Consider the following 72,089-nt stretch of genomic DNA (forward strand, 5'->3'; position numbering starts at 1 on the left):
TATTTGTATTTAATTTTTACTTTGTAAAGAAAAAAATTATATAAGGGGTATACAGAGATTTTAGATACATTTAGATAATTACCGAAACATACTATAATATAAGAACATAGCATGATATAAGATTTTGACTATATTGCCTAAATGAATTATATACCATCAGTTTGTTTTAGTCTTCTTTTTTCTCAATGAATAAAATGCTTGTATTGATTGAGAAAAGTAAAGCGAAAATACAAAAAAAAAATGCATGAAGTTCTTAAATTAAAGGAGTTATCGGTTTGCGCCCCCCCCCCCCCCCCCCAAAACAACAACCCAAAAAATAAATAAATAAATAAAAGAGCTAAGCACCAACAAAAGAAAATTTTAAAACATCAAGTAAATACACAAATAGGGAGGGAAAAAGTAAAACTCTTTTACATTATAAATAGGTAAAACTTACGAACTTTTTATTCTCCCAAAATTTTAATCTCAAAGATCTTACAACTTCTTGTTGTACGTTCAATTTTTTTGCACAGAACTTAGAATGACGTAAGAGATGAGTTAAAGTGGAGCTTCTGAGTCCTTAAATCTTTGAAAATCCCTAGACTTGAACAACATTCCCTGCATAAGCTGATAGAACAACTGATGACGTTAGTATCACGAATCATGAAAAATTTGCTCTTAAAAATTTTCAGGTAATGTACACAAAAGCATGTTGATAATGGATTGTCAACACTTTGTTCTCTCTATATGGAGAATCTGTATCTAATCCTTCAATATCTTGTGAGTGTCGATCTTGACTTTCATTGTTGGTGGTCTTGGGATTAATTTTATGTTACATAGTATCTTTCTCAACAACAAAAGGCTAATAAACAATATTGCTTAACTCTTCACTTTGTAGTGATCAATAAGAATAATATTTTGCATTAGTTACTAAGGAATATGAATGGTTGGTATGCGATAATTGAGACTTTTTAGATGAGGCATAAACATACACAGATGCTTGATAAAATTATGAATTGAAGTTAATTGAAAAAATCAATTAAAGTTGAGTTTCTAAAGAAAAATTACCAAATAATCTTACAACACATGAGCAAAGGAAAAAAAAAACTGCAAACAGGAAAGAAGCAAAGAAAGTACCTTCATATATGTTTAATTGTTTAGCATATGAAACACTTGCTTTTTCACGGTGGTATCCTAAAGCAAAACTATAAAGCTTTCTTAATTCTTTTTGTCATAAATGAGAGTATTTAGGGAACATTAGTGGGTATATGAACAATCATGAAAGGTGCCTTAGTTAATACATGTAACGGTGGAATAATAATAAGAATAGGGATAGGTCATATTCAGTGACTATTAATTATAGGTTCGCTGCTTGTAAATATTGAATCAATGCTACTATCATATGAAACGTTCGGAGTAATGACTATTGGACTTTAATATCGACAAGATATACACAGATTAAATAGAAGACAGATGTTTTAGATGATAGGTGTTTTACTTATGGGTAAAAATGTAGTAACTCCAACTTTTAAAAGACTTTTTTGTAATTCAACTTTTGGCTTAGATTTTTTACATTTTTAGTATGATATGATATATATTATTTATCATTATCCTGTAAATATAACATCATTTATGCAAAATGCTATATACCAGCTGTTCAAAGCGGTATGGCACTCATAACTTTAAGTCCTGAATCGGCCTCTGTACATATGCCAGTACCAAAAAGCACAAAAAGTTTGTTACTTAGATATGCAGCAGAAAAGAGGGACGGGGAAAAGATAAAGAAAGGAAGACTAGAACCAACCCACCCAGTAATATCAGGAGAAGAACATGTATACGTTCAAATAATCCAGAATACGTAAAGAATTTGTAGTATTGTAGTACGCAGGAAACTGAAAAATAAATGTGGAAAACTATATCCGCATGTATCCTCACAAACTATTTATAATCCAATGACAAAAGAGAGCATGCAACTTCAGAAAGGATGCTAATGCTAGAAACAGGACACTTATATCTTTTCAAAAACCAGAGTAATCATCTGACGTGTTCTATTCATCAACTGGCCGGATCGTAAATTTAAGACCATCCAAAGAGTCATCATCCGGGTACTTCACATCTTTAATCTGTCCAGAAATTCTATTACTCAAGTCTTTGTTGAGGTTAACATTAGAGCACTCTCGCAGATCAAGTGATACAAGGTTAGGACAACCACTAAGAATAGCTTTGAGGCCTTCATTGGTCATCTTGTTCCGCAGGAGTTGCAGATGGCGCAAGGCAGGCAGGTTTTTAGCAACAGCTAGAGCCTCTTCATCAGTGCCCTCATAAAAATGATCGCACTTCTTGAACTTTGGCTTTGGGCAAGAGCGGCCATAAATAAGTTCAAAGAAATGTTCCGTAAAAATGGTGTGTGTCAAACTCTCAGGGGTTGGCCTGGTAACCCTCAGGGGTTGGCCTGGTGGTAATTGGCTTGAGCCTTGGGGTGCTCCCTTTCAAGGTCTCAAGTTCAAAACCCACTGGGTGCAAACAATTTCTGAGGGTCATCGGACTGGGGTAAAACCCTGAATTACCCGTGGTGCACTTGTGGGAAACTCCTTGCCGAGGGCCTGTGCACCCCCGGGATTAGTCGGGGCTCAAAGAGACCCGGACACCCGGTGCTTAATCAAAAAATGGTGTGTGTCAAACTTAGCTCTTCTAACAGTGGTAGCTTTCGAACTACTTCATCCAAGCCTTTACATACCTTACCCACGTAAAATGCAATACTAAGCCTTTTCAGTTTCCCTGATCTGGAGAACAAAAGCAGCAACAAATTAGTGGCAGTCTAAAGGGAGATTACCAAACACAATCCCTGATATATAGGATTAGTGCATGTATACCATCTGATAAAGCAATTTGCTACTTATTTTTATCAACCCCCAAAAAAATGATTAGACATTATTCTACCTCTGCATAGCGGAAAAACAACTCTCTTTTTTGCTGTTTTGTTATTTTATTTTCTGTAGGGTAAGAGAGGGATTTTAGGGACAGCACAAACAAAAAGAGTAAGAAACTGCCAAATTAGCGAATTCATAAAGAGAAAATAGAGGCCTAACATACATCTTTGCTCTCTTTCCATTGTTGTCTGTGAGATAGGAACTTGAAAAGAATAATGGTTCTTTGATCGTTCAGATGAGGTAGCGGTTGTTAGCCAGCTATCTCATAGACTAATCACTAAACGTCTTTCATTTTTCCCACTAAAGGTCACATGAGCTCGCTCTTAATATTTAAATTGATAACTTTGTGACATTATTTAGACTCTTGCCTCTGACAATGCGACTTAGAAAAGCAAAGTGCTTTACAACTAAAAGATTAATGTAGAACACTGTTCCACACAAGACATTGTATAAGAGAGGCTGCGGGGCCGGAAATAAACTTCTAAGATTCCAGCATATACTAGAGGGATAATAGGACATTAGAACTCAACAGCTGGTCAAAAAGCTCACAGAACTGCATATTCCATGCTCCAGTTAAGCTTTTTTATGGAGAAACATCAACATTCAAAGAGATCTTTTTCAGGAAACTAAAAGCTTCGGGACATGCATTGGATTATGACAACTAGACATGTATTAGCTGCTCCAAGACATGAACCGTAAGTACATACTCTGTTAAGCTTCTTTCTGAATATTATCAACTAATGTCTATGCCGATTATGAAAATGAATTAAGACATGGGTTTGAAAACGAGAAAGGCACCTCTTACCTGGTTATGATTTATCAATCAATAGTTAAAGCAGAACTCTCACACAACAGGACGAGTTTAAAACTAAAAATTATGGCTATTTGTCTTAAAAAGTTTGGCCGTAGTCAGTATTTACCTCTAAAGTCTTGTTCATTCAAGTTTAAAGTAGTTCTTCCAACTATTCACCTTTTGAGTTTAAATTTTTATAGACATGTTGTTTATGATATTTTATAGTCTGTGGGAATAACCATATAAAAAAATACAAATAGTATAAAGTTTCACCAGATAGTCGGTGTTTCTAAGTTGAATTCTTACCGATGCAAATTCTGTGGCGAATTTATAGGGGAGATTATGAGACACGTGAACACATGGTCTCTCCGCAAAATTAGATATTTTATGTACATATTTTCTAAAGTATATATAACATTAACAGCGGGCACCCATGCTCCAAGAAGGCTGAAAGGTGTGCACTTGGTTGAGGTTGAGTTATGTACCAAGAGGGGTAGGGATCACTTCCCACGTAATACATTTTTTTCCTCTTTTTTTTTTTTTTTTTTTTAGTAGTGAACGTATGTATTAGAAATCCTAGATCCGCCTCTGTAAATACACCCCAGGCCTCTACCAACCAAGGCAACCAAGCTAAATCCTTACAAATTCCCAAGAAATAAAAAAAGGAAAATTTTCTGAACCGGTCAACCAAAAAGAACAAACAAACATCTGAGATGCCTAAAGTAGGGAAGCTAGAAATTACTCCCTCCGTCCATTTTTACTTGTCCTGTATACTAAAAATAGTTGTCCATTTTGAAAAACCAAAGGATAATAGACCATTTCATACCTATTATAACTTTATTATTAATTATTGGGTTGGAAAGTTCAAAGAATTTTAAGTGGCAGCACAACTTTTAAAATATGTTTTATTAATTTAAGTCATTAGATGTAAGGGGTGATATCGTAAAGATGTCATTCTATTTATGGCTCTTAAGAGTGTGCCAAATGGAGGCGTACACCCCACCACCACCCTACCCCAACCCCACGCACCCCCACACCCCACCCTACCCCACCACCACTCCGCACCCACCACCCCCACCCACAACCCCCATAGTATTTAGATTATATACAAATATTTTTAAGATAATATTTTTGGGGGAAAAGCATCAAAAATATCCCTCGCACTTTTTTTGTTAGCCAAGTTTACCCTCCGTTACAAGTTAGGGCTACTAGCACCAAAGTTAACAAAAATAGCCCTTAATTGGATGAAATCCCAAATCAACCTCAATTTCCCAATGTGCTAAATCAATAGAGGACAAGTAAAAATGGATGGAGAGAGTACCTTTGTGCTACATAGGAAAGCAGATCATCAGTGGCAAGAATCTCAAGGCTGATATCAACAACTTGACCTAGGTTCTTGTCGTAATTCTTGTCGGAGATGTCACCTAGGTTCTTCCACGGGTTAATGACTCGCCACATGGAAGGTTCCTTGCATATTCGCCTCCACGTAGTGCACACGTTCTGTGCATTCAACAGCATCTCTACTGGCCCAAGTCCTATATAGTATATCAAATGGGCGGGTTGGGCTGAAATTGACCCAATTAAAATAGGCTAAGGTAATAAATGGGTTGGGCTCACCCAAAAGTTACTTAGGGTGAAATGGACTGGATCATTTTTTTTGAAGGGTCAATTTTTTAGAAATACATTTTTCGCCAAAAATATTTTTCTTAAAAATTATTTTCGAGGATTTTTCGTGAAAATATTTTTGAGAAAAACATTTCCTTTTATATTAAGCATACCACAAACTTATAAAATACACGATACAAGAAAAGTGTATACATACAAAAAATAAAGTACATCTCAAGCAATAAATCTAAATTTAAGTAAAACTTAAAAACGGGCTAGAATTGGGCTAATATTGGGCTAAGTTAGAGATCACTTTAAAATAAACTATGTTGAGTTGGGCTAAAATCAGCCCAATATGAAATTATCTTGAGCTTAACGCATAAAATTTTGAGCGAATTGGGCGGGTCATCACCTTTTGGGCCAAATTTGACACCCTAATATCAGCCCATATACCTTCTGGCAGTTCCAACCATGGTGGCTTTTCCACCGTACATGGCTTATTCATTTTACCTTCTTCTCCATTACTATTCATAATTTTCCAGGGTTTGACTGGGAAAGTGAGGAAAATGGACATGAGCTGAAGCTATATATATGGGCGGCTTGTCTTTAAGAGCCCGTTTGAATTGACACGAGCTAAAGCTTATAAGTTGTTTTTAGTTTTTTTTGAGTGTTTGACTGGCTAACTTAAAGCTATTTTATATTTAAAATAAGCTCAAAAAAATAATTGGGTTCATTTGGCTTAGCTTATCTAAAACAGCTTATAAGCTGAATACAACTTATAAGCCAAAAAAAATAAGTTGGCCTACCCTAACTTTTTTTTTTTTTTTTGCTTATAAGCTGTTTTCAGCTTATAAACTGCTTTTTTTAAGCCCATCCAAACAGGCTCTAAATAGCCTGGCCCGGTTCGGAGGTAGACCTACACCGCTTTTTTAATTTGCAGAATTGTCCTTCCCTGGAGGTGGTCTGTAATTTTTGTCCCTTAAATTAGTGGTCTTTAATTTTTGTCCTGTCCTCTACCTTTGCAAGGCAGAATCATGGCCAGATTTGCAAAATTCTGCCTTAATGCAAAATTTGCAAAGGCAGAGAACAAAAGTTAAAGACCACCAATTTGAGGGACAAAACTTAAAGACCACCAATTTGAAGGGCAAAAATGAATGACCACCCCAAATGAAGGACAGTCCGCCCGAAAAAAAACGTTTATTTTGTCTTTCAAATGATCATTTGAACATGAATTTGGTGATATTTAAATAAAAAAAGATTAATACCGCTTCTATTCTAATTTTGTGCTATAGGTCTAATTTTAAGAGTTTTTTTTTTAATTTTAATTGTGAATTTTAGAAATGGTACATTGCAAAAATGGTTATTTTAATAATTTCACAAAGTGGCTATTTCTAAAAAGTAACTACTTTTTGCAAGTAATATTTTTTAAAAGCGGCTATTTTGTAAAGTGATTACTTTTGTAAAGTTGCTATTTTTTAAAGTTACTATTTTCAGAAAGTGCGAGTTTTGCAAAGTTGAGAGATAGGAGAGTGGTGGTAGGGAGGTGAGAGGTAGGTGGTGATAGGGGTAGGTGGTTAGAAGGGTGGGGAGAGAGGTAGTGGGGGTGTAGGGGTAGTTAGGTGGTGGGGTGGGGTAGTTTAGGTGGCATATGGGGTAGGGAGTAGGGTTGGCAGGTGTAGGAAGGTCGAGGGGTAGGGGTTGGGGTATTGGGTGGGTGGGGAAGAGACAATGAACTTGCAATGTTATATGTGAACTTGTTTTCCCTACTTCCATTAAGGAAGTTATTTTCCTCATTTTCAAGGAACTTCTTTTCCTAGAGAAAATGTTTTCCAAGACATTTTGACCAACCAAATGTATATGGCTTATGAGTATTTTTTGGGTGAAAATCATTTTGCCCCTCCGCTTTTTAAACACCTCCCAAATTTGAACAAATAATATCCTCTCATGATACTCTTATGTAATGTCTATTTTAGTCGTATCATTATCAATCCATTTGTGTCTAGTAAATATCACAAAAGGTCACTTAACTATGAGAATTATGTAGTAAAGTAATTTAACTTTGTTTTGTATTAATAATTCACTCAACCAAATTTGACATCAAAAAATTTTACATGGCAAAATAAATTAATCTTTATGCCATGTAAACATGGACCGTACAAATAAAACAAAATTAAAGAATAACCATATCTTACGTCCAACCCACCCACCCACAAATCAAAATGGGTCTTCATCTAAATCTAAAACAATTGGATAATATCTTTGTAAATAATTGACTTAATGTAATTTAATCTACATTCTTAATACAGTTTACACTACGTTATGAGGATAGTAATAGTGTTAATCCGCCATAAAACATACGTCGTCAAATAATTGAAGGTTAAATGTATTTAATCAAACATCATAAGAACTAACATTTTAGTTTAGCAATAAGTAAAGGATCAAAAGTTCTATTAGTCCTTTTAGAATAAAATTAAAAGAAAAAGGTGATCCATAAATTGCATAGTTATAAATAAAAACCAAAATTAATAAGACATTAGCTAATGCTCAGCCAAAAGGTCACGTTCTCCGCAAAATATGTCGCACTTCTCCAGTAGTATACGATTTACCAAAATCCGCCATATCTAAATTTTGTTTTGGGTGTTAGATGAAGAATCATTTTAATTTGTGGGTGGAGGGTTGGGCGTAAGATATGAGCTTTCTATAATTTTGTTTTATTGTGGGGTCCATGTCTATATGACATAAAAGATTAATTTATTTTGCGTTTTTTATGACAAAATTTGGTTGTGATTTTATATGAGAAACTTTAAGTTGAGCGATCTTATTGATACAAAACAAAGTTAAATTCACAATTCCTCATAGTTGAGTGATATTTACTCCATTTTTGTCCAGTTCATTCTCTCGTTAGAAAATTCAATGCTAACAAGACAAAATAAAACACACCACATTATATGAGTTTCACTTCCCTCCTAAAAATTTGACTCTCTAAAAACGAAAAGTGACAAACAAATTGAAACGGATGGAGTATATGATTTCTAGGTACATTTTTGTAGTGGTCCAGGTTAACTTGATCTTTGTAGCTTTCCAACTTTGGACTAAATTTTTTCATTGCCCTCCACAAAGTTGCTGTGTTCTGGACAAGAATTCTTGCAGAATGCATCACTACTACGGCCCTGCACGTGCTAAGTTTGTTGCCCAAGTACTGGTGTGATTGAACCAAGTGCTAAATCGCGCTAATGAAGGAAGCCGACACAGTACTGTAGAGGAAACACAAAGGGAAGATCATCCAACAGCAACATACCCAGTGTAATTTCACGAATGAGATTTGGGGAGGATAGTGTGTACGTAGACCTTATCCCTACCTTGTGAAGATAGAGAGGTTGTTTCCGAAAGATGTTCGGCTCAAGTAAAGCATTTCAAAACAGGTTTGAAAAGAAAATACAGAAGTGGCCATGTCAAAAATAATGGAGGAAAAAAATTGGGACAGCAAATAATACGGTAACCATCCATGTGGAACAATTGTACATTAATCATGACAACTGTTTGAATTAGGCCTCTCACTCACTATAACCATATGCCTAATATCTGTAGTAGTAGATGTTTGCAACCTTGCAAGGGTGCAGTCTAGAAAGGTTTTATTAGATATAGCGTAAAGTTCTTAAGAGTTATTTCTCATGTCTTTTAATTCAAATGAACCTTTATTTGTACAGCAGGTCTCAACTCCAAAAGAAGAGGAATGGTAGTGTAAAACTGATAAGAGCCGATGAATCTCAAGAGCAAAAAGAGTCCAAGATCTTAAACAAAAATTGAATTTCTCACAGGACATTACATCAGCTTTTTACAATCCAATGGCCAAAAAAAAATACAAAAAAGCTCACAAAACAAGAGTTTCAGAAAATATTTCTTTCAAACAAAGGCCACCGTAATCTCTTTACTTTTCAGAAACCAAAGATCTTTCTAGCATACAAGTGAAAAGGTAATATGTATTAGTAAAAGCACAATGATATACTAAACGGAAGAGACTGAAGATGAAAAAATGTTTCCCTTCAATTTTGTGAAGCTTCAATATATTCCTAAGGTTAAACTGCTGATAATTCCATAGATTTTTTTATTTTGAAAAGGTCCTACTTAAATAAATGAGAAGTTAAGAACTACATGTTTAGGCACATTCTTTTTTCTCTAAGACGTTAAAATACAAACTGGAAGTTGTCTGAACTTTAATGTGTCCTCCTACAAACTCAAATCATATACTTCTATTTTGTGTCAATATAGCTACTCATGACTCACCATCACTTGAATTCCCTTCAAAATTGATGTCTATTGTCTAGTGATCCAGTTCGACATCTTGTAATTAAAGTAGATAACGTCATTGCATGGACCTGGGTCATTGCTGAAAATTGAAAATGAACATGTTCACGATATTCTAACTTGTTGAGACCAACCACTCCTGATCTGCCTAGAAAGGAATAAAGCAATATCATCTATTGCATATCAAAGTCCATAGAGTATTCTTAATTCAAATACAAAACAATCGTCATAAAATTACAAGAATTTAGTACCCGTATAAGTTTGATTAAAGTAAAAAATAAATATATAAAAATAGAAGGAAAAAAACACTAAAATTTGTGAAAAGCTACTCCCTCAGTCCCAATTTATATGACATTTTTTTCTTTTTAGTCAGTCCCAAAAGAACTTATCTTTCTATATTTAGCAATAATTTAACTATAAAATTTCCATAAATAATTTCTAGCCACAAAAGTTTCTTTAGCTTGCTTTAGACCACAAGACGTAAAAATATTTATTTATTTTTTAAACTTTGTGCCTAGTCAAACACCCGTATAAATTAGGACGGAGTGAATAATTCCTGGCAGTTAGTACAATAAGGAATTATGAGAAACCAGGAAAATGCATGAGCAAATCAACTAAATTTACGCGATATGTATCACAATATGTGACTAGGCAGAGTTGTAGTGGTAGTTTGAGCCAATGTAGAGGACGTCACTGCAATCGGACATGTCCATGACACGCCACATGGAAGGGTCCTTACATATTCGCCTCCATGCAGTGCACACCTTCTGTGCTGTCAGCAGTATCTCTTAGGACACTCACTACAACAAAATATGCTTTTAGCGGCAATTAATTTGCGGCAGTAACATAATTGCCGCTAATTATATTCTAGAATCAATTATTACCGGCAATATCAAACTTTAACCCTAACAATAAATGCCGCTAAAGGCTTTAGCGACCTTGGATCTAATGACATTAACCAATTGCTGGTAAATGTTTTTGTGACAATAACTATTGTCGCTAAAAGGAAAATATATTGTCAATAAAAGCCTCTTTTGGTGTAGTGACTCAGCTTGTGCTATGTCCCCCATATATATTCCGGCAGTTCCAACCATGGTGGTGTTTTCTCCATATCGCCTTATTTTATATTTCTATTCTCTTCTAGAGAAAGTTAGAGGAAGAATTTGGATATATATGAGTGGAAGCTATATGGACAGTGTCTTTAAAGTGATGAGAAAACAGGGAAGTAGAGAATTTGAACGACATAAAAGCTAGCTAAATGGTACATTCATGAATGTTATAGAAATGCTGTCAAATGGGTACTGTCGAGGATAATATTTATTCAACCGGGGTACCTGCACCAGATGACATTCCCATTATATTATAGTTAAACATTACTTCAATAAACTAAAATTAAATTATATATTGATCCATAATCAAGTGACTAAAGTGTGATCAGAGGATTTGTATTTTTTTACGTTCAAAATTTGCAAAGGTTCTGTTTAAAAGGTGAAATAACGAAGTCTAGTATCATTATAAAATATTTCCTCAATTATATAAACCATGTCAAAACGTTAGTCAAACATTTATCCAAAACTAAAACAAATTCCTTCTAGCAAACAATTGTCAAAAACTAATTACTTCTAACAACCATAACAATAATTTCTATATATTAGAAGAGCTTTGAGCTGCTAGCAAGTTTAGACGTGTTTGTTTTTGGACAATTACATAAAAAGCTGAGGGTAGTTTCGAATTTCTCATCATTTATACCTTTGCGTGTCTTTTAATTGCTTAGTCAAAAGACACGTGTTAGCTACAGTTGATTTTACCAACCCAACTGTACTATGGCAGGCTATTGTTCAACTTCAAGTTTAGAAACTTTCTGGCTGCTTCTCCTTCGCTGTTTTGCAGAGTTTCTTCTTGTTCTATCCCTTTGCTTCTTTCAAATTTCTTCTGTAATCATTTGCTATTTTGCTATCCCTCTATTCTTTGTAGTTCAAGTGAATTCTTTTCACCGTGTCTTTTTTTCTTGCCTGCCTTTGTTGATAATTTACTCTTTTCAGTGGTTTCTTGGATTGTGCATATCCGATTAGCACATGCATGTACGGAAACTTCCTGCATAGGTGTAAATAAGCTCTCACAACATTTGATTCCGTGTAAAGCAAATGTAGTCAAGACAAACAAGAGCTTTGATGCAGCCGAGGTTCCGTTCGTATGTGAATTTCTGTGTTCTACTCAATTTTTCTCAATTCTTTGTTGATGAACATTTAAATATCTGACTATTTATTTTTAGAATTATTGATTTCAAAGTATATATTTGCATTTGTTCTTTATTTTTCCTTTTAGTTCAGTTTGTTTGGTTTTGGATATTTCATCCTTATATAACCGCGTGTTCCTAATTCCTATTTCGTTATGTTTAGTTTATGGAATGTGTGTAAACACTATAGATCCTCCAAAATAGGGGTAAAAAAATTGTTGTAGCACTTCTATGGAATTTACCGTCTAAAATAAAGAAAAGATAAATAGTAATGAGAAGGGATGAGATCTTGAGTCGACCCTCATCTGTTCAATATGATAATTTGATGTAACGCATTTTGGTTTTCATGTTGAGTCTCTTATTGCTTTTCATCAATATAATTCTGGATCAGATGAAGAGGATCTGTTGTGAAGTTAATCTGCAATAGATTTCAATTGATCTACATTTGGATTCCATTTCAAATGACTTTGAATTGTGTACAACAATTTTCATGATTTATCAGTATTTTCTTTTCTATTGAAAATTGAAAATGACCCTGTCCTTTGTAAAATCTATTGGATTTCTGAATATTTATATATGAGCGAAATATAGCACAGTTAAAAATGATTAGAGTATGAGCAAATCTTGATTAATTTGACTTGATTGAGGAGTTCCATTTTTCCTTCGTTTTTTTTTTTTTTTTTTGCCTCTCATGTAGGATATGAGCAATTAAAGTTACAAAGAGGGAAGTATGCAGTGTTTTGTCATTTGGTTTTGTCATTTCTAGAAGTAGGATTGCTTATCTATGTTCTCGTTGTGTTGGCAGTTAAATAGAGATGGATGATGGTAAGAATATTGTTTGTGACAATGGAACAGGACTGGTGAAGGTGAGTTCGTACTGCTTACTTTTATGTTTCTGAAAGATGGATTTATGATGGTTAACCGCTATCATTGAGCTGTTAATTTTTTTATGGTGAGACTTGCCAAATAAAATAATATATTCTAACTTTTACCCCCACGTTTTTAGAGTTTATAATCTAGCTAGCTATATTATCAAAGAAAATGCCAAATCCAGAAAAATCTACATTTTGGTTTTCCTTGCACCAGCTTCTTGGCATGAGGAGTGTTGTCATAGAAATTGAAAGCTATTTTACTTGAAACTAACCAAACAAGATAGTCCCCCTCTCTGTGAAAAGAGAAGGTGCATCAATGGGAAAGTTAGGTGCAGAAAAACAAGGCACATCGGCGATAGCATATTCGTAGGAGGAACGAGGAGCTTGGAGGCAGAAGATTAATGATATATAGTTCGTGGAAATGATCAAGAAGTACTCCCATGATTCTGATCCAGAGTATGTTCCTATCAAGAACCTAAACGACATGCTTTCAAGACAGATGGCATGACAATTTCAAATCATGTCTGTTTTCTGGGCATAAATAATGTCTGTTTTCAAGACAGAAGGCAAGATCTCAAAATTCGGGCTTGTAAAATCAAGATCTCTTCGGAATAATCATACATTAGAAGTTAGATGAAAGATAAATCGAATATTTCTACTGATATCCTGATATTTGCAGTTGTAATGTTTATTTAAATAGTATCCGGCAATGAGCATGCTACGCTATCTATTGCTGATATGATAATAACTGACCTGCACCAACTTTTACATTTAGTGTCTGCCATTTCATATTAAAACAAGGTTGATCACACAAAAAAAAATTGACTTTCAGCACGGGTCATCACTGCCTAGTAACATTAATAATTTTGATGCGGATGACGACAATAATAATAATCTGTCTATATTTTTACTGTTATCACTGCTAGAAATAGAGAGTTTTTCCACCGACATTCAGTGAAATATTTGTGCTATAAAGCATGATTTTTCTCACCTCATTCCCACTGAACCAACTCATTGGGAAAACGCATAGTGGGAAACAGGTTCCCATTGAAACGTTGAAAACTTCCTACTTTTTCCGTGTGAAAAATTACTATTTAAGTTTTCCCACCAACATTAAATGAAAATAGCCACTGAATTTTTTTCAATGGGAAATATCTTTTAGTAGTGTATCAACATTATATTACTACTATTAAGAAGATTGAGTCTAACCCACTTTCTCGTCGTCCGTTTAATTTTTTTTTTTTAAATGTGGGCCCCATATTGTGGGCCTCATATATATTAAAAAACAACAATTAATATTAAAAAAAATTGCGGGCCCCATAATTCTAATATATACACTCTTCTTAATAATAGTAATATATATCCGTTCCAATTTAATAAAAAAAAATTGTGGGCCGTTCCAATTTAATAAAAAAAAAATTGTGTGCCCCCCATATTAAAAAGCCAAACAATATTCATGTAATTTCCAAAGTATCTCATTAAGTCAATAATGATGGATTCATTGTCACGTGCGCATATTCATGTAATTTCCAAAGTATCTCATTAAGTCAATAATGATGGATTCATTGCCACGTGCGTATTCGTAGCAAACACTAATATAATAAAGTTTTAAATACGGAGCATAAACTATAATGTTATATTAATCGTGTTTTGAACATAGTATCCCATATTGACAAAATCAAGCAATATATAAAAAATAAAAAATAAAAAGTGAATCCCATATTAAAAAAAAAAAAAACAATGTCAACAAAAAAAAATTGTGGGCCCCATAATTCTAATATATAAAAGTGCCCCCCATATTAAAAAAATGGGATAAGGCACTGTTACCCCCCCCCCCCCCCCCTCCCCCCAACTTGTACCAAATTTGCTAGGACACATCTTTCCTTTCAAGGGGTCCTATTACCCCCCTAAACTATATTTTTCCGTAATTATTTGCACCTTTTGTGCTGACCTGGACTGGTGCGTGAAATCAAATATGTGAAGCGCGTAGAGGTAAAAAAACATAATTTTTCACGAATGGGAAACTGCCACGTATCATCACAAAGCTTATGTGAAGACCCATCGTCTCTTGTTCACTCCGTTCTTCATCCTTTACTCCACCGATTATGAGCCCAAATTGAAGAATTCAAATTATTTTTTTGGTCTTAAATTCTCGTCTTTTTCGACGAGGTAAGTAAATTACTGTCTAAATTCGTTATCCTTTCTCCATCTCATGTCGAATTTCTAGTTTAGGGTTTTAATTTTCTTCCCCAATTTCTGTGAATGAAATTTTAGGGTTAGGAATGGCGAACAACTTGTTGAATAAGCTGTGTATGGACGAAGAAGATCCTATACTCAATTCCATAGTGCGATGCAAACATGGCATTTTGCTGAAAATGCAGACATCTTGGTCTGATCGCAATCCCGGAAGGAGATTTTGGTCTTGTCCTCACTATGAGGTTTGTGCTCATATTCTAATTTGGTTGATTAATTTTAGTGTTAAGTGTTAATTTCAAGTGACTGTATTCTTCAAATTTCAGCCAATGAAGTGCGATTTTTTCAGATGGAGAGACACGGAGAGAGTTGATCAAAGATCAAGGTTTATTATTCCAAGATTGGTGAACAAAATCAAAGAGTTACAAGAAAATTACGAGCATGTTCGGGTGCATTTGGATGAGCTTGAAAGTCTTAAGATGAAATATGATAATGTCGACATGAATTCACTTGAACCTAAGGAGAAAATTCAGTTGGATGAGGTTGAAAGTCTTACCCTTCAATATGATAATCTCAACATCAGTGAGTTGATTGAGCTTCAAGATTCAAAAGATTCAATAGATAAAGGTGAGTTGATTGAGCTTCAAGATTCAAAAGATTCAATAGATAAAGGTGAGTTGATTGAGCTTCAAGATTCAAAAGATTCAATAGATAAAGGTGAGTTGATTGAGATTCAAGATTCAAAAGATTCAATAGATAAAGGTGAGTTGATTGAGCTTCAAGATTCAAAAGATTCAATAGATAAAGGTGAGTTGATTGAGCTTCAAGATTCAAAAGATAAAGGTGAGTTGAATGAGTTTGAAGATTCAAAAGAGGAGGAGGATGGGTTGAATGAGTTTGAAGATACAAAAGAGGAGAAGGATGATTTGAATGAGCTTGAAGATTCAAAAGAGAAGGGTAATTTGAAAGAGAAGGATATGACAGGAAAAAAGAAAAGCGGGAGGTGTTGGTTTAATAGAAACTTACTTTGGTGTTTGATGGTTTGTTTATTTGTTGTGTATCTTAATAGTTTATTCGAAATGGGCAACTTGAAGAAAAATCAAATGAAGTTGCCATAGTAGCTAGTGGTTTGTTAATAGTACCTCATTTTGTTTGTTGTAATGGTACTTAAATGATCTCGGATAGGCTAAGATGTGTTGTAATGGTACTTAAATGATCTCGGATAGGCTAAGTTAGATGTGTTTTGTTGGATGGTAGATTTTGGTATTGTAACGAAGCATTGTAATGGTATTTTAATGGTGGTCTTGTACCTACACTTGTTTTAGTTTATCCTACTTCTCATATTGGTGTTCTTTCACTAAATTTTGACAACTTTGTTTTGGTATTGTTTGAGTAAATGTTGGTAAAAATAAGATCACATAATGCAACAAATTGCACCAGATTTCAGCAAACAAAACCATTCTCAAATGCTATGACAACCTAACAGTTTTTTTCATTCTCAAAGTGCACCAGAATTTGTCACTCAAATGTGCCAGAATTCAGCATCAACTTGTACTCAAATGCCATAATAACCTAACAGGTTTTTGAGTGACATAATGCAGCGAATTGCACCAGATTTCAGCAAACAAAACCATTCTCAAATGCCATGACAACCTAACAGTTTTTTCATTCTCAAAGTACAGCAGAATTTGTCACTCAAATGTGCCAGAATTCAGCATTAACTTGTACTCAAATGCCATAACAACCTAACCGTTTTTTCAGTGACATAATGCAACAAAATAAGATCACATAATGCAGCAAAGTGCACCAGAATTTGTCACTCAAATGTGCCAGAATTCAGCATCAAAACCATTCTCGTATACCAGATTTTGTCACTCAAATGCACCATAGATAAACAAAACACTTCTCATATACTAGATTTTGTCACTCAAATGCACCATAGATAAACAAAACACTTCTTGAACATTGGGTGTAAATAGCAGAATTTAGTACCATTTCCAACATAACAAAAAACATATGGTACATCTGAATACCACTTCAAATTCTTAAGTCTTAATGTAGCTTAAAACAAACAAAATACAAGTTGTTTCCAACTGGCACTTAACATTAGATCTTCCATGGGTCTCTTGGCAGTGAAGGATTGGTAATTTGCCTTGCTTTAGCCCTTACTTCATCTCTAATTTCTTGAAGCCTTCTTGTTGTGAGTGTTTTAGCTCCATTCCACTTCAGTGCACCTGTTGGTTTGAAACCAATATCACCAGTTACATCAGCTGATCTTACTATTTTTTTGGGTCCAGTAGATACTATTCTTTGACTTGGCAGCCCAAGCTATTAAAAAAAAAATCATGAGTTACTGTTATTAAGAGAACAGTACAATATAGTAATGTATCAATACTTACATTAAAAGTTGTGAAGCCATTCTTAGCTTGAAACACACCTACTCCCATCACTCTTGGCCTTTTATATGGTGTTGTTCTTGCCACAACTTTTCCTTTTCCTCTAGTTGCAGCAGTTGAACTAGGTGCAGTAGTTGAACTAGGTGCAGCTGTACTTCCGGAGCAGTTGAACCAACTTTCAAGTGGATGATTAACATCCCCTCCCACACTTTTTCTTTTTCCTCTAGTTGCAGCAGTTGAACTCTATGCAGCAGTTGAACTAGGTGCAGCTGTTGAACCAGGTGTAGTAGTACTTCCAGAGCAGTTGAACCAACTTTCAAGTAGGTGATTAACCTTTTCTCCTCCCTCATTTCTCCCTGCACCCCTTTCACTTCCTCTACCACCTTTAGCACCTCTGGTTCTTTTTGTACTTTCAGCAGCTCTTGAAGAAGTTTCATGTGCCACAATTGGTGTTGTGTTAGTTGCAGATGGAACTTCTGCAGCAACTGTATTTTTCTTAGGTTTGCCTCTCCCTCTCTTTACTGCAGGCTCAACTTCAACAGTTGTTGTTTTCTAACATACTCTACTGCAGGCTCAACTTCAACAGTTGTTATTTTCTAACATACAAACACACATATATTAGAAGACACAACCAATATTAGAAGACACACAATAAAATAGTACATTACCTTTGGTCTGCCCACATTTGGTGTTGTGTTAGTTGCAGATGGAACTTCTGCAGCAACTGTATGTTTCTTAGGTCTGCCTCTCCCTCTCTCTACTGCATGCTCAACTTCAACAGTTGTTGTTTTCTAACATACAAACACACATATATTAGAAGACACAACCAATATTAAAAGACACACAATAAAATAGTACATTACCTTTGGTCTGCCCACATTTGGTGTTGAACTTAATGGAACTGATGAGGCAACATTTTTCAAAGGACACCCTCTTCTGTTGTGACCCTTAACATGGCAGAGACCACATGCCATAGGCATACCACTTTTAGGTAATTTCTCACACTTCTTTGTTTCATTTTGCTCTTTCCTTCTATTTTTTTTGGGCCTGCCTGGCATTGGTTTCACCACTGGTGGTGCAACAGTGGGATGTCTATTATCAGGCCAAAAAGGCATATTATTTACAGGCTGAATGAAGTGAGAATATGTCATCAAATATCTCTCTTTTTTGTAGCAGCTATCAACATAGTCAGTTGGGTCACACTGTTTTAAAACCATGAAAGATATGGCATGTGCACAGGGTATCCCCCTAAGCATCCATGATCTACAACTACATACCCTCTTTCTTAGACAAACAGAGTGTTGTTTGTCTCCATCCAACATTTCATATCCTGATTCTCCATTAAATTCCATTGAACAGTCCATTGCTTTGTCAATATTATCCTCCAATATCTTCATTCCCATTGGAGAAATGTCCCCTATCCAAGTATTTGCAAATTGACTTAACCTAGCAATTCTAGTCATAACCTTTACTCTTATCTCCTCAAGCATGCTAATGATAGTTTTGTGCCTAGCTGCCAAAATCCAGGCATTGAAACTCTCACACATATTATTATCAATTGAATCACACTTCACATCAGTGTTAAAAAACACCTTGCACCAATACTCTTTATCATAGTAGAGTAGATCATCAACTATTCCATCTCCAAGTTTTCCCAGTAACTTCAAATTTGCATTAAATTTTGCCTCATAAGTGCTTTTAGCACACTTCCAAAATACTTGCTTCCTTTGAAGCCCCCTCCATTCCTTTGACCAGTTAGCAAGAATGAGCCTAGCACACCTTCTTTCTTCACAGGCTGGCAACAGTTCCCTAGTTGCTGATTCAAGTCCCTACAACAGTTGGCATCAAAGAGTGAAAAAACAGAAACAATAAAGAATAAAGAAATAGAAAGTGTGAACCTTTTGCATGTCTGAAATAATAGTGTAGCCTGTGCCATCTCCTAATCCCAAGTCCCCCTTCAGCAAAGTCAAGAACCAACTCCAAGTATTTTTGTTCTCATATTCCACTACTGCCCAAGCAAGTGGAAGCATTTGGTTATTCCCATCCCTAGCCACAGCACATAGTAATTGCCCCTTACTAATTCCTTTAAGGAAACAACCATCTAATCCTATGCATTTTCTAACAGCCATAAATGCCTTCTTGAGTGCATCAAAACAGATGTAAAAACCTTCAAAAACTGGCTGACCAAGATCATTAGCATCACCAAGTTTAACAAGACAAGTACTTCCAGGGTTTGTCCTCAACAACTCATCCTTATAATCAAGAATTCTCCCAGACTCAAGAACATGATCTCCCATTATCTCCTTCAGCACCTTAGCTCTTGCTCTCCTAGCTGTGGTCTTACCAACATGGACTTTAAACTTCTTCCTAACTATCTCTTGCAACTTAAACACTCTAATGTTTGGTTGTTCATTACCCCCCCACATATCTTGCTTCATCCTCATCATCTTCATACACTAAGTCCCCACCATGATACAGTCTTATAGTGATAAATGTAAACCCACTCATACCTAAATGCAAACAAACACAAATAACAAAAAAATTCATCATAATTCTCAACAAACTAACTAATTGACAAAAATGAGAAAAACTCACTAAAGCAAAAAAGCAGTGTAGACATACAAATCAAGTGGAAAATCTAACATTTTAGCAGCAATTCAACAAAAATACTACTTATTCGATTCATCAAGATCGCAAACATAAAAACCCCTAAAACCCTAGACTAACACAAAACCAATTAAATGTAGTAAAGTACTAACCTTTGGTCGAAAGATAAGCTTAGCCTTCCAACTGACCGTGAATCAACAATCGTACCACCAAAAAAATGGAAAAAAAAAACCCTACATTATACTTTTTTGAACTGAAGGAAGATAGAACGTTTGATTGAAGGATTTGGGGAAATTTTGTTCACTCTATTAATGATGCAATGCAGGAGAATTAAGAAGAATTCAGAATTTGGGGAAATTTTATGATGGAATCGAAGAGGTTCGGTTGCTTTTTTGGGTGTTCTTTTGGTTCAAATGAGCAAATGTAATAAAATTAAAACGATCGGGTGAATTGTCTTGGGGCCCACAGCGCGTGTATAACACAACTCGTAATATAACTGGGACACTGGTCCAGGTCAGCACAAAAAGTGCAAATAATTACGGAAAAATATAGTTTAGGGGGGTAATAGGACCCCTTGAAAGGAAAGGTGTGTCCTAGCAAATTTGGTACAAGTTTGAGGGGGGGGGGGGGGGGGGGGTAACAGTGCCTTATCCCTTAAAAAATCAAACAATATTCATGTAATTTCCAAAGTACCTCATTAAGTCAATAATGATGGATTCATTGCTACGTGTGTATTCGTAGCAAACACTAATATAATAAAGTTTTAAATACGGAGCACAAACTACAATGTTATATTAATCGTGTTTTGAATATAATATCCCATATTGACAAAATCAAGCAATATATATATATAAAAAAAAAGTGAATCCCATATTAAAAAAATAAACAATGTCAAAAAAAAAGTCCAAAAAAAAGTGTGGGCCCCATAAGTGAATCGCATATTAAAAAAACAAACAATGTCAAAACAAAAATGCAAAAACAATTGTGGGCCCCATAATTCTAATATATAAAAGTGCCCCCCATATTAAAAAGTGCAGACTTTGTATTTGTAGCAAACACTAATATAATAAAGTTTTAGATATGAAGCACAAATTACAATGTTAAATCAATCGTGTTTTGAACATAGTATATATATATATATATATATATATATATATATATATATATATATATATATATATATATATATATATATATTATATGCATAAAAATAGTGCAAACTAATAATGTCCAAAAGGGTGGGCCCCATACTAAACAACACCAAGCAATATAAAAAATAAAAACAAAGAAAAGAAGAAACTATATAAAGCATGGGTTTAGACCCATGCTTTGTCATCCGATGTCCCTTAAAAAAAAGGGTGGGCCTCATACTAAATAACACCGAGCAATAAAAAAAAGGAAGAAAAAAAATTGGAACTCACCATCTCTAAACTCATGGGAAAAAAAAAGTGGACCCTATATTATCAAAATCAAGCAATATCAAAAAAAAAAAAAAAAAAAAGTGAACCCCTTATTAAAAAAAATATAATGTTAAAAAAAAAAGTGCTGGTTTTGTATTCGTAGCAAACACTAATATAATAAAGTTTTAGATACGGAGCACAAACTACAATGTTATATTAATCGTGTTTTGAACATAGTATATGTATATATATTATATGCATAAAAATAGTCCAAACTAATAATGTCAAATAAAAAAAAAAAGTGCACCCCATAAAGGGTGGACCTCATACTAAACAACATTAAGCAATATAAAAAATAAAAAATAAATTAAAAAAAATGGAACCCACCATCTCCAAACTCACTGTAAAAAAAGTAGACCCCATATTAACAAAATCAAGTAATGTCAAAAAAGAAAAAAGTGAAACCCATATTAAAAAAAAATAATGTCAAAAAAAAAGTGCAGACTTTGTATTCGTAATAAACACTAATATACTAAAGTTTTAAATACGGAGTACAAACTACAATGTTATATTAATCGTGTTTTGAACATAGTGTATATATATATATATATATATATATATATATATAGTGCAAATTAATAATGTCCAAAAACAAAAAGTGCACTTCATATTAAAAAATCAAACAATATTCATGTAATTTCCAAAGTATCTCATTAAGTCAATAATGATGGATTCATTGTCACGTGCGTATCAATCCATTAGTGGGAGCAAATGAAATTGTTTTTCTTCAAAAAGTTAAGTAGTCAAACCATACAGTTTTTTTTTTTTTTATATTAGCCTGAGATCTAATCTAGATATTAAACTGTTGTATTTGCTATTCCGCCATGTCATTTATTTGTTATGTTCACTAAAATAAATATACTTAAAATATTTATATTTTAAAATAAGATAGAATTTAATTACTTTTTTATTTTTATTCTCTTTTAAAAAATACTAATAAATTTACCGATTTTGTATTCGTAGCAAACATTAATATAATAAAGTTTTAGATATGGAGCACAAACTACAATGTTATATTAATCGTATTTTAAACATAATATATATATATATATATATATATATATATATATATATATATATATATATAATCACTATTCAAAGACAACTACATGCACATAGATGCACTATAATCTAAAGTGTTGGGCCCGTGCGCAGCACGGGCATAGGCCGTCTAGTTGATAAAATAATTTAGGGTGCGTGCACAACCAAGTTCTATTTATTCCAAACCTTGGACTGATTTAAAAAAAGAAGAAAATAGTTCTATTTACCCCTACACCTTATTATAATACACCCATGTCAAATAATATTTAAGCATGATCGAGTCTGAGAAGCAGGGCAACTATTTATTCGTTGATTCATCTTTCCCTAGGGGAGAGGTTTATGTTACGTAATTAAGTAATTTACTAAAGATGAAAAGATTTGTTAAAAATTTCAAAACTCAATTATCTCCTCTGTACCAGGGGAGTTCGGACTTCAACTAGTAACAAACTGATCAGGTGCAAATGTTGATTCGTTGATTCACCTTCCATAGGGGAGGTATTTCTATTACTCAAAACTTACTCTCTTTCTGCCTCACATTATTTGTCGTGGTTACTAAAATAGTTGGTTCAAGTTATTTATCGTTTTAGAAGTAGTTCTAGGCAAAATGATGTTTTCTGCATTTTCCTCTTAGTAGAATTTTGTCACTAATAGAGATGACACATCAATATAGTAAATATTTAATGGAGAGAAATTATAATTTAGACATAAATAAGTAGTCAAATACCCCCTCTTAACTAATATTTCTTAAGGGGCTTGTTGTCAAAGGCTCAACCAAAATAACAACAAATTAAACAAGTTTTTGGGACTATTTTCTGGTTTAATCGAAATTGAAAGCAAAATTGCAATTACAACTAATAATTAAAATGAATTACTAATAAACTGATATATGGAGCTTGATTTAACGAGCTTACATGGCTGGTTTAGATCTGTAACAAGAGAAGAAGAGATAGGATGAGAAAAGAAAAGAAAGGAGATGAAAAGTCAGAATTGAGAGGAGAATAATGGGGTTTTATCCGAATTGTTCAATGATGATTTGCCCAGAATTGTTAATAACAACAAATTAAACAAGTTTTTGGGACAATTTTCTGGTTTATTCGAAATTGAAAGCAAAATTGCTATTACAACTAATAACTAAAATGAAATACTAATAAACTGATATATGGAGCTCGATTTAACAAGCTTACATGGCTGGTTTAGATCTGTAACAAGAGAAGAAGAGATAGGATGAGAAAAGAAAAGAAAGGAGATGAAAAGTCAGAATTGAGAGGAGAATAATGGGGTTTTATCCGAATTGTTCAATGATGATTTGCCCAGAATTGTTAATAACAACAAATTAAACAAGTTTTTGGGACAATTTTCTGGTTTATTCGAAATTGAAAGCAAAATTGCTATTACAACTAATAACTAAAATGAAATACTAATAAACTGATATATGGAGCTCGATTTAACAAGCTTACATGGCTGGTTTAGATCTGTAACAAGAGAAGAAGAGATAGGATGAGAAAAGAAAAGAAAGGAGATGAGAAATCAGAATTGAGAGGAGAATAATGGGATTTTATCCAAATTGTTCAATGATGATTTGCCCAGAATTGTTTGCTGTGTATATAACCTATTTGCAACAAACTTGTTCAGCTGGCACAATCTAGTCCCTTGGCTCTCATTTATTGAATTTTAATCTACACCATTGGATGGTGATCAGTTATTCCTTTCCTCTCCTCAGCTTCGAACCCTCACAGCTACATTTTTATTTATGCTATAATTATACTTATAATTCTCCAAGACATGACATACCCTCCCTCTTCAAATAATCCTTATCCTTAAGGATTAGCACCAAATTCTGGGAGCTTGGGTTTGATGAAATCATAATCCTCAATTAGACCATTGAATGAGCACGTTAACCGCAGTAACATTACCGTTTTTCACAAGCTACCTTTGTAGAACAGCAACTGGCTTGACTAAAAACTGTCCTTCTGCACTAGTCATAGGTAGAACTGATTGATCTAATGCTCTAGTGCTAACATTTTTCTTCAATAATGAAACATGAAAAACAGGATGGATCTTGGAAATGGGAGGTAACAACAACTTATAAGAAACTGACCCCACCTTATCTATAACCTGATATAGACCACAGTATTTGGAACAAGGTGTCAAGTTCTTCCTGAGGGATATGGAAGTTTGTCTATATGGTTGAACTTTCAAATAAACCATATCACCAAATTGAAACTTTCTCTCAGTTCTCTTGATATCAGCATATAACTTCATTCTTTCTTGAGCTTTCAATAGGTTGTCCTGAAGTAGTTGCTGCATTTGTTGTCTTTGCACCAACACATCAATTGCAGTTGGTACTGTAGATTACAAGAGAAGGCCCATGGACAATTGCGGAGGAGTAAAACCATACAAGGCTTCAAAGGGACTGAACTTTAAACTGCCATGAAAATTTGTGTTATACCACCATTCTGCACAATACAACCAAATCTTCCACTGGTTAGGCCTCTGACTAGTCATACACCTTAAGTAGTTTTCAATTCACCTGTTTACTCTTTCAGTTTGACCATCAATTTTGGGATGGTAAGCTGAATTGTAGAGAAGTTGAGTCCCTTTAAGTTTGAACAATGCTTGCTAGAAATTACTAAGAAAAATCATGTCTCTATCTGACACAGTGGACTTAGGAGTACCATGCAAGGTATGAACCCTTTTCCAAAGTTTATTGGCCACATCCACAGCAGTGAAAGGATGAGCCAATGCTATAAAATGAGTAGCATTAGTCAATCTGTCCACCACCATAAAAATGACTTTTTTACCTTTAGACTTAGGTAATCCTTCAATGAAATCCGTGGAGATGTGTCTCCTAGCTTGAACAGGGATGGGGAGTGGTTGCAATAATCCAGGATATGAGACATTCTCATTCTTACTCTTTTGGAAAATATCACACTAAGATACATATTGAATGACCATATGTTTCATAAGAGGCCAATAAAATAGTTGAGCCAACCTCTTTAATGTACCAAGTTGTCCTAAATTCCATCCAATGGAAGAGAGATCTTGATCAACTATTGTTGGAGAGTGCCAATGACCCCAACATAGGTTTTCCCTTTATTCCTTAAAACTCCAGAGTTATAATGTCATATATGTGGTCAACAGTAAGTTAGATAATCAAGTCCATTGCCAAAGCATTATTCTCATAACTAGCAATAGTGCCTTGCACCCTAACTGAAACTGTCATGGTGATGGTGTTGAGTGTTTCCTGTTGATGAGATTCAGATGGTGAAACTTCAAATTGTCTTGAGAGGGCATCTGCTATTCTATTTTCATCTCCCTTCTTATATTGTACTTCATAATCTAAGCCTAAGAGCTTAGTTAACCCCTTTTGTTGTATTGCCGAAGTGATTTTCTATTCTAATAAGTATTTTAAACTATGGTGGTCAGTCTTCACCACAAAGTGCTTGTACTGCAAGTAAGCTTCCATTTATCTATGGCATTGAGCAAAGCCATGTATTCTTTCTCATAGATAGACTTGGCTCTGTGTCTTAGAGCTAACACCTTACTAAAATATGCCACTGGCCTTCCATTTTGCATTAACACAGCTCCAATACTTGGGTGGCAAGCATCAGTCTCAACTACAAAGGGTTGAGTATAATCAGGTAAATCCAGTACTGGAGTAGTAATCATGGCCCTCTTAAGGGCTGCAAAAGCATTATATGCTTCCTCACCGCATTCGAATCCTTCTTTCTTCAACAAGTCTGTTAATGGTCTGCAAATAACTCCATAATTGGCTACATATTTTCTATAATTGCCAGTAAGTCCCAAAAAAAACTTTAAGTGCTTTAATTGTAGTTGGTATAGGCCAGTTTACCATGGCTCAACCTTGCTTGAATCAGTAGATACACCATAAGCAGTAATTACATGTCCTAGGTACTCAACTTTAGATTGCCCAAAAGAGCACTTAGTTCTTTTTGCATAAAGGGTGTTTAAAGTTTCACTTGCTAAATGATTCACATGGTCTGTTAAGGACTGACTATAGACCAAGATGTCATTAAAAAAAAATACAAATTTTCTAAGGAAAGGCTGAAAAACCTGATTCATCAAAGCCTAAAATGTAGCAGGGGCATTTGTAAGCCCAAATGGCATGACCTTGAATTCATAATGCCCCGTGTGAGCTCTGAATGCAGTTTTGAATACATCCTTAGCTTTCATTCTAATTTGGTGATATCCAGCTTTAAGATACATCTTGGAAAAAATTACTGATCAATGCAGTTTATCTAAAAGATCATCCACAATAGGTATGGGGTATTTGTCCTTGATAGTGATGTCATTTAACCCTCTATAATCTACACAAAATCTCCAGGTTCCATCTTCTTCACCAACAATGCAGGAGAAGAAAAAGGAGACTGACTTGGTCGAGTTGTCCCACTGAGCAACATTTCTGTTACTTGTTTTTCTAGTTCTTCCTTCTGATAGTAATTGTATCTATATGGCCTCAGGCTAACTAGTGCAATTTTTGGTTTTAAGGGAATTTGATGGTCTAATGATCTGGCAGGATGCAATGCTTTTGGCTCTGCAAAAACTTCTTTGTATTTGTCAAGCACCTGTTGTATTGGTTCAGCTACTTCTTCCTGTTATGGTAACTAAGTCATATTTACCATGAACAAATGAGCCATAAGTGTTTGACCCTTTTTTAACAATTTCCTCATAACACTGCCACTGATCAAGCTTAAACGGCCCGATTCAAGTATGGCATGCAGCACAGTCTTGATGCCCTTCCTTTCATTGTAATGCACCTTTTCTCATGGTTAAACTTGATAGGATTATATGTCTTCATCCAATCATTGCCTAACACCATATCATACCCTCCCAATTGAATGATCCTCAAGTCTTCCTGGAAGGATTTATTATGCATTTTCCAACTGAATCTTGCACAACTAGCATTGCAAATGACATAATTACCATCAACAACAGTCACCCTCATAGGTGGACTATAAACTGGTACATAACTAATTTCCTCCACTGCTTGTTGATCAATAAAACTATAAGTACTACCAGAATCAATTAATACTACTAAACTTTTATTTTTTGTTTTGCCAATGACTAGTATAGAGTTCATCCCAAAGTTTTTGGCTGCTAGTGCACTAAGACAAAAAGCTTCCAATACTTCTTGCTCTATTTCCCCTTTTATCATGATCTCAGCTACATGAGGATCTCCTGTTTGAATTTCAGGATGGCCCACTATAGCTTTAGGATTATCATCATTCTCCCCAACCAAATAATTAAGTTATTTGTTACTACATTGATGTCCAGGTGCATATTTCTCACCACATCTGAAACATAAGTGACTAGCCTTTCTATACTCATAAATTTCGGGACTCAACCTATAAGTACTAGTGCTTTCAGTTGGTATGGCTGAAACCCTTTGAGTAGTCATCACTCCAGTGTTAGAGTATGTTTTTCCTGGTGTTTTGTCTCTTTTGCTAGCAGCAGCTTTTCCTGGTGTTTTGTCTCTTTTGCTAGCAGCTTCAATAACCTTCTCTTGCATTCTAGCCTATTATATGGCACTAGTCAAGGTGGTGGGTTTTAACAACTTGACCCCAAACTTGATGTCTTCCTTAAGAGCACCCATAAACTAGACAAAAAATGTGCTTCTTCTAGAATCAGATTTCTAATGAGCATATGGGATTTGAGAACCTCAAATTTGCTCAGAAATTCTTCTACTGTCCCTGTCTATTCAAGTTTGTTAAATTCTTCTACCACACCCTCCATTAAATTTTCACCAAACCTATTATACGGTTCTTCCTTACATTCAGCCTAAGTTACAACTCCTCTACTCAAGGTTAATGAATTAAACCACACCTCAGCTACTCCATTAAGATAAAGAGCAGCAATTTCAACCTTAGATTCTTCAACAGTTCTATACAAATTAAAATACCTCTCACATTTTCTCAGCCATACACTAGGTTCCTGACCTTCAAATCTAGGTAATTCTCATTTAAGAGGTGGAACTGGAAATCCTACTTCTCTATTTGGTCTTACTTCGGCTGTAGGAATAGGAAGCAATCCTCCTCTATTTGGATCTGCTTGTGGTCTCTCCAAAGCAGTCAAACGATTCAAAATCAGCTCCAATGTTCCTTGAATATCAAGTTGTGTTTGTTGCAAAGTTTGCTGGCCAATAGTTAACTCCACGAGTACCTCTTCATGCCTATTGATCCTTGCATCCATAGTCTGCATTCTAGTGCCATCCGCCATTGTTGAAGCCACAAGTCGCAAGTTCGTGAACTCTGATACCAATTGTCACAGACTCAAACAAAGCACAACAAATTAAGCAAATTTTGGGAACAATTTTCTGGTTTATTCGAAATTGAAAGAAAAATTGCAATTACAACTAATAACCGAAATGAAATACTAATAAACTGATATATGGAGCTTGATTTAATGAGCTTCCATGGATTGTTTCAGATTTGTAACAAGAGAAGAAGAGATTGGATGAGAAAAGAAAAGAAAGGAGATGAGAAATCAGAATTGAGAGGAGAGAAATTGGGTTTAACCCGAATTGTTCAATGATGATTTGCCCAGACTTGTTTGTTGTTTATATAACAGATTTGCAACAAACTTGTCCAGCTGGCACGATCTGGTCCCTTGGCTCTCATTAATTGAAGTTTAATCTACATTGTTAGATGTTGATCAATTATTCCTTGCCTCTCCTCAGCTTCGAACCCTCATATCTACATTTCTATTTATGCTATAATTATACTTATAATTCTCCAGGACATGACATATGTAAAACAAAAAGGCGACACATAATTTGAGAAGGAGGGAGTAGTTATTTGGTGAAGATGGAAAGAATCTATTACTCCCTCTGTCCCATGTTAGTTGTCCACATTACTAAAAATATTCATCCCAAAATACTTATCCATTTATAAAATCAAGATAGAACTAATTAATTTTTTCCTATTGACCTTAACATTAATTATTTTTTAAAGTAACTAATACTGATTAGAGTAAAATTTATTATAGAAAGATAAGGTTAATATAGTAAAAATACACTTTTACTTATGATTTCTTAAAGAGCATGTAAAGAGGAAAGTGAACAAGTAACATAGGACAGAGGGAGTACTAATAAAACTTCAAAACTCTCTCCTCTGCCCAATTTCCAAGACGTTAAAAATGCAAGGGGATTTGGATTTCTTAAATGAAAAAGGGTCAAATATACCATTGTACAATTGGGAAATGACCAAATGTACCCTTCGTTATACTTTGAGTCTAAATGTATTGCAGTTATACTTTCGGTTCAAATATACCCCTCCTCCATTATCCAAGGTGGACATCCAATCCTACGTGGCACTAACATTTGATGAGGTGGATACCACGTGGCATGCCAACTCAGTGCCCCTAACCCATTTTGTCCCTCTCTTCTATTTGTTCTTCCCCCTAAAATTTCCTTCCAGTCCCCTCTATATACACACACAGTTCCTTTTAATGGAGTCACTTTCTCCGGCATTCCGACCGAAAGCGATTCTACCGCTAACAACTAGTCACAGCGATCACGATCTCTTCAACTGGCATCTTTTTCCCCAAATTTTTAGCCCTTATACTGTTAGCTTTGGGTGTGGATGGTTTTGCCATTGATTTTATCAATATTAAACAAAATTAAAATATGCAAATTCTCCAAACTAATTTTTTTTGTCTGAAAACTACTCTGAACAAATAATTTCTTAACATTAGTAATTTTTTGGGTATGGAATGACTTCTTCTAGATATTTTAGGCACCTCCATTTTCTCTAAAGTGTTATTGTTAATGTCCTGTCACACCCTAACGAGGGGCATGACGGGCTCCGACTCATAGGCTGGAAACCACCTAACGTAACAGTTACCATGATTATTATATAATATGACTCGATGGACACCTACATGCAGAAAAGTCCCAAATACAAATATATATATATATATAAGTGAGCCGACAAGGCCGCTACAACATCATGAGTATCATAAAGCCGGCAAGGCTATCAGGAGAATATCAAAACCAAAACAAGGCTGACAAGGCCAAACATAATATCTACATACCACACTATGTCTATGACCCTCTCCCTCAGAGTCTATCCGAAGATAGTCTTTAAATTTAGCTTAATTAACACTAGAGTGGAATTATTTAATTATTTATTATTACCTATTTAAAGAATTCAAGGTGAGGTGCCATGGTGTATGCTTTTCGCGGACGACATAGTCCTGATCGATGAGACTCGTAGCGGAGTTAACGCTAAGCTGGAGGATTGGAGACATACCTTGGAGTCTAAAGGATTTAAGCTGAGTAGGACCAAGACAGAGTACTTAGAGTGTAAGTTCAGTGAGACACCCCAGGAGGTTGGCGTGGAAGTTAGGCTTGGTGCTTAGGCCATCCAAAAGAAAAGTAGTTTCAAGTACCTTGGGTCTATCATGCAAGGCAGCGGGGAGATTGACGATGATGTCACACATCGTATTGGGGTAGGGTGGATGAAATGGAGGCTAGCTTCAGGAGTGCTATGTGACAAGAAAGTGCCACCACAACTGAAGGGCAAGTTCTACAGAGTGGTGGTTAGACCGGCTATGTTGTATGGGGCGGAGTGTTGGCCAGTTAAGATCTCTCACGTTCAAAAGATGAAAGTTGCTGAGATGAGAATGTTGAGATGGATGTGTGGGCACACTAGGAGCGACAGGATTAGAAATGAGGCTATTCGGGATAAGGTGGGAGTGGCCTCGGTGGAAGACAAGATGCGGGAAATGCGACTGAGATGGTTTGGGCATGTGAAGAGGAGAGACATAGATGCCCCAGTGCGGAAGTGTGAGAGGTTAGCCATGGATGGTTTCAGAAGAGGTAGGGGTAGGCCAAAGAAATATTGGGGAGAGGTGATTAGACAGGACATGACGCAGTTACAGCTTACCGAGGACATGACCTTAGATAGGAAGGTGTGGAGGACCCACATTAGGGTAGAAGGCTAGTATATAAGTCTCGTTATCTTTCCTCATTAGTAGGCGCATTAGCGCATTATAATTTCTTGTGTTTTGATTTATGTTATTATTTGCTACTTTCTGTACTTTGATTACTCTATTTTATCTGTGCCGCTTTCGTGATTTGCATTTCCATATCGCTTTGAATTCCTTGATTATCCTGTTTTACTGTGTCGCTTGCATTATTTCATTGCAATATCGTTTTAAATCTTTAACCTTATCTGACCCCCCTTTTTATGCTTCTATTGAGCCGAGGGTCTCTCGGAAACAGTCATCCTACCTTGGTAGGAGTAAGGTCTGCGTACATTATACCCTCCCCAGACCCCAAGATGTGGGATTTCACTGGGTTGTTGTTGTTGTTGTTGTTGTTGTTGTTGTTGTACCTATTTAAAGAATTGTGGAAAAGAAACTACTCTCTCAAAACTATTTGTATAAACAAGTGGTTTTTAAAGTAATTATAACTATGTGAGTAAATGCATATTTATAAAGGAAGTAATTAATGCTAATGTATGCATGAGAAAAATATGTATGACATTTATTTTATGTAAGAATAGTATGTATAATAAAGAATAAGAAGATATATATATATATATATATATATATATATATATATATATATATATATATTTTATAAGAAAATAATGTATCTATGTGATATGTATATCACGGGTGACTAAAAATAGTTACTGATGACGTGATAGTGCTATATAGATGCATATAATGTAAAAACGACCAAGGGAATTAATGGAAATAAGGTAGTATATGTATGATACGTGTTTAAAAAATAATAGTATGCGGGTATACTCATTGTAAAGGAAAGTAATTAATACGAGTTGTAACATTGTACGTACTGGAGATGTATATTGTTTACCAAAAGTACATGTGTGTTTTTTGAAGATTAGGTATAAATATGGTAATTGTATATAAGGACAGTATATATAATGTAGAGTATAAAAATACATATTTTTTATGAGAAAATAATATATACACGAGGTATGCTTATCATATGTAAAAATAGTATAAAGAGGTATATTTTTAGGAATAGCCATGGAAAATATAATAATATGTATAAGTACTTTGATATAGATAAGTACACACATAATGAAAAGATGATTGAAAAATAAGATAGTATATGTGTATTAAAATAAATTGCGTACCTTGTAGTTCTTGTAAAATAGCTTTGGCCAATGTACTCAGGCCCTAATATAATTTTTTTTTCTTGTTTTCAACTTGAAAAATAAAACCTGCTCGACGTTAGTGCAAAAAGAACAAATTCTGAAAATAGAAATTTGCTTTGGGTCACTAAAATTCTTATTTTTACTCTTCAAAACTGGTGTTTTTATCACTTCTAAAAATCCATGTGGGGGCCTTTGCATAGAATATGCCCAACTCTTGCCTGAAACACTTGAAAAAACTTTGTTAGTGAATTCTTTATTTTGAAAGAAGTCTCCACTTTTACCTCTTAAAATCCCAATCTTCTTGCAGCTCGAAAGAGTTGACATCATTGGTGTGATTACTCTAATACGCCTAATCCGAAATAAATATACTAAGTTCAATATCCAAAAAGGGTAGGGAAGACAATGACTAAACTTACTAACATACTTAAGTCGAGTTACGAGTTCACAAAAAAAAAACTACAAAAAATACAAATTCATAAGAGCGTTAGCCAAATAATATAAACCAATATGAAGGCCTGGAATTTTGAAAAGAGGAAGAAGGGCGGAGACTCGAGACGCGAACGAGATGGGACTGCTAGCTCGAACAAAACCGCCGCTACTGTTTACTCCATTCTGGGCAGAGATTGGAATTGTATCACAACTCCAATGTACTCCCAAGGTTGCTCATGAAAAAGAAGAGAAAGAAAGAAAAGGATTAGAACGAGATCCAACCACAATGGTTATAAAATGGACAACATACGGGAAACTACACACTATCATTTGGGCAACATAGATCCTTATGGCAATGGGCAAAAGACAATAAGAAACTTCTGTGGATAAATAAGAGATGGACCTAATAAGCTTGATTTTTCTGACACGTTAATTAAACTCAAATTTCCTTTAAGATAACCAACTTCATTATGACTCTTAAACATTAACCAAAATACCTCAACTAACAGAGTGCCTCCACTTATTTAGCTAACTCCTGATTTGGAAGGTATGAAACTGTAAAACATAGTTGATATCCAGCAATAACACGTTTTATCTTCTTTTCATAACAAGAGGTCACAATTCTTAAAACAAATGTTTGTAAAAGTAGTAGAGTGCAATCACTTGACACTATCAAAAATGCAATTGTCTTTTCCAAATAACTATATAACAAGGACAAACATAAATACTCCAGGCACGATTTTAGACTTTGGTCAAGTGTTAACTAAGCAAGATACGTTATCGACAAAAAGTATAAAACAGAGGCACAATAGATGGGCGGATTAAGGCTATTACTGGATTAGAAAACTACTTTGAGAGAAAGTACGCTTCCCCCGTTGTACACAGGTCTCTAAAATCAAGTTCAAAAATACATTATCCGTGTCCCGTACTTCTTGCACACACATTAGGTCAGTGTTCTTGATTAACAACACCAAATGGGCACACGTTTCTTATCCGGATAGATGCCCTTAAAATGTACTGCTTATTGAATCCTACATCCCCATCTTCTAAGAGTGAAACATGGATACAAAGTGGAAGCAAAACAAAACCAAATAGCCCCAAGATCAAATAATCCACAGACTAGGATTTTTTGTTAAAAGTGATCAATAATAACACCATTTTGCGATCTAGACAAATTAGCATTTTTTCCCCTTAAAAATGGAACATTGAATGATCCTGAATACATGCTTTCATGAATGTCAATGCATGAAATAAGAATAGACAAGTATTGAATCACTTAATCACATCCTTTTCACTAATCAAATCGATACCCCTCTTGCCTTAAGTTATAACAATATTGTATGCTATTTTATATGCTGATTTTTAACTAAATGGGGCAAAAGTAGATCCACATAAGTACTTCAAACAAAGATTTAGACGAGCGACGGAGTTGTTCAAACTACACACTCGGCAGATGTAATCCCCACAAACCAGTAGCTTTTTTTTCTTAATCGGAACAGTAACTCCCTTTAAAAAAAAAACAGTAACTTTCTCTAATCAAAATACTAACCTTTTAATCAGAAAACAGTAACGTTTTTTTTTTAAAAAGTAGCTTTTATATATATAAAAAAAAAAAGAGTAACTTTCTTTTTTGGAACAAATGTAGCTTTCTAACGTATGAAGCATATTTAGTTAACTATGGAAAAACTCCCGAAAATTCATAAACAAGAGCCATCTTAAGTCAAGAAAGTCTCATGGACATGATAAAGAAAAAGAGATTTTGGACTTAAATCTTGAAGGACAGATACACACAAAATATTCTTCTCGTTATGGACTTGCAATAATCTCATTAACTAAACATAAGACCTCAACAACAAACATGGTAAAACAGTAAGCCAAATCATGGTTTCCTACAGTCACGAAACAAAACACACATTCACGTTTTAATATCCAACGAGCATGACGTATGCTAGTAGAGGAGAGTCTCTTAATAATATATTCTAGCATTCTATTTCCTTAAAAGAACATGAAGACTAGGCTATTTACAACATATCTAGAAAATAACTGGCCACATATTCTTGCATCTCGACACACTCAAAATTCTAGATTCCGAAGAGTAGGGCAGGGAGTGAAAACACTAACCCCCTTTTTTTTTTAGCAACGAAGTAATAGATTTATAAGCGATACGGTTATTCTAGCGTTAGCAAGTTTGGATTAGTTCAAACTTGTATGAATCAGTAGTTTCTTTCCTAAATGTCGTAGTTCATATGTTTTAACTTTCACATACTGATCTTGAAACAAAAACTGGACAGAGCAGATTCTAACGAGTCTCGACAACAGAATTTTAGCGAGTGACAGCCTACTCGAGTAATCACATGTTCGACATGTTAAATCTTCAGATCAGTAACCTTTCCTTTTTCAACAAGTAAAGAAAATTCTACCAATGTAGCTAATCAATACTCCTTCAAGTAATGATAAAGGTCAAGAATATGTCCTGTTAAATCAATCCTTAAAAAAAACAAGGGACTTAAATCCTATAGACATCATAGTTAAATTGCACCATAATTTTAAGATAAAGAAGCATATTTATTTAGTGCATAGTATCCAAATATGATGGTTCACCATTCTCACAAGTGGCAGTGGGATACATACCCGACAATGAGTATACAAGCCCGTTACTAACATTCATCCAATGGAAAACTACAAGTGCTGAAACATGTATGGAGCCGCACAAGTTTTATTTAAACATGTTGTATCAGAAAATTAATTTTACACTTACAAATACTAAGTGAAGCGCATCAGGTTCCTATTCTTCGTATCACAAAGCTTTAGCATTTTTGAATACTTCATAAATAGTCAAGGGAGGCAAGTTTAGATTAACGTTCATAGTCAAAACGAGACAACCATCCTTGACACAAATTTTCAACTACTCACTCTTATATTGAGTTACTCCAAAACTAAGTGAGAAAAAGAATGGATTCGTTTACACCAAAATCGTATTTAATTTCAAACACATCACTACCATCAGTCACATTTTTTATCTGTGTATCAATGATTCGACCAACAAGAGCTACTCCCTTTTTGTACAACTACTACTACCAGCAGAAAGAAGATTGACACAACATAACCACAATCAAAAGCTACCCTCTTCACATGATAAGGATTCTGTAAGCACCTCATTAAACATACAAAGACAGAGAGAAAGGAGGGGTAGTTACAGTAGGTATGTTCGCCCTTTTAAAATTCATAATCTACCATTTTTGTTGTCACGCATTGATTCTCTAACGAAAACAGAGTCTCATGAGTAATGTAAACAACATTTTTGACATAGTCGATTAGGTACTTAACAATTCCTAAGTGTAGTTAATCTTCCTAATCATTTCTTATGCAACAAATTAGAACAAGGCAGTAATCGGGTTCAAGTCCACAGAATCAAACAAACAACCATAACCATCTAACGATCACTTTTCAGTCAGCTAAACAAACAAACGACGAGAAAATACTTGAACAAAACTAAATTTTTATTCTACGAAATTGAAGACGGAGTGAAGACGAGTGAGATTACTGACCTTCTCTGGGACAGCGAACTGAGGCTAGTGTCATCGTCGAGTCTCCGAATCCACTTAAACCAATCTTTGCTTAGCCAAGAACAACCAAAATTATACAGCCCAAAAAAAAAAAAAAGGATTTTTCTGAGAACGTAGAAAGAACTATGGACTTTTTAGTCACGAAGACTTATGAAAAAGAAAACGATTTTCCAATTCAACTTTAAAGTAAATAAAAGTTTTCTCTCAAATTCTCAGCCTAGTTCAAAGGGAATTTTTAGCCTTCAAAACTTATCTAAAACAGCCCAGGAAGGTCGTATTTATAGGCAAACGCTGAGGGGGTTTCAACAGCTTCTTCCAGGGGATTTTGCCTTCTTTGAATTTCGAATAAAAAGGAAGGAAAATTCTGAAATTTCGAAAAATGAAATGATGAACAAAAAAGTGACAGATTTTCACCTTTTCGGAGCGATTTGAAGGCTAGAGGTCCGAATCTAGTGGTTTCTTCATGGTTTTAGGCTCCAACGGATTGAAACGAGCCTTTATCCTATGGATTGTTGGAAGATCGGCCTAGAAACCCAAAGATCCTTGCGTGCTTCTTGATTAGGGGGCTGATTTGACTTGGACGAGCTGTTCGAAGCTCTGTTACTTGAAGAAAAGGGGAGAAAGGGACAGGGGTTGATGGGAGGCGGTGTTAGTGACGCCGAAATCAGCTTTAGCCGATGGTTCGATGGGTAAAGGGTGGCGGCGGCGAGGTGACATTAGGGTTACGCTAGGATGGTTTTCTCTTGGGAGAGAAAAGAGTTGGTTTGGTTAGTCCATTGTTACTGATTAGAAGACGTGGCGGGGGGGGGGGGGGGGGCGGTCTTTAGTTTAGGTGGATTTGGGCCGGGCCGATGGGGTTTTGGGTTGGGTCTTTTTGCGCCACAGATTTCGATTTATGAGGAAAAGGGAATTGGCCCAATATTATGGGTAGATGAATTAATTCCTAATCCTTTTTTACTTCTATCAATTAATTAAAATATTTTTTTTTGTCCTAATTAATTCCCAAAAATATACACCTATATAAATTACAATACAAGTAATTTAATATACGTATTTAGTTTAAAAATAGAGTAAAAGATGATTAATATAGTAATAAATAGGATTAAAGGAAAAATATCAACACCAATATTGATATAGGAATACCAACACTATTTTGAGCGATTTAATTATAAAGGATGATGTTTAGTAAAAAAAATGATGTTTGGTGATTCTCAAGAAACAATAAAAAATGATCTTAAATTAGAGAAATAATATCTCAAAAATTAGTGTAGTAATTAATGAAAATATTCCAAACTCATTTTGAGGAATTTTCAGGACTGAGAAGCATAGTGAAATTAATTAAACGAAAAAGGAGGGCCAAAATTGGGTGTCAACACTAACATAAATGTACCAAAAGATAGCAAGTCCGGAGTAGTGGCACTTGCTGGCACCGCTGAAGCTGCAAGTCTTATTGCGGTTGCTCTCCAATAAATCTGTCAGGACTTGTAGGATGAACTGCAGCATCTCGTGCAATGGGACGTTAGTACGGATAAAAGTACTGAGTATGTAAGGCAGGGAAGTAATGACATACGTAAGACAAAATATAGCATAAATGAGGATAGGAGAAACCTGGACATTTGGAAATCGTACGAGATGCAATGCATGATAAAAATCATTTTTATACATACATATATATAGTATCCTGCCTGTCTATTTTGGCTTGGTGTTATCATCATCCTGCATTCGGGGCATCCCGCGTCTGGGGTAACATCATAACCTGCCCACTACAGTGGTGTGCACATCTACGTGTCTGCCCTGCCAAATATAGCGCGGCGCGGTGTAGTAAAATAGTGTAATACATATATATAAAATGCATGAGGAGTAAATAAATTAACATTGGGCCTTTCGGAGTGACATAAGGTCGGTAACCTCCGAATAAATTATGGAATATATATCGAATTCAAAGAAATAACTTAATGATGATAATATTTCTAGAATCAATCAGTTAATTAAGGCATTAAAATTTGAAATACAAAGCATAGGAATGGAGTGAGTTTGTTATGGAACGCTCATGTTCATATTCTAGCTGGATTCGTGCCAAAGAAGGAGGGAAACAAACACCTTACATACCTTATTCGTCAAGCCACAACTCAAAAGGATCCTTTATTCCGATGCTTTCCCTTCACCCGAACCTATATTGAAAAATATATCCTTAATCATACCTCCATTATGTTCAGACATCAACTTAGATGAGTTGTATATCGAAGGATAATTCGAGTTACGAGAATTTGGGCAGAATTTCCCCTATATCATCTACTTCCTCCAATCCTCAAAACAACTCCCAAAACCCCAATAAAATACCATTATTATCTCTCATAACAAGATTATGCTCAAAGAATGCTAATAACTATAGCTTAAGTTAATTTACAACTCAAAATATCATCAAATGCATATTTGAACTTTTCCTCCAATTTCTTCTCCTCAAATCTTAACATGATTACCAAACAAACTCATAAACATGAAACTAAGATGAAATCTTACCTCAAAATTCAAGAACACTTTAATTCCAAGGTTATTCCACCTTAATATACCTTCTCAATCTTTTACAAGAAGAAAAGATAAGTTTAAACCTCACTTTGAAACCCTGAGCACCTTAATCCTCACTTTGATCTTTGCTTTTGGCTTGGAAAATTGTTAGAATATATTTTGGAGAGGTTTCTAAAGCTTTCTTGAGCTTGGGGTTATGTATAAAATGTTTAAAATGAAGAGGGATCATCATACTTAAATTCTGAAAATTTCCACCGACTTATATTATACGATTTGTATTTGCGGTCATCTAATATTATACGAACCATATAATCGTCCTCGTATCTCAAATTTGCAATATGTCAGTTGTATTCGAAAGGAGACTTTCTGAACTTCAATTAACATAGGTTATGGATTTCATAACTCCTCATATTCTAGGAGATAAGCCTCTCTCAAATTGGACCAGAATTTCTATCCAAAATCCTGCCAAGTTTTCCTAAAATTTTGACAAACTTATTTCCTTCATTTCACTTGATCCCGAAACCTTTAGACACTTGCTCTAGCACTTATTAAAAGTGTTCCTTGACCTTATAAGGGTTCCATGACCTCTCCGAACTCACGTTAGTTTACTTACGATGCAAATGACGCAAAAAATTTGAGGTGTAACATTCCCTCCCCCCCCCCCCCCTCTTTTAGAAACATTTGTCCTCGAATGTTAGGGTACATGAGGTGTATTCATGCCTAATTTGGGCACTACTAATACCTGTCTACTGCAAGTCCCAATTTGCATGCCATACAGGATACCGTAATCAACAACACAAAATCATGCAATAACATAATAACATTTCTCATCACATTGCCTCTCGGAGAATTTAAATATGACTTTTACCTTGTAAGTCATTTGTTGGTAAAGCGAAATCTTGTAAAGTTTCTTCTGGAACATCATCATCTATAGTGGGGAATAAGTGAGGGTATTTTGACTTCATTTCCGCTTCGACTTCCCGCGTCATCTCTTCCCGGTCCTTACTTCTCCATAGAACCTTTACCGAAGCTACATTTTTTGCCCTAAGTCTACAGACCTGTCTGTCAAGAATGGCAATTTGTTCTTCCTTGTAGGTTAGAATCTCTGTGACTTGTATATCATTAACAGGTATGATTCTGGAGGGATCTCCAATGCATCTCCTCAACATGGATACATGAAAAACTGGATGGACTGCTTGTAATTCTGATGGCAGCTCCAATCCATAAGCTATCTGACCTACTCGTCGGACTATCTTATAAGGTCCGATGTATCGGGGACTGACTTTCCCTTTCTTACCAAACCTCATTATGCCCTTCATGGGTGATATTTTCAAAAACACCCAATCACCTACCTGAAATTCCAGTTTTCGTCGTCGTACATCTGCATAAGATTTATGATGACTCTGAGCTGTACGTAACCGTTCTTGAATAAGTTTTATCTTTTCAATAGCCTGATGAACAAGATCTAGCCCAAACAAACTTGCTTCTCCGACTTCAAACTAACCGACAAGAGACCTGCACTTTCTACCATATAGAGTCTCATACGGAGCCATTTTGATACTGGCATGATAGCTATTATTATAGGCAAACTCTATAAGAGGTAAATGATCATCCGGGCTTCCTTTGAAATCCAGTACACAAGCTCGTAACATATCTTCCAAAGTCTGAATAGTCCGCTCAACTTTTCTGTCTGTCTACGGATGAAAGGCTGTGCTAAGATTTACTAGAGTACCAAGACATTTCTGAAAAGATTTCCAGAAGTTTGCCGAAAACTGAGCGCCTCTGCCATAAATAATAGACACAGGAATACCATGGAGACACACAATCTCTTTAATGTATAGCTTAGCATAATCCTCAGCAGCATAGGTAGTTTTTATTGATAAGAAATGGGCTGATTTGGTTAGCCTATCGACGATCACCCAAATAGAATCAAACTTGCGATAAGAACGTGGCAATTAATGAAATCCATATTAATCACTTCCCATTTCCAAGCTGGGATCTCTATTTCAGATAATAAGTCGCTAATGTTCAATCTTCACCTCTTGGCAAGTGGGGCATTGAGCTACAAAGCTCACAATATCTTTCTTCATATCGTTCCACCAATAAAAGCCCTTGAGGTCATGATACATCTTTATGGAGCCAGGATGTATAGAATACTCGGAATAATGGAATTTTGACATAATCCTGTCCCCAAGTCCGACTACATTTGGAATGCACAAACGGCCTCGATGTTTAAGAACCCCATCTGAATCAAGTTTAAAGGCTGAAATTCAGTTTTGTTGAACTCCTCCCTTGATATTGACTAGAACTGGAACTTCATACTGTTGAGCCTTTACTTCCGAGGCAAGAGTTGATTGAAGATATATTCTGTAAGGTAACACCAGTATCTTCTGAGTCTAATAAGCGAACTCCTAGATTTGCTAGGCGATGAAGCTCTCTAGTCATTTCCAGCTTTTCAGCTGGCACATGCAATAGAATACCCATCGACTTGCAACTTAGAGCATCAGCGACAACATTAGCTTTGCCAGGATGATATAAGATATCGGTATCGTAATCTTTCAGCAATTTGAGCTATCTTCGTTGCCTCAAGTTCAACTGTTTCTGCTTGAATATATATTGAAGGATTTTATGATCTATATAAATATCAACATGAACTCCGTATAAGTAATGTCGGCATATCTTCATATCGTAAATTACTGCCGCCAATTCAAGATCATAGGTTGGATAGTTTTGTTCATGTTTCCGTAACTGTCGGGAGGCATAAGCGATCACTTTACCATTTTGCATTAACATACATCCCAGACCTGTGCATGACGCATCACAATACACAGTGTAACCCTCAGTGCCTTCTAGAAGGGTGAGAATAGTAGCGGATGTCAACTTGTCTTTCAATTTCTGGAAACTCTGCTCACAAGCTTCTGACCATTGAAACTTGGTTGCTTTCTGAGTTGATTTTGTAAGAGGGGCTACTATAGAAGAGAATCCTTCTACAAATCTCCGATAATACCCCGCAAGGCCCAAGAAACTTCGAACTTATGAGGCTGTTGTTGGCCTGGGCTAATTCTTAACGGTTTTGATCTTCCGATTATCAACTTTAATACCCTCGTCAGACACAATGTGGCCTAGAAAAGCCACTGAAGTTAGCCAGAATTCACATTTAGTAAATTTTGTGTACAACCTTTGATCTTGCAATGTTTGCGACACTTTCTAAAGGTGATCAGCATGTTCTGTTTCCGAACGAGAATATACCAGGATATCGTCAATGAATAAAACAACAAAGACATCTAAGAAGGGCCGAAATACAGTGTTCATTAATGCCATAAATGTCGTTGGAGCATTTGTCAATCCGAAGGACATAACTAAGAACTCAAAATGCCCATATCTCGTTCGGAAATCTGTCTTTGGAATGTCTTCCCCTTTTACACATAACTGATGATACCCTGACCTCAAGTCAATCTTCGAGAAACATTTGGCACCCTGCAGTTGATCAAACAAATCATCAATTCTGGGTAATGGATATTTATTTTTGATACTCACCTTACTTAGTTGCCGGTAGTCAATACACATTCTTAATTAGCCATCCTTCTTGCGCACAAATAATACTGGTACTCCCCGCGGTGAAGTGCTGGGCCTAATGAAGCCCTTGTCTAGTAAGTCCTGCAATTGCACCTTCAGTTCCTGTAATTCGGCAGGGGACATATAATAGGGAGGAATAGAGATGGGCTGAGTGCCCGGATACACATCAATTGCAAATTCGATTTCCCTTTCGGGAGGAAGACCTGGCAATTTATCGGGGAATACATCCTGAAATTCATTAACTACTGAAACGGACTGTCAAGCTTGTGGTTCGGCTTCAGTACTCCTAACTCGAACCAAATGATAAATATTGCTTTTGGAAATTATCTTTCACGCCTTAAGGTAGAAAATAAACCTACCCTTTGGTGCTGGAGTATTACCCCTCCATTTAAGAATGGGTTCACTCGGAAACTGAAATTTCACAGTTTTAGACCAACATTCAACATCGACATACCAAGAAGCTAGCCAATCCATACCCAAAATAGCGTCGCAGTCCACCATTTCTAATTCTACTAAATCAGCAAGAGTTTCGCGGCCACATATCGTAATCACACACTTATGATAAATCCGTCTTGCAATAACAGGCTCCCCGACTGGGGTAGAAACTAAGAAAGGCTTGGACAAGGATTCTGGCTTAATACCAAAATAATCAGCAGCATATGGAGTAATATAAGATAGCGTGGAGCCTGGATCAATCAATGCATAGATATCGTAAGAACAAATGGATAAAATACCTGTCATAACATCTGGGGACGACTCAAGATACTGCTGCCCTGTGAGTGCATAAATATGGTTCTGACTGCTACCTGAACTAGATTTCTGACCTCTTCCCCTACCTCTACCTGCTGGGGCTGAGGAAGAACCTTGCCCAGGAGGGCGAATAGAAGATGAAGAGCCTGCGGCCGAACCTGTTGGCTGAGCTGGGCCACCTCTACCGCGAGACGGATAGTCCCACATAATATGACCAGGCTGCCCACAAGAATAACACACCTCCATACCCTGACGACACTGGCTAGAGTGGGCTTTACTGCACTGGTCACAACGGGGCAACGGAGGGCTTTCCTGCCTGGATTCTCTCCTATAAGAAGGAGCTGGCGCCCTTGAACTCTGACCCTGTCCAGAGTAAACGGATGGGTCATAACACTGCCCCTGAAAATGAGAAGGTGCACTAACTACTGAAGGGGCTGATTTTCTGGAAGAATGAGGCCTATAACCTCCCTGATAATCACCTGAATAACCTGCGGATCTAGCCCGCTTATGACGACCCCTATCCGGGTCTTGCTTGGCCCGTTCTTGACGTTCAAGGTCCTCCAAATTCTGAGCATATGCCTGAATACGAGCAATATCCATGCCGTCCTGAAGTGAGGCCGTCATACAATCCTTAATCAGGTGGGGCCCAAGCCCAGTCACGAAACGATGTACTTTATCTTCCATTTCAGCCACAATTGCCGGAGCATAGCTGGACAAAGAGTTAAACTTCAAACTATATTCCCGAACACTCATATTATTCTGGCGAAGTGATAGAAACTCATCAACCTTGGCCCTGCGGATCTCGGCGGGCAAATAATGAGCTAAAAAGGCTTTGGTCTCGGACCATACTGCTGGAGGTGCATTTTGCCCTCTTGACTGTCACCAGGATTCGTATCATACTGCCACCACATTCCACAACCTATAAGAAGCTAACTCTTATGATTCTGTATCAGAGGCATGCATTACTCTCAAAGCGCAGCCCATTTGATCTACAAAGTTTTGGGAATCATCTTTTAGGTTTGACCCCGTGAAAACCGGAGGATCCAAATTAAGAAAATCATGTATGCGGGAACTAATAGCCCTGTTCGGAAGGCAAGCCTGCCGCTGAGTCTGAGCGGCTACCAATCTGGTCAATAACTGGACTGTATCTTACAGGTCCTAATCTGGAACAACAGGGGGAAAAGCTGGAGGCTGAGGAGCCGGAGGTACTAGAGCCCTATCATGCTTTTCTGCAACTGATGGAGTAGAGGTAGCATGCGAAGGAGTGACGCTCTGATCCACGCTATGTCCTAACTCAGCTGGGGGTACTCGGCTCGAGCTTTCCCCAGCAGTGCCCAGTATTTTGCTAAGTTTCTTCTTCCTCAAAGGCATCGCTAAAAAATTAATTAGGGAAAGATTAGATAGTTGCAGTCTTAACTTGACTCTATCGTACGATCTAGATCATGAAGAAAAATTTCTTCCTAAATGCCCTGCAGCCTCCTGGCTATAGATATGGTGCATGACATGCCGATAACCAGGATTCTACTGGACAGGGCTCATAGATATCCCTAGGATTGACCTGCTCTAATACCAGGTTTGCCACATCCCAACGAGGGGCATGATGGGCTACGACCCATAGGCTGGAAACCACCTAACATAATAGTTACCTTGATTATTATATAATATGACTCGATGGACACCTGCACGCAGAAAAGGCCCAACTATATATATATATATAAGCGAGCCGACAAGGCCGATACAACATCATAAGTATCATAAATCCGGCAAGGCTATCTGGAGAATATCAAAACCAAAACAAGGCTGACAAGGCCCAACATAATATCTATATACCACACTATGTCTATGAGCGTCTAAGAATGTACATATGAACATATATCATGCTAACATAAATGTACCAAAAAATAGTAAGTCCGGAGTAGTGGCACTTGCTGACACCGCTGAAGCTGCAAGCCCTATTGCGGTTGCTCTCCAATAAATCTATCAGGACCTGCAACACGAAATACAGCGCCCAGTGCAATGCGACGTCAGTACGGATAAAAGTACTGAGTATGTAAGGCAGGGAAGTAATGACATAAATAAGACATAATATAGCATAAATGAGGGTATGGGAAACCTAGACATCAGGAAATCTTACGAGATGCAATGCATGATAAAAATCATTTTTATACATACATATATATAGTATCCTGCCTGGCCATTTAGGCTCGATGTTATCATCATCATCCTGCATCTGGGATAACATCATAACCTGCCCACTGCAGTGGTGTGCACATCTACGTGTCTTCCCGGCCAAATATAGCGCGGCACGGTGTAGTAAAATAGTGTAGTACATATATATAAAATGCATGAGGAGTCAATAAACTGACATTGGGCCTTTCGGAGTGACATAAGGTCAGTAACCTCCGAATAAATTATGGAATATGTATCGAATTCAAAGAAATAACTTAATGATGATAAACACGATAATATTTCAAGAATCAATTAGATAATTAAGGCATTAAAACTTGAAATACAAAGCATAGGAATGGAGTGAATTTGTTATGGAACGCTCATGTTCATATTCTAGCTGGATTCGTGCCAAAGAAGGAGGGAAACAAACACCTTACATACCTTATTCGTCAAGCCACCACTCAAAAGGATCCTTTGTTCCGATGCTTGCCCTTCACCCAAACCTATATTGAAAAATATATCCTTAATCATAACTCCATATGTTCAGACATTAATTTAGATGAGTTGTATATCGAAGGATAATTCGGGTTACAAGAATTTGGGCAGCATTTCCCCTATATCATCTACTTCCTCCAATCCTCAAAACAACTCCCAAACCCACAATAAAACACCATTATTATCCCTCATAATAAGATTATGCTCAAAACATGCTAATAATTGTAGCTTAAGTTAATTTACAACTCAAAATATCATCAAATGCATATTTGAACTTTTCCTCCAATTTCTTCTCCTCAAATCTTAACATAATTACCAAATAAACTCATAAACATGAAACTAAGATGAAATCTTACCTCAAAATGCAAGAACACTTCAACTCCAAGGTTACTCCACCTTAAAATACCTTCCCAATCTTTTACAAGAAGAAAAGATAAGTTTAAACCTCACTTTGAAACCCTAAGCACCTTAATCCTCACTTTGATCTTTGCTCTTGGCTTGGAAAATTGTTTGAATATGTTTTGGAGAGGTTTCTAGAGCTTTCTTAAGCTTGGGGTTATGTCTAAAATGATTAAAATGTAGAGGGGTCATCATACTTAAATTGAGGAAATTTCCACCGACTTATATTATACGGTTCGTATAATACTATACGGTTCGTATTTTCGATTATATAATATTATACGGACCGTATAATTGGCCTCGTATCTCAGATTTGCAATCTGTCAGTTGCATTGGAAATGAGACTTTCTGAACTTCAATTTCCATAGGTTATGGATTCCATAACTCCTCATATTCTAGGAGATATGTCTCTCTCAAGTTGGACCATAATTTCTGTCCAAAATCCTGCCATGTTTTCGCAAAATTTTGACAAACTTATTTCCTTCATTTCACTTGATCCCGAAACCTTTAGCCACTTGCTTAGCACTTATCAAAAGTATTTGTTAACCTTATAAGGGTTCCATGACCTCTCCGAGCACACATTAGTTTACTTATGACGCAAATGACGCAAAAAGTTTAGTCGGTAATGGTGACAATGGTGGTGGAGGGGAAGAAATTTTAGGGTGGAAGAATAAATAGAGGGAAGGGGCAAAATGAATTAGGGGCGCTGAGGTGGCATGCCACGTGGCATCCACCTCATTGAATGTTAGTGCCATGTAGGATTGGATGTCCACCTTGGACAAAGTTAATGGAGGAGGGGTATATTTGAACCGAAAATACAATGGTAGGGTATATTTCGACTCAAAGCATAACGAGAGTTATATTTAGCCCTTTTCCGATAGTACAGGGGTATATTTGGCCCTTTTCCGTTTCTAAAATGGACTTGGGAAACGAAAATTAAATTTTTATCAGGACATTCTAGTACATACTTTGATTAAGCTAAATTGGGATCAGTATGTTTATTTGTTCCATCAAAACAATAGGTCAAATCCACTAGTAAAAAAGACAAATTTAACTGAAGACAGATACTCCTTCCGTCTCAATTTATTTGTGCTTTTTTGTTTTACACGACATTTAAGCAATAGTAATTAGAAAAGATATTTGACTAATTTTAACCTTATTTATACTTCCTCCGGTCTAAAAAAAACTGAACTTTTAGCCTTGGGGACATGATTTCTTTTATATATAATAAATAAACGGAAAAAGGATCAAATATACTCCTATACTATCAAAAAAGGGTTAAATATACCCCTCGTTATACTTTGGGTCCAAATAAACCCTTCCCGTTATACGTTGGGTTCGAATATACCCCTCTGTTATACTTTGGGTCCAAATATACCCCTCTTCCGTTAAAATTATCCATGATGGACATGAGATATGACGTGACACTGACAACTCGGTGAGGTGGACACCACATGACATGCTACCTCACCACCCCAACCCATTTACCCCTCTCGTCCCCTTCTTCTTCCACCACTACCATCTCCTTCCCTCCTAAACCTTTGCCACCATTAGCATTTTTAATGTCTTGGAAATTAGGCAGATGAGAGAGTTTTGAAGTTTTATTAGTACTCCCTCTGTCCTATATTACTTGTCCACTTTCCTCTTTACATGCTCTTTAAGAAATCATAAGTAAAAGTGTATTTTTACTATATTAACCTTATCTTTCTCTAATAAATTTCACTCTAATCAGTATTAGTTACTTTAAAAAATAATTAATGTTAAAGTCAAAATAGGAAAAATTTAATTAGTTCTATCTTGATTTTGTAAATAGACAAGTATTTTGGGATGGATATGTTTAGTAATGTGGACAATTAACATAGGACAGAGGAAGTAATAGAGTCTTTCCATCTTCTCCAAATAACTACTCCCTCCTTCTCAAATTATGTGTCGCCTTTTTGTTTTACACGTGTCATGTCCTAGAGAATTATAAGCATAATTATAGCATAAATAGAAATGTAGCTTTGAGGATTCGAAGCTGAGGAGAGGTTTAGGTGGGAAGGAGATGGTAGTGTTGGAAGAAGAACGAGAAGAGAGAGGTAAATGTGTCAGCGTGGTGAGGTGGCATGCCATGTGGTGTCCACCTCACTGAGTTGTCAGTGCCACATCATATCTCATGTCCACCATGGTAATTTTAACAGAGGAAGGGTATATTTGGACATAAAATATAACAGAAAGGTATATTTGAACCCAAAATATAACAGGAAGAGTATATTTAAACCCAAAGTATAATGAGGGTATATTAACACTTTTCTGATAGTACAGGGGTATATTTGACCCTTTTCCGATAAATAAAAGAAAAACAATATGGATATCTAACAAGAAAACGCAGATAGAGGAAATGAAAAAACAAAACACAAAAGAAGAGCCGGTCCGCCAATCCCCAAATCGAAAACCCTCTCTCAATCTTCATCATCAAACCTGGGACTTTTAATTAAAGGTGGCAAAAAGGTTTGAAAATTGAGTTGGGGTAACTCTAGTTTTTTTAATTGAGTAGGGGTGATAAACTTTGGATTAGTGATTAGGGAGTTTTGACTTGCCCCAAAGTTATATTTTTAACACTTTGACCCAAGCTTTATTTTTTACACTTTGCCCCCAAGTTTTGTTTTTAACACTTTGACCCAACCCATATAAACACTACAGAGCAAAAAAAAAAAAAAAAAAAACGCGCCAATTTTTCCATTTGCCTGCGCCGTTTCGACCATTTTTGGCTCTTTTTTCTGCTTCGTTTCTTCTTCTTCTTCTTCTTCTTCTTCTTCTTCTTCTTCTTCTTCTTCTTCTTCTTCTTCTTCTTCTTCCGCCATTGTTGCTCAAGAAATAAAAAAACAAGACCACTCGATTTTGTAATTTTTTGACTGGATTTCGTTCGTGTAGCACTGGAAATTGCTTCATAAGTGTTTTCCTCTCTCTCATTCCATTGTTCTTATTTCTTCTTCTTCTTCTTCTTCTTCTTCTTCTTCTTCTTCTTCTTCTTCTTCTTCTTCTTCTTCTTCGTCTTCTTCTTCTTCTTCTTCTTCTTCTTCTTCTTCTTCTTCTTCTTCTTCTTCTTCTTCTTCTTCTTCTTCTTCTTCTTCTTCTTCTTCTTCTTCTTCTTCTTCGTCCGCTATTGTTGCTCAAGAAAGAAAAAAAATAAAACCACCCGATTTTGTAATTTTTAACTGAATTTTGTTCGTGTAGCACTGGGAATTACTTCATAAGTGTTTTTCGCTCATTTGGCAAGTAAAACAATGCTGTTTTATTTCAATTTTTCATCTGGGTATAAATCTATTGATTTTCCAACAACTTACAATAGTTGTTGTAGTTGTTGCAACATATAATGTGGTTGTTGCAACTTCTACAACAGATTATGTAGTTGTTGTAACCATTGCTAAATACGCTATTGTATAAATAACCTGCAACAACTGAGTGAGTTGTTGCAACAAGTATTCCACTTGTTGCAACAACTCAATGATCTGTTGGAGTCAGCTTCAGTTTTTGTCTGAAATAGAACCCCAAAAATTGAAGCTACTTCCAACTGATTATTGACTTGGGGCAACAAGTGTAATACTTGTTGCAACAGGTAATACACCTGTTGCAACAATTCACTAATCTGTTGGACATCTTCAACAAAACCCAAAAAACTGAAGATGCTTCCAACAAATTATTGACTTGCTGCAACAAGTCGACTACTTGTTTCAACAGGTAATACACTTGTTGCAACAACTCACTAATTTGTTAGACATCTTCAACAGTACCCCAAAAAAACTGAAGCTGACTCCAACAGATTAGTGACTTGTTGCAACAAGTTGATTACTTGTTACAACAAGTAGTCCACTTGTTCTAACAAGTCAATAATTTGTTGGAACAACTGCTGCAGCTGTTTCATTTTGGTATAGTTTGGTATGTACTCTGATGACCAATTTTTTGTTAAACAAAATATCTTCAGGTACCTCGAACCAATAGGGGTTGATTGCCATGGTGAATGGATCGAGAAGAACAATCGATATATTTGGCGATGGAAGGGTATCGACACGTTAGAGACGATAGCGATGACTGTCCAAAGAGATGTTGTGTTTAATGATTTTGTGAACCTAATCATCACCTATTGCGAATTAACTTGTGAACCAAAAGATCTTTACATCACTTACATGCACAGCTCTTTTGAAAATCAGAGGGTCTTGCCATTTAAGATAACTGATCAGGTTCGTTTGCGTGCTTATTTGAATGATGTAGCTAGGCCCATTTTAAGGGTATATGTTGTTGGAAGCCTGGTAGAGAACCACAATTTATCTCAAGACCAACAAGATGTGTTAAATAATGAATTGGATGGGGTGGATGTGGATATAGCAGATAATGGAAGTGGGGCTAACCCGATTCCTATACCCGAAGTTGCGAGCAATACAGTGGGCACTACACAATCAATACAGTCTAGCCATGTCAAGATGGTGAAACTGGTTTTTATAAAGGAATGTCATTCAAGAACAAGGAAGCACTAGAAACTTCGTTGAAACTTGCTTGCTTGAAGAAAGATTTTAGAATCAAGAAAGTGATTAATTCGCGTACTGTGTATTGCTTTAGATGTGTACATCCGGAGTGCAAGTGGTGGCTGAGGGCTGTGAAGCTTTTAAGTTCTGACAGATTTTGTATCAGAACTTACATAAAGCATCACACATGTGGTTCTCAGCACATTACGAGCCATAATCCACACGCTACAGCGAAAGCCATTGGTGAATACTTCAAAGATAAGTTTCCTTACGGTAAAGGCCCATCTACAAAAGATATAAGTCAATCAATCCGTACAGATTTGGGTTGTAAGGTTAGTTATTGGAAGGTCTGGAAGGGTATGGAGATTGCAAAGGCTTTAACACGGGGGACACATGAGCACGGGTATGCGGTGCTTGATGCGTACTGTTATATGCTTCGTTCTGCAAATCTAGGAAGTAAGATGGCATTGAAGATTGATGAAAATTGGAAGTTCAAGTACTTTTTTGTAGCCTATAAGGTTTGGATGCTTGGTTTTGCGCAAATGAAAAAAGTCATAGCTGTCGATGGGACATTCTTGAGGAGCAAGTACGAAGGAGTGTTGTTGTCAGCAGTCGCACAAGATGCGGAGAATCATATTTTTCCTGTAGCATTTTGTGTAGTGTACAAGAAGTGTGATGCTTCATACAAATATTTTTTGGAACAAATGAGAAGCTATATAGAGGGTACCCCTGAGTTGTGCATAATTTCTGATAGACATCCAAGTATCAAAAAGGCGGTTTCAATTGTCTTCCCGACATGTCATTATGGTTTTTGCATGAGTCACCTAAGGGAAATCTGAGAACTACCTTTCACAATGGGGCGGTCGTATCTCAATTTTATAAAGCAGCAAAAGCGTACAATATTGATGTCTTCGATGACCATTTCAATCAAATCAGAGATTTGGTTCTTGGGCCGCCAAACATCTTGAACGTGCTGGATTCCACAGATGGAGTGGGGCATTCTGCCCCGTAATAGGTATTTGCACATTTCTGTTTCCAACAAGTAACATATTTACTGCAACTATTATGTTACTTGTTGCAACAAATATTCTACTTGTTTTGATTTTTCCAACAGCTGAGCCACCTGTTCCAACACTAATATGTTTGTTTCGTCAGGTATAATTTTGTGACGATAAACATTGTTGAGTCGATGAACTCAACGTTCAATGTTGAAAGAGAATTTTCCATTACTGCTCTATTTGATTCCATAAACAGGAAGTTTACTGAGAAATTTCATGAGAGGCGTATGGAGTTTATCAACTCACCAACCATCTTTGTTCCCTCACTGGAAAAAAAATCAAAATTTGTCAACTTGTGGAATAAGTTTTTGGCCCATCAAATTGCCAACTACAAGTTCAGCTTCATCAGCCAGGGTTCAGTTGCAACTGTCGATCTGCAAAGAAGATCTTGTACTTGTAGAGTTTTTGACCTGGACAAAATACCTTGTCCACATGATATGGCAGCGCTTCGAGTCCAATAGGGTGAAGACTTTGGAAGGCGGATTTATGACTACTCATCTCCATATTATAGGGCTGAGAATTACATAATTGCATACTGTGAGGAAATGAATCCCGTGCCTTCTGAAGAATGTTGGAAAGTTCCTATGGAGATTTTTCAGAGAGAAATACCTCTTCCACATGTTGATCCGAGCAAACCGGGAAGAAGACAGATAAAGAAGAGGCATGAAATCGGGGAATCATTTGCAACGAGGAAAAATAAATGCTCCATATGCAAAACAGCTTGCCATAACAAAAGTACATGCCCAAACCGAACTGGTCCACAGTTGTTAATCTTGCAATGTCTTGTAATAATAATTACTATTGTTGGTGTTTGTGAAATTGGATTTTATGACATTTTTATGTTGTTCTTTCTTATAATGGAAAATTCTGTTGTTTCTGTTAGTGAACTTGGTTTAAATGGTATGTTGATCTTGCTCAAATCACCAATGTATGTTCTGTGGTTTTGCAATTTCTGAACAGTTTTCACCAAGTAATAATTCTGTTGCAACAGCTCTGTAACTTATTGGGATTTTCCCAACCAGTAATCGGACTTGTTGCAGCAACTAACTTAACTTGATTTTCCAACAAGTGACATGACTTGTTATTGCAAGTTATTTGGTGTTTTGAGTTTTTACAACAAATGGAATGAGTTGTTGCAGAAACTCCTTAACTTTTTTGTGTTTTATCCAACAAGTGATATGACTTGTTCAACAGTTATGTTACCTACTGCAATAGATTATACAATTGCTGCAGCAGATTATGTAATTGCTGCAACAGATCATGCAATTGTTGCAACAGATCATGCAATTGCTGCAACAACTAGGATATGAGTAACATATATTTAGTGATTAACAAAGGGAATCAATGATATTTAGTGTTAAACAAGGGGATTCAATGATATTTAGTGATCAATATATTTATCTATTAACATCCTTAATGGATTAGATTGTAATTTCATTGATTAGATGGGTAATCCTAAGTGTATTCTTCCCAAATCGAGCGATCATTGGAGTAATTTGATGAAAACTACTTGATTCACCCATATCTAGATGTAAACAAAGAAAACCAATGATATTTATTGTTTAGTACATGTACCTAACCAATTTGATGGTATTCTGAGTTAGGACATATGATCAACTAACTGTATTCTTCCCAAATTCGAGCGATCGTCGGAGTAATTTGATGAGAACTACTTGATTCACCCATTTTTAGATGTAAACAAAGAAAACCAATGATATTATGTACCTAACCAAGTTGATGGTATTTTGAGTCAGGACATACGATCAACAAAGTGTATTCTTCCCAAATCAAGCGATCGTTGGAGTAATTTGATGAGAACTACTTCATTCACCCATATTTAGATGTAAACAAAGAAAACCAATGATATTTATTGTTTAGTATATGTACCTAACCAATTTGATGGTATTCTGAGTCAGGACATATGATCAACTAAGTGTATTCTTCCCAAATCAAGCGATCGTTGGAGTAATTTGATGAGAATTACTTCATTCACCCATATTTAGATGTAAACAAAAAACACCAATGATATTTATGGTTTAAACTAAGCAACTTGTTTAAACAGGTTACTCATTTGTTGCAACAGATAAGCCACTTGTTGCAACAGATAATCAACTTGTTGCAACAACTGACCAATCTGTTGCAACAGATTATAAACTTGTTGCAACAGATGTGTCAGTTGTTGCAACTTCTTTAACAATTGCTAGATTTGTTGCAATAACTGCCTCATCTGTTGCAACAGATTATCAACTTGTTGAAACTTCTTCAATAACTGTTAGATTTGTTGCAACAACTGACTCATCTGTTGCAACATATTAGAAACTTGTTGCAACAGATTATCAACTTGTTGCAACTTTTTCAACAACTGTTAGATTTGTCGCAACAACTGACCCATCTGTTGCAACAACTGATACATCTGTTGCAACAGATTATCAACTTGTTGCTGTTGACACCTAACTTTTGACCTCCCCTAATATATTTTAACCACTCAGAGTCCTCGGGTAATAAATGAATGAGCTGAGCATTTCTAAGGACTTAAATGATTTTTTATAAATCGTTCAAATTAATATTTCTTCCCTTAAATTGATAAAAGAGATTTTCAAGCATCATAAGTCCATTTAGAAATTAATGAGTATTTTTATAACTATTCTTATGAGGTTTTATTAGGGAAAGAAGGAAAAAGAAAAGGGTTTTATTTAGTTAAGTTATTTTAAAACTATTAAATATTTCTCGCAAATACTTCTTTCTGATATTTGTAAAAAGTTTGAGCAATTGGAATTATTTAGATAATTAGGTTGTTTCCACCCTTTAAATTTCTAATATATATACAGGATTTATAAAAATAGGCATAATGGCCCATAAATGTTTTAATTAATTCAATTAATTAATTATGTAGTGATTACTGCAAATTAATCTTCTACAAATATATTTTTTATTAAATTAGCCAAATCATGGTTATTTTGCAAAACAGGTCTATTAACATTTTGTTTTATAAACCAGTTTAATTCATATATTTATTATTGCTAATTATATAGTTTAACGTCTTAATTATACTAGTTAATCTATTAAAGGCCATTTTTGGCTCATAAATAATTTTTGTCGACTTTCTTTAACTATTTTTATAAAATAATTGCGGCTTAATTTTATATGATTAATACTTCTTCATTTTTTATGTTTTTCTAAATTACTTGTTTTATATGTACACGAGTATACATCAAGTATACATATACATATAAACAAGGTATATGCACATATACACTTGATGTATACAAGAGGCCCAGCTTATTAAGTCACAAATTTGGACCGAGTCCAGCCCAACCAGGCTGTGACCCGGCCAAAACATTTGAATTGCAAAATATCAGGCCCTCACCCTTCATTCCCTTTTCATCTTTTACCCTACCCCGCCTCCTCTCTCTCTCTCTCTCTCTCTCTCTCTCTCTCTCTCTCTCTCTCTCTCTCTCTCTCTCTCTCTTACCATTCTAGGCAAACCCTAGCTTCTGCCTTTGAAACCTTACCTCTCTCGTGCCAAAAATGGCGCGTGTACCAAGCTGGGCTAACATGCACAGTGTATGTACGCCTATAATGGTGAAAGTTCAACGTTTACTCGGTTTTTTATGCTTTGCTTTACCCGAAAATGGTAAAATCTTCCCTTTATTATTATCTTTTCAATTTTTTGTCAAAATCATCTTTATTTGCTGCTTTTACAATTTGTTTTGATGGTATTTTGTGATTGGTCCGTTTTCATTTAGCCAGATCGATCCAAGAGGGCAAGATCTGGCCATATATTCATTTGTGTCTATCTAAACCGTTGGTCTGATGGTTAAATTTTGTCCCACATCGGTGTTTGTTGGTGTTGTTCTAAAATTCGGGGTTCTATAAATAAGAACCCAGTCTTTGCACATGGAGGATCGGGTTTTTGAAAGAAAAAATGAAAAATTGGAAAATAGTAAGGAAAAGAGTTTAAGAGTAGAGTTTAGAAAAGGAAAGTGAAAAACTTGGATATTTTCAATAAACTTTCCAGTAAAAATAATTTTGGAAGCCTAAACGAAAGGGGTTAGACTCTAGTTGAAATATTTGGTTCTCATTTGCTTTATTTTTCTTTGTGTGTGTCGCTGAGTCTGTCGGTTTGGAAGCACAAGAGGCTATCAAATCCATTCTTCCCTTGGCTGCGCACGTAAAAGGTAAACCTAATTTTAGTTTGTTTCATTTTTTTTAATTTAGTATTCTGCTTATGTTGCTTGGTTTGAATGTGTTTTGTAGACTAGATATGGTTATTTTCCTCTGTCTTGTTGAGAATGTGTTTAAAGTGATTCCTAGATAAACAATAGAAAAATTGAGAAAAGATAAATAGAAATGCCATGATTAGAGTTCTTAAAAAGAGAAGAATGGCCATGAACTGCTTTTGACCTTATCTTTGTTTATAAGATCCTAAGACTTTTGTGAAGTTGTAAATGAGGTGTTGGGCAAGTCCCTTTCCATTTTACTTTGCCTTACTTTTGAACTATTATAGGTTTACTAAGCATGATTTGGAGTAGAACAAAGGTAGTTAATCTAGGTTTAATTCCAAAAAGGAGATTGGGGTCCGAGGGGGGGGGGGGGGGGGGGGAGGTGAGACAGCTTATTTTGTGGCATACTGTGACATGATTAAAATTGACAACAATGTGTGTTTGTGATTACCATTTAGCCTAGCTATCTTCTATTCATCATGAAGCACTCTAATTGTGAAGTAAAGTTGATTGGCAAAAGCTTAGTTGGACTGTTGGAATTTGACCTATGTTTTCTGGATATGATCTGTGGTGTTTTCCTTTATTTTTTCTGAGATTTAATGAATGAAGGAAGTTTTCAGTTAGGAACATGCATCTGTGGTATTAAATCTTTAAGTATGATGGTGAGGTGACTTATTGCTCCTATCCTTCAGAATAGTCCTACACTTGAAATAAAATAGAGCAAGACCAGTCTATTTGTTATTTGCTGCCTGATAATGGAATAAAAGGGTGAATTAGGATCATCCCCCCCTAGGTTTGTGGTTTGCTTTTTTTGTCCATGACTATGACTGTGTTAGTATTATCACCTGTAGTAGGTTGTGTATGATTAATTATGATTGGCGATATGTGAATGTTGAGTGTCCATGATCCATGGCAGAAGTCCTAGGAGCTGTTGAGAACATGATACTTAAAATATCAAATCCTGTTTTTCCTTGGTCTGCTTAAAGTTATTTTTACCTTGTGTGAATTTGTCTGCTTGTGCATATGGCACATGATGCTTAAAATGCCAATCCTGTTTTCCTTGGTTTGCTCAAAATTGTTCTACCTTGTGTGAACTTGTCTGCCTGTGCACCTAGCATTCATAACTTGACTCATCAATCTATGTCACAGGCTCATATCTAGTAGTAATTTGTCTGCCTAAATATGTGGAACTTGATGAGAAAATAAGAACAACAGGAGAAATAATGGAATCATAAACTGATGTCATCCTCTAAAACTAACTAAAATTGTTTAAATTGATAAATGACAATGAATTAACTGCCAACTTCACCACCCAGTCATGCTAAACTAAGAAGAGTATAGAATAAAGAATGGAATGAGGATAATGTTAAAAGAGGTCTGCTTCTCTTATTTGCGACTCTTTGCTGACACTACTTTATTGATTGGTTTTTACTTAAAGAATGAAGTAATAGGGCAAGGAAAGTAGAGGGTTGATATCTTGCTTTTGAATATGTGACTACTTTCATCCATATGTGAGTCTGAATTTGGTAAAAGGTCGTGAATGCCAGATTTGACAGTCTGAAATATTGAAAGAAGAAAAAGGGGAAAAGAGGCAATATGATTTTTTTATTTTGCTCAAGTTCTGAACAACCTAGACTAAAACCTCACTCTGTAACATAACTGTCCTATCTGCTCTTCTGTGTGTATAAAGCAATTGGTATAGTAGTGATGATAATTTGTTTGTAACTGTCTAGGCACAAAAGATAGAAACAGATGGAAAAAAGTTTCATGATAGCAATCTAAGTAAGAGGAGTATAAAGAAATGAAATAGGGGTAAATAGTCTTTAAGAATGAAAAGGGGGAAAACAATTTGACTGTTAGACTTGTGAACTGCCTAATGTTATTTAATCTGTGATTGAAAAAGAAGTAATAAAAGGACAGGACTACATGATATAAGGCCGAAAGCCACTTAACTAGACAGGGAAGGTCTTTTAAAGACACCTTAAGAGAGACTCGGGAAAGGGTCAATCATTTGCTTGACCCATAGTGCCTTTTCTTCCAAATAAGACGGTGTCATGGCCTCCCTCTCAAGTTATGGGGTGCTGCCTCTTACCCCTTACACTTAGAGATCACCTTGTCACCTTGTTGAAGCTATTGAATCTAAAAACTGGATTACTTTGTCGGTTGTGTCTGCCTCATCATGCCTTAAGTGGAGTATTTAGACTAGTTTGGATTTGTAAGTAAAAAATTGGAAAGAAGTCTCTTTTATTCTGAATATTGCCTGTCTTGACAAATAAAAAAAGGAAGAATCCTTCCCCTTTCTGAAAAGAATCTGGTGACACTTAATAGCTTTAGTAAATCAGGCTTGTAATTTAGATGTTATGTGTATCTTGTGTGAATTTGTAATCACAACTTGTTGTTCTGAAAGTAATTTGCTCCCTGCCCTTTCACCTTAAGCTTCAGTAAATGATTCTGAAGGGCCAAGAAGGCCCATAGTGAAACTGCAATCATGGCAATAGGATAGGTTAAGGGAGAGGGGTATATTTAGCCTTCTTCTTGCATATATGATTTCTCTAAATTCCAGACCATGCTTTCTAGCTATCTTGTTTCTTTTTCTGAATTAAGTTACTTGAACCTTGATGCAAAGAATCATATAGTAGATGGAGTTAGGCTCATTCTAGATATGTTAAAATGAAGTTGTTTTCCTCCTGTGCATGTGAAGTTGGGAATCTGTGAAACTTAATCAAATTTTTAAGGAAGGTGAAGGTTAAGAGTCCTCCCATACCTAAGTGCATCTTTTAAGTCAACTGAAATTTCCTGCCAATAAGGTAGTGTCAAAGGAAGTGCCAGAACAGTTTAAAGAATAAAGAACATAGGCATTCTAAGACTGCCATATGCCTGCTTGTTTATGCCATTTAAAATAAGGATGATTGATTAGACTTAGGATTCATATAACCTACATAAAAATTCAGTGGTTTAAGAGGGGCCTGGACAGTTGGTTTTACAGATGTTTCCAGTTTGGTCTTCAGTGTTGTATTTGATTTGCATTATGTTATGTGAAAATGTGTACTGATGAAAGATTCCAGGCTGTGCTTGTTTGGTTGTGATTAAGCTATAGTTGTTTAGACTGTGATATGCACCTACCTACTTATCTTGTTTTCCATAAGAGTGATCACTCGGAGTTTGGAATATGTAATCTTGAGGATAATCAAGTATCCATTTGAAATGTCCACGAACCATTAGAAGCCATTTAGGAGTTAGGCTTATACAGTTGTAGGCACACCTTATGTATGCTAAATTTACTATGATAACACTATGTTTAGAGGACGATTCCCCTTTGAGTTTTTACATGCTTTGCCACATCTATCTGATCCCATGTTGTTGGGAGCTATATGTGATTAATTTGCTGAGATTTATTTGGTTAAGCTGAGTCTGGACTGTGCTATGTTCATGGAAATTATTTATGTCTCATGCCTCAGTTATGTTTTCTCTTCACTGGTCTCGTTTATGTTATCAGGAAAATAGTTATTCTATACATATGTATATTAGGTATATTTCCTTTGTCCTAAGGCCATGTGGTGGTGCATGTGAAGCTGTGTTCTCTTGGGTTATGCTTTGAGATGCATGTTAGGTAAAGGGGGTCTAGTTTGAACCCTTCCCGGATGACCAGCCATGCCGGAGGTTCGTGAAACCTCTTGGAACTTGTGCGGCGTTCGGATAAAAGGGGGGCGATGACTTGACTTTCCACCACCTAATTTGGGATGTTTGAGTTTGAAAGCATAGAATACACGTGCTTCACATGGTCCTTTGGGCAAGTGTGATATACTATGTATACATATGTAGTAAGTTCACACATAGAATAGGACTGGTAGAACAGTAGCATACCTTGCATATATGTGTGTGTATATTATATGTGTGATAAGGACAAAAAAATATAAACTAAACGGGGTCCTTTGTTTTTTTCCCTTCCTCCACTGCATGGCCACTCGGGCCGAGGTCCAGCCTCCTTGTTGGGCTAAAAGCCCAATAAGGAACACGTCTTTCAAAACATTCTTTGAGTCCAAGAGAAGAAGGGAAGCTAATATATTGAACGCCCAATCATGGATAAAAATGATACGAAGGCCCAGCCATGGGTAAAAATAGTTGGGGTTTGGTACACCCCATTTTTGTTTATCTCCATAATATTGCTGCAATATTATATTCTTGTATTTTGATTGCTTGTAAACCCACATAATTACTGGAACCCTTTTATTACAAATTAGGCATCTTAGGAAAACGGTACATATGCCGTTTAGTTTTGACTCTAGCACCTGATTTTAAAATTTTGGGAACGCTTATTGATTTTAAAATATTTCAAAAAATAGGAGATGGTTGCTACGTTCTGAACGAGTAATAAACTAAAGGTTTTCTCAAACATGCTAAAAATGGCAAACAAGTCTGTGAAAACTCTAGAGAAAGAATAGATTAGGCAAAAAGGGGCTTTACTTCTCAAAGCATTTTTTTGAAAGGCATTTTTTCGGTTGGTAAAACAACTTTGGTATTTTTAGGCTGTAGTCCATTAAATTTTTCTCAAAGAAAATATATTCATTGAATTATTTTTGGTTTGAAACCCACTATGCTTGGCACTTTAAAAGCAATTTTTTTTTTATAAGAGGATCTCTTCCAAAACCAAAGAATACCGTCTCTTTTCATACAAATTTGTGGTCAAGTTAATTTGGTCAAAACTCACATGTCAAAACAAGTTAGAAATAGGGACTGATTTGGCTGAATAAGCTCATATATCGTGAAATTGTAGGAAGCCCAAACAAAGTCCTTTTAGTTTAAAAACCCACTGGAGCCATTTATTTCATCAAACTAGTCAATATTTTTGGGCGAAGGCCCACGATTTTTAAAAAAGAGACCAGTCATTTTATTGTAGAAAGAACGATTTTCTGAAAGGAATTTCCTGTCCCTTAAATAAAAGTTAGGATATAGTATGCAATAGATATAAAATGCAAGTATTTTAAAAAGGACATAAATGGAATGTTTTGATCACGGGTATAATATGCCCCTTTTAAAACAATCACGCAAAGGTTCTTAAAAGTCCAAGCGATTAAGGTCACGCTTAAGTTATTCAAACTATAGATAAGGATATTCTGGAAGCGTACTAGACGGATTAACCCGGTTCATGTGTGAGTAAGGCATGGATAAAATTTGAACTCTCAAAATCCCATAGGTAAATGAACCTCCTACTTTTTATTTACTATAAGCAAAACTATTATCCTTATATATAAAAGGAATTATTTATATCCGGATATCATAAATCCGAACCTAAATACCCGGTATATAAAGGGGATATATTCAATTCTTTTTCCAAAAAATGATATGCTATATGACAATTCTTTTGCGGGAAATAAACACTAAATAAACAGTTCATGCAAATACTCACACATTGAAACTCGAAGGTCAACCGTATAATACATATCCTTAATACTAGGGTGCCTAATACCTTCCCTAGGGGATCACCAGAACCCTTACCTTGAACTTTGGATTAAGAAGGATTTTTCACGGTGTATGAATAAACCCTTCAAAACCTGTTTTCCTAAAAATTAGGTGGCGACTCTTTTAAAACAAAGTCCGAAAAAGCACCAACGATTTCAAAGTAGCTTTTCCGAGCGCTAACCCCGCTCGCGAAAATGCAAATCGTTACAGTTGCAACAATTGATGCATCTGTTGCAACGAATTATAAACTTGTTGCAACAGATTATCAACTTGTTGCAACTTATTCAACAGCTGTTAGATTTTGTGACTTGTTTGAAACTATTGAACATAATGTACTGAGCATAACTTAAATACTGAACACCTAATATATACTTAACAAAATGTCTTAGAAAGGTACTGAGCACCTAACATATACTTAAATTACATAATGTTATCAAAAAACACCTAATATATACTTAAATTACATAATGTCATCAAAAAACACCTAATATATACTTAAATTGTTCAACAGGGCACATTTGGCTCCAAAAAATACAAAATTAATAAATTGTTTATTAGCACATCTTAGGGCTCCAACACCTTTTCAATAACACCTAAGCCCCATCTCCATTGTATCCTCCCCACAGAGTTGTCGCTGATTAGACTTTCGGGTTTTGTCACAGTTGTGCTGGTAAGCAAAGCTCCATAAAAGCAATTGACTACGAACCACATGCCCTACTAGTGACATTGCGGGGGAGATTCTTTAGCCGATTGAATTCCCACGGTTCATTGACTAACTTTGCAGGCAAGTGTGCGAACATGCCACTCTGTTTCAATAACTTGGGCCACAATTCCATTACAGGCTACATGAAACAAAAGAAAGCATCATCTGGGTAGACAGGAACGTTGCAGTCATACATATTTACCACTCCCTCTTCAATCTTGAACTCGAGAGTGACAAAATGTGTGACCTCAATATTTATCACTGTTAAAACCCTTTTTGCACCAGCCCACGAGCAGCCACCCGGGTAGGGTTTAATACCTCTACAATAATCGACCACTTCATCATCCCACTTGAATTCAGCAAGTCTAACCTCCAAAGGCATGACATTCGGAACTGTACACTCATTTGTCAATTCTGTGTACCTTTTGAGAATGTTATTGTAAAAGTTGAGATCCTGGATTATGTCAGTGGAATCATAGTACTCAGGGAAATTGATTTGCCTCATATGCATTAGAAGCAGGACTTCATCTACATGCTAAAGTAAAAGTAGTAAAACAGTTAGTTACTTGTTCTAAAAAATAAGTAACTTGCTGCAACAGATTATCTACTTGTTGTAACAGCTAGTTAACTTGCTGCAACAGATTCAACAAAATAAAGGACCTGTTGCAACAACATACTGAATTAGATAGATATATACAAGTGTTGAAACTTACCCAATGCTCCCACCAAATTTCCATGTTTGTCAAAGCCTTGAAGTCTGGGGATCTAAATTCATGCATTGAGTACATGGTTTTCCCACTCTTTTTGGCTTTGATTGCAGTCTTAACCTTTTTCTTTCTTTGGGCATGTACAGGCTTGAAAATGTCCACTTTCTTTATCACTTTTGGCCCAATATCAAGAAGAGGAGTCTCAATTGACTTACTAGCAGTAGCAGCAGGTTTCCTTGATCTAACTGATGCAAGTGCCTTGCCCCTCCTCCGAACATGAACAAGAGTATAAGGTGAGGAAAGGTTCTTTGATAGATTGATACCCCTCTTAGATATCAACCTCTGGATAGAAGTGTTTGTGGCTTCTTGGGCCTGCACCAACTCCTCCACCTTTCTAATCAAATTATCAATTTTCTCCTTGCAAGTGGTGCACTCACAAGCACATGAGGGCACCTTAGAGGTACCAGCACCGACATCAACAAATCTTCTACCACTAAATCCACCACCACTAAAATTACCACCAATTCCTCCAAACACCACTAAATCCAGCAACTGGAGTAACTCCACCAATATCAGCATCATCATCTTTGAATTTTTTCCCAGCAATACTTTCCGGGACATCATCACTAACACCACCACCACCAACAGCATCAACAGGTTGAACAACAGCACCAATAACATCAGCACCATCAACAACAACATCACCGCCAGCAACAAGACCACCACCACCAGCAACAACATCATCAACCCTAATGATGGCTGTCACTCCAGCCAATTCCCTTTTGAACCCATCAATCAATCTGTCAGGCACAGATTCTATGGGCACAAAGGTGACAAGGCATGGTATCTTTAGCTCTCTTATTATCGGAACTAGCCATGGGTTCATATACAACAAAAAAGTTGATATATCAAAATGGTGCTAAATCATGAAAAGCAAAACCTATTTAAAACAAGTTATCAGGTTGTTGCAAAATGTTAAACATCTGTTGGACATTGTCCAACAGATAGGTAACTTGTTGCAGCAGGTTACTCTTTTGTAGGATATTATCCAATAGATTAATAACTTGTTGCAACAGATTATTGTACTCGTTGTAAAAACTTATTGTAACATATTCAGAAGTTATCAGATTAGCAAATAAAGTGATCTGTTGCAACAACTGTAGTACTTGTTGGACATTGTCCAATAGATTGGAAACTTGTTGCAGCAGGTTTCTCATCTGTTAGACATTTTCCAACAAATGGGTAACTTGTTGCAGCAGGTTACTCATCTGATGTAAAAAACTAGTTGCATGTTATAACAGATTCATCTGTTGGGTAACTTGTTGCAACAGGTTACTCATCTGTTGGACATTGCCCAACAGATTCATAACTTGTTGCAACAAATGCATGTTTTGTTGCAGCAGATTACAAAAGCTGTTGCAACAACTAGTTATCTGTTGTAAATTATTTAAGCTTAAAGAAGTTAAGTTTATTCTATATAATGCTTACAGCTTCCTTAGGGGAGTTGAAAAGGTCAACACTCAATTTTGTATTGTTCTTGGCAATCATCCATCTAAGAATTCCTGGATAGGTAACTTCTTTGGAGTATTCCTTGACTTGATGCCTGAGGTGAATAATGGCTTCAAATGTCCAAGCCTAAAAAAAAAGATGCCATAAAAAATTAAAATAGTGATTGAAATACCAAAAAAAAAAAAAAAAAAGATAAAACATTGAAGAAAGTTTACCATGAAATCCCAAGGGAGCCATATAGCTTGAGTGTCTTCCTCGTTGGCTTCAATTCCTTCATTAAATATTCAACAGTCAACCTAAAGCTTTTAAAACCCCAGGCATAGTTGTTGAAGGCATCATAGTCCTCAGCAAGTTTAATCAATCCAAGCGATATGTTGTTGTTTACGTCTCTTGCCCAAAGAACACTGTGCACAAACCAAACTAAGCACAGTGACTCCTTGTGCTTTTTTGAGAAAGTTTTGGACTCCAAATCTTCCAACAATTTCTTCTGAATGTAGCTTTTTCCCCCCTAAGTCTACTAAAGAGCCATCATTCTTAGCTTTGGAACCCTTTGCTTTCTTGGCTGCATTGGGTGTCCGGGATGGCTTGGTTAATATAATAGTAGGAAGAGGCTCACAAGGATGACATCTCAATCTAGTAACTATGGCAAACTCCTTCATGCCAAAACAAACCGGCATGCCACAGTAATTGATCCAAACCTCATCCTTTCTATCACAAATAATCACACGCTTCATAAGCTCAGACACCATTGTCATTTGAAACCGCGCACCGATTTCTTCAGGCAAATTTAAATAGAGCCCAAAGCAGCTAGCCCTAAAGAAATTCTCTAACCCCTGCTGCCGAAGAATGCCCCTAAATTTGTCAAAGCCCTTTCCCATGCTTGATTTGACCACAATATCACCGGACAAATCATTATTTTCATTCAGCGGCATCCTCACGCCTTACTTTTCAATGCTGAAACTCTTGACGACCTCGTCAATGGAAGGTCTATTGGGATCTGTGGCAATACTAGAAGACTCAAGAATATTGGCATCCACATTATGTTTCATTTTTTTTCTTAACTTGGCCAAGGTCGTCGACATGTGATCTGTAGATTCTTCTTCTTCTTCTTCTTCTTCTTCTTCTTCTTCTTCTTCTTCTTCTTCTTCTTCTTCTTCTTCTTCTTCATTACCCTTTTCAGTTTCTGCATCTTCTTCACCTCCTCCATCTCCTTCTTCTTCATCTCCTTCATCATTTTCTTCATCTTCTTTAGCAGATTTTTCATTATCTTTTTCACTTTCTTCTCTAGTTTCTTCATCTTTGTCTACTTCATCATCTTCTTTATCTTCTTGTTGTTCTTCACTTTGTTCATTTTTATCACTTTCTTCTTCATGCCCAATAGAGGTTTCGTGGGTTTCCTATCTTTCTGAAGCCCCAGTTTCACTAACTCTTTCCTCTGGATTTGTTGATTGACAAGTAGCAGTCACAAGTTCGTCTAATGGTGTTTGCACCTTGGCTCTTTTACATTCTCCCTCAGTTGGTTTCTCTCCTTCTCTTTTAACTGGAGACATTTTATCTACACACAGGAGATAGAAAAACAAGTTTAATTGATTAGTGCAACATTCAAAGTAAAAAGGAAAAAGGAATATGTTGCAACAAGTAATCAGTTGTTGCAATTGTTGTAGCAGATTCTTAAGCTGTTGGAAATTCAAAAACAGTAGCAACAACTTAGCAACTGTTTTGATTTTTTACAACAGTTTGTTAATATGCTGCAACAACTGCTTCAGTTGCTGCAAAAATCTCAGCAATTGTTTTGATTTTATCCAATAGCTGTTGGATAAAATCAAAACTTTTCCTAAACCATACTATGACAGCAACAACAACAGCAAAAACATCTAAATTTAACTACAAAACATCTATATTTCACTACAAACACACAACCATCACAAATCTCACTCACAACTTAAACAAAATACACAAAATAGGGGTTTTTTAACCATGCAACCTCCGCAAATGTTTGCAACTATCAAACAAGTGCTGAATTTGCTGCAACAGGTAACCTCAGTTATTGGAAAACATCAACAAAATTGCAAGCCTTTTTTTTCGAAACAATAAGGAGAACAAGAACAAAAACAGCACCAAAAACCATAATTTCACAACGAAAACCTCTATTTACAAACTCACAAAGCCCAACAAGTGTAACAAATACCCCAAACTACAACAAAACAAACAACATTCAAGACAAACCCATGTTCTTCTTCATCTTCTCTAACCAAAATCATCATTTTCACACTTTGATTTCAAAACCCTAACTTTTGAACCAAGTGAAAGAAAAACTTTACTTGAGAATAAATAGAGAAGAAGCAGCAATGGAGAGAGAGAGAGAGAGAGAGAGAGAGAGAGAAACGAGCAGCAGCAGCGACAAGGAAGAACAGTGATTTTAAAGAGGAAAAATGAGATGAAGGCTGTGGCGATGGTGGGGGTGGTCGCCGGTTTGCTTTGCCGCCTGAGGAACTGTTTTTTTTTTTTTTTTAAAATAAAATGAAGTTGGGGTCATGGGGGTAGGTCGGAAGAAGATTTTGTATAATGTGTGTGGACTTTTGTGTATTTTGTAAAAGATTATAAGTTTTAAAAAATATAATTCAGTCCTCATTTAACTTAATCACATTTTTAAGACAAGTTTGACCTTGGCTGATCAAACTTGTCACCATTTCTAATTAGTAGACTTTTTTGTCACCATTAGTTTATTTTTCCATCAAACCTTCGTCTTCCTTGTTGATTTTGACGCAATCTGTGGTATTTGTTGTTTCCATCTCCTTTCCTTCTTTCATAATTGATTTTCAACTACTCTGCATTATACCTGAGCCCTAAAAAAGTTCATTTACTCCTAAAAATTGAGAGGTGTATTGACTAAAATATCAGGGTTTTGAAATTATAACCAGCACTAAATTTGTTCATTAAATAAGAATGTGTCAAGGGTAAATTTGAAAAAAGAATGAATTCCTTTTTTATAGACTAAAACCTCAATTATTGTGGACCAACTTTTAGAGGCTAATCCTCAATTATTTTGGACCGGAGGGAGTATCTTAGTTATAATCTCTCTTCGTTAAATGTTTTATCTTAGTTATAATCTCTCTCGTTAAATGTTTACTCTATTATGTGTCATCTCCATTAATGGCAAAGGAAAAAATTAATTAATTGTGCCTTGAATTTCTAAAAGGACAAATAATTTGAAACAACTATTTTATTGACCATGACAAATAATTTGAGACAGAGGTAGTAATTATGTGCATTGGTAGTTTTATAATGCTCATTATACTTCCACTCTTCCAAAAATAGATTTTCATTTTTACTTGTCAATTTTCGCATATCAAGATAAGATAACTTTTTTCTTCCTGTTTTACCCATAGTATTAAATACTCACTTCAAATTATTTTTGCAAATCCAATAAAAATATACACCAATTAATATGGGTAAATTGGTAAATTATGCGCTTCATTTATTATTATTTTTAAATAGCGTGAAAAGTTCAAAGTAAACAAGCAAAAGTGAACGGAGTAAGTATTTTCTAGAGGAACTAAAACGTCTCTATCTTTTTTGTTATGGAAACAGGAGAAGGAATTAAGAGTTGATGAACCCAAGGAACATAGATTACTATTAATATAGCTTCATCTCATATCCTTCTTCACTTTCAACAAAAGTTCTACTCCAATGAATAGGAACGGAAAAGGTAGAAACAAGAATCAAGCGAGAGAAAAGGACCAAAATCATACATTATGTTTGGGTTTGGATCAAAATCATACATATTCTTTCACATGGAGCACTAATAGTACATTATGTTTGCATAAGTGGTGCACTTTTAGTCAAACTCCCAAATAAATTTAACGGAAAAGAACAAAAATGCTCCTGAACTTTTAGAAAAGGTATAAAAATACTCTTTATTTATCTATTTTGCTAAAACTACCCCTCAATTCAACTTTTTGGCTCATTTATTCCCCTTGACTAACGGACAACACTAATTTTTTTTTTTTAAAAAAATTAAATTGCACATGACATTTTATTACTGAAAAATTGATTTATTCTTTTAAAAAGAAATCTGAAACCTTGGAATTTTTTTAAATTTGGAAAACTTTTTTTTAACGAGTAAAACCTTGACTAACGGACAACACTAATTTTTTTTCTTTTCAAAATGTGAAAAATTGAATTTTTATAAAAATCTGAAAAAATTAAATTTTTTATGGAAAAACTGTGTTTAAAAAAAAAACAGAAAACTATCTTTTTTTAAATGTAGAAGAAAATTATGGAGTATTAGTTTTGCACATTTTACTTAAAAAAACAATCAGTTTTTCAGATTTAAAAATTGAATTTTCTAAAAAAACAATGGGGTTTCCACCCGTTAAAAAAAAGTTTTCCAAACTTAAAAAAATTCCACATGTTTTAATGAAAATCCAATTCTGTTATATATATATATATATATATATATATATAAGGCTTACTACATTTGTTTTTTAAAGAAACGGATGTTGAAAAATTATTTTTCCTTATTCTACAAATAACGATTTTTCAGATTTCTTTTTAAAAGAATAAATTAATTTTTCAGTAATAAAATGTCATGTGCAATTTATTTTTTTTTTAAAAAAAAAAATTAGTGTTGTCCGTTAGTCAAGGGGAATAAATGAGCCAAAAAGTTGAATTGAGGGGTAGTTTTAGCAAAATAGATAAATAAAAGGTATTTTTATACCTTTTCTAAAAGTTCAGGGGCATTTTTGTTCTTTTTAGTTAAATTTATTTGAGAGTTTGACTAAAAGTGCACCACTTATGCAAACATAATGTACTATTAGTACTCCATGTGAAAGAATATGTATGATTTTGATCCAAACCCAAACATAATGTATGATTTTGGTCCTTTTCTCATCAAGCGACGGCAAATTCGCCACCGTGGTTGGAACTACCAGTAGAATTATGGGCCTACATATTACATAAGCTGGGTGCTATAGAGATACTGCTGAGGGCACAGAACGTGTGCACTACGTGGAGGCGAGTGTGCAAGGACCCTTCCATGTGGCGTGTCATTGACTGTCGCGTGTCCACTTCCATGTGGCATGTCATTCACTCCAAACGGAGTGAGTACATCCACTTCGACAAGTGGCACTTCTTGGTAGAGATGTGCCGCCACGCGGCTGATTGCAGCCAAGGTGAACTTGTCGATATCAGATTGGAGTTCTACGCCACGGACGAGTTGCTTGCTTATGTAGCGGAGAGGTGATTTCTGGCTTCCTTAATTTGGGCTTGCACTGTCACTGTGTGAGTGTATAGGGAGAATAGCTGGAACAACTTTCTATATATACGGAGTGGAATTTTCTAACTAATACGATCGACTAGCTAGTATCTCCTACCACAGTTATCCAATTTAATTGTAACTATAGAGATAATTCTTCTATCTTGGCAAAAACCTGTATTTAAATCAAAGAATCAGTGTGTGTGTTTTCCTCTTCTTGTTAGTCCTCTAACAAAAATAAAATAGTGAAACACCCAAATAGACTTCTTTTTCACTGTTAGTGTATGCAGAGGCAGCATATTTTCTTGCCTTTTTTTTTTTTTTTTCAATTGATGAAGTAAGGTTGCAAATTGTTAAATCCTTTAGTATACTAGCCTAATCATCTGTATTGGAATATGTGTCTTTGTAATCTTGCTTCAGTCTGCCATTAATTCATATCTACTTTTGTTCACCAGATCACCCAGACTCAAAAGCAGTGGACCTTGAAATTGGAATGTAAAGTCTTTGTTGAAGTAGTTCAAAAGCTGCCGTTGCTGGAAGAGCTATTTGTGAGCTACAATCATATGACGAAAGAAAACATTGAAGCTCTTGGACGCTATTGCCCAAGGTTGAAGTTGATTGCAATGAATTGCTCATTTTATATGGGAGGTTATTACTCTGATGGAAGAACTGATGAGGCTTTAGCTATTGCTAAAAATCTGCCTGCTTTGCACCACCTTCAACTCGGTGGGAACAGTTTGAGAAATGAAGGCCTCCGAGCTATTCTTGATGGTTGTCCTCATCTTGTATCACTTGACCTGCGGCTATGCTATAACATTAGCATCGACAAAGACTTGAGTAGTAGAATTTCTCAACATATTAAAGATGTGAAGTACCCTAATGATTAGATTGGTTTTTGAAAAGATCTAGTGGTTCTGTTTCTAGTATTAGCCTAATTTTTGAAGTTGCAGCTCTTTTTGGTAATTGGATTATGAATAGTTCTTCTGATATATTCACTGATTAAATTTAAAGAGTGATGCACAACCAAAGTTACTGGAACTCTTATTGGAAGAATCAACGTAAAAATGTAAGTCTTCCTATTTCAGAGGTCCATCACTCAATATGACAATATTAATATTGTAAGAGAAGTTGTTCTGACGGACCTTCAACTTTGAAGATCAAAATCCAGCGAAATTGAACTACTCTTACTTCAAATACATTAATTTTTTCGAAGATCTTAAAGCATCGTGCTCTCTTAATAAAGATAATGTCCAGAGGCCGTAAACGTTTATATAACGGTTGTGTCTGACTTGCTTGTGCCTTTGGCACATCTCAACTATTCTATTGGGGAGCTTCTACTTCCTGCTAACACAGGTCCTGGTAGCTATGTCCACCATTTTGTCAAGATATTTGTTTCTTAATGGATTAAGTCGTAGTTGTCATTAAAGTCATCATAGACCCGATGGCCAAGGCTGGTAGCAGGGAACCTGCGGAACTCATCATCAGATGACTCAGTAATTGCATCTGGTTGTCTGCATCATGATACAAATAATCCCAAATTTGAGCATTGAATTCATAACCATAAGTGGAATCATGAGGGAGGTCTACAATCTATTGTTTACCTTGAATGTTCATATTAGTTAAAAAGAGCTTAACAAAGCGTGTATTCCAGGTCTTCTAAGATAATACTTGTCAGTTCACATAATTCAATAGTGTGCCATTAAACTTGTATCTTATATAAGAGAAATACAAATTTCTCCTCTTTTCTTTGAATATTGATGTTCCTCCTGAGATAAGCTTAACTGAGCATGTCTTTTCTGGAACAGTATTCATGATATTGTATTGCGGTATAATATCTTTATATTATTTGATATTATTTGGTAGCATATTTGTAGGGAGATAATTACCATATATTAGTTAGTTTCCTTGTTTCACTAATTACCATGTATTAGTTAGTTTCCTTGTTTCACTAGGATCTTAGTTTCCTTGTTTCACTAAGATCTTAGTTTCCTTGTTTCACTAGGGTTCAAGATTGTATCCTATATATATTCTCTCTTGGTGAATGAATGGAACAAGTCAAGATTGTATAGTTTCTACATGGTATCAGGCCACACATTTTTTTTCTTCTCTTCATCGTAAATTTTCATGGCCGGTGACGCCGTACCTCCTCCACCACCACCCAAAATTTAGTCTAATTCTCCCTATTTTCTCGG

The 72,089-nt window shown here is 35.7% G+C and overlaps 4 protein-coding genes, 1 long non-coding RNA gene and 1 pseudogene across 5 annotated transcripts; 3 read left to right on the forward strand and 3 right to left on the reverse strand.

Annotated features, from left to right (window-relative positions):
• Positions 1–2,459: 2,459 nt before the first annotated feature.
• On the reverse strand, positions 2,460–5,851 carry LOC132609390 (F-box protein SKIP19-like). Its single transcript, XM_060323365.1, has 2 exons — positions 5,024–5,851; positions 2,460–2,762 (listed from the first exon to the last, which is right to left on the reverse strand). Exons 1-2 carry the CDS (start codon positions 5,218–5,220, stop codon positions 2,639–2,641), a joined length of 321 nt encoding a protein of 106 aa, XP_060179348.1. The 5' UTR covers positions 5,221–5,851; the 3' UTR covers positions 2,460–2,638.
• A 5,396-nt stretch (positions 5,852–11,247) lies between these two features.
• LOC132609392 (uncharacterized) lies at positions 11,248–13,450 on the forward strand. Its single transcript, XR_009570827.1, has 2 exons — positions 11,248–11,803; positions 12,654–13,450. It is a non-coding gene; the product is annotated as an uncharacterized LOC132609392 (long non-coding RNA).
• A 1,143-nt stretch (positions 13,451–14,593) lies between these two features.
• Positions 14,594–16,080, forward strand: LOC132611435 (uncharacterized). Its single transcript, XM_060325873.1, has 2 exons — positions 14,594–15,158; positions 15,263–16,080. Exons 1-2 carry the CDS (start codon positions 15,154–15,156, stop codon positions 16,029–16,031), a joined length of 774 nt encoding a protein of 257 aa, XP_060181856.1. The 5' UTR covers positions 14,594–15,153; the 3' UTR covers positions 16,032–16,080.
• A 939-nt stretch (positions 16,081–17,019) lies between these two features.
• On the reverse strand, positions 17,020–20,084 carry LOC132612154 (uncharacterized). Its single transcript, XM_060326481.1, has 6 exons — positions 19,208–20,084; positions 18,173–19,138; positions 17,978–18,100; positions 17,643–17,861; positions 17,313–17,552; positions 17,020–17,241 (listed from the first exon to the last, which is right to left on the reverse strand). The coding sequence occupies exons 1-6, from the start codon at positions 19,760–19,762 to the stop codon at positions 17,020–17,022; spliced, it is 2,325 nt and encodes a 774-aa protein (XP_060182464.1). The 5' UTR covers positions 19,763–20,084.
• Positions 20,085–26,118: 6,034 nt separating this feature from the next.
• On the reverse strand, positions 26,119–37,345 carry LOC132609393 (uncharacterized). Its single transcript, XM_060323366.1, has 2 exons — positions 36,546–37,345; positions 26,119–28,686 (listed from the first exon to the last, which is right to left on the reverse strand). The coding sequence occupies exons 1-2, from the start codon at positions 36,577–36,579 to the stop codon at positions 28,394–28,396; spliced, it is 327 nt and encodes a 108-aa protein (XP_060179349.1). The 5' UTR covers positions 36,580–37,345; the 3' UTR covers positions 26,119–28,393.
• Positions 37,346–68,088: 30,743 nt separating this feature from the next.
• Positions 68,089–71,078, forward strand: LOC132612155 (putative F-box/LRR-repeat protein 23; annotated as a pseudogene).
• Positions 71,079–72,089: the final 1,011 nt, after the last annotated feature.

This window comes from Lycium barbarum, chromosome 9 (genome assembly GCF_019175385.1).
Source record: "Lycium barbarum isolate Lr01 chromosome 9, ASM1917538v2, whole genome shotgun sequence".
NCBI classification, from domain to species: domain Eukaryota; kingdom Viridiplantae; phylum Streptophyta; class Magnoliopsida; order Solanales; family Solanaceae; genus Lycium; species Lycium barbarum.

Coding starts and splice junctions, on each gene's coding strand:
- LOC132609390 (XM_060323365.1), bottom strand. CDS start 5,220: ATGCTGTTGAATGCACAGAACGTGTGCACTACGTGGAGGCGAATATGC. Junction 2,763..5,023: donor CTTTCCTATGTAGCACAAAG/GTACTCTCTCCA, acceptor TTTGTTCTCCAG/ATCAGGGAAACTGAAAAGGC.
- LOC132609393 (XM_060323366.1), bottom strand. CDS start 36,579: ATGACACTAGCCTCAGTTCGCTGTCCCAGAGAAG. Junction 28,687..36,545: donor AGTTCGCTGTCCCAGAGAAG/GTCAGTAATCTC, acceptor AATTGGTATCAG/AGTTCACGAACTTGCGACTT.
- LOC132612154 (XM_060326481.1), bottom strand. CDS start 19,762: ATGAAGATGATGAGGATGAAGCAAGATATGTGGGGGGGTAATGAACAA. Junction 18,101..18,172: donor CAAATGTGGGCAGACCAAAG/GTAATGTACTAT, acceptor TTTGTATGTTAG/AAAACAACAACTGTTGAAGT. Junction 17,862..17,977: donor CAAATGTGGGCAGACCAAAG/GTAATGTACTAT, acceptor AGAGTATGTTAG/AAAACAACAACTGTTGAAGT.